General features: G+C 41.6%; 1 protein-coding gene, 1 long non-coding RNA gene and 1 pseudogene across 2 annotated transcripts in view; 1 reads left to right on the top strand and 2 right to left on the bottom strand.

Annotated features, from left to right (window-relative positions):
- GABRE (gamma-aminobutyric acid type A receptor subunit epsilon) overlaps positions 1-6,831 on the top strand; it is a 17,542-nt gene extending 10,711 nt beyond the window's left edge. The window contains exons 7-9 of the mRNA XM_019439815.2: positions 4,218-4,370; positions 4,495-4,694; positions 4,984-6,831. Coding sequence (XP_019295360.1) covers positions 4,218-4,370; positions 4,495-4,694; positions 4,984-5,328 — 698 coding nt within the window. The 3' untranslated portion in view covers positions 5,329-6,831. The remainder of the gene's footprint in view (positions 1-4,217; positions 4,371-4,494; positions 4,695-4,983) is intronic.
- A 33,844-nt stretch (positions 6,832-40,675) lies between these two features.
- On the bottom strand, positions 40,676-42,171 carry LOC128773761 (melanoma-associated antigen 9-like; annotated as a pseudogene).
- Positions 42,172-42,357: 186 nt separating this feature from the next.
- LOC128773833 (uncharacterized) lies at positions 42,358-43,806 on the bottom strand. Its single transcript, XR_008418289.1, has 4 exons — positions 43,734-43,806; positions 42,742-42,844; positions 42,469-42,585; positions 42,358-42,393 (listed from the first exon to the last, which is right to left on the bottom strand). It is a non-coding gene; the product is annotated as an uncharacterized LOC128773833 (long non-coding RNA).
- Between the last annotated feature and the right edge of the window lie 28,283 nt (positions 43,807-72,089).

The following is a 72,089-nucleotide window of genomic DNA, read 5'->3' as shown; positions in this document are numbered from 1 at the left end:
ATAAATGTATGCAATTATCCCATGGAAATTTTATAGAACATGACTCCTGTCTTGTAAACGTTAACCACTTACAACTGTTTGCAGAGGAAACTGAGACTTTGTAACTACATCTCACTCTCATCTGCAAAGGAGTAAGTGCTTTGCCAACTCCCTGAGAGGGTAGGTAAGTAGATAAAGTTTACTGCTGTCAACATTTGCAACTAGCTTTGTCATGCAGACCCTTCAGTTTCTACGTCTTTTTTTAAGATTTATTTATTTTGAGAGAGAAAGCGAGAGTAGGGGAGGAGCAGAGAGAGAGACAGAGAGAGAGAGAGAGAGAGAGCAAGTGAGCATGAGTGGAGGAGAAGCAGAGAGAGAGGGAGAGAGAGGATTCCAAGCAGGCCCCACGCTGTCAGCACAGAGCCTGACACAGGGTTTGATCTCACAAATTGAGAGATCATGACCTGAGCTAAAATCAAGAGTCGGGCACTTAACAAACTGAGTCACCCAGATGCCCCCAGTTTCTAGATCTTTGTTAAAACCGACCTGATTGGATGACTTTGGGGAATGGAGCTCATGTGAGTTCTTCGTACCCAGAACCAATCCAAGCTGGGTTAAGTGGGAAACAAAGTTGGTCCTAATAGGAAGTAGAGGCTAGAGTTCTAATGTGAGCTAGGTGAGGGCTCAGATGGTATAAGGGAAATTTCAGCAACTACAATTCCTATTGCATCAACATTTATTTTAAAGGAGCAGCTCTGTTGTTGGGATGAGCACTGGGTGTTGTATGTAAACCAATTTGACAATAAATTATATTAAAAAAATAACGGCGCAGCTCTTACAAGCACAGATTCCTGTCAAAGCCTTCACGGTGGATTCAACATGGACATGGTTATTATTGGTTTCCTGACTTTGTACCTAACAAGGACTAAAGGGGAGGTCCTGGGTCTCTTCACCATCAGCTTCCAATTAGGTATGAGTGTCTTTGCTTGGTTCCTAGGTGATCTCAATGAAAATCTAAGGGACCTCCCCAGGGTTGCTCCCAGAGCAGCCCTGGAAACCCTCTTCACACGAACTGACCAAGTATAGTATAATATATAGTATAGTATAGTATAGTATAGTATACTCATCATTTCCAGGATGTGGATGGAGACAGTCACCCCACCAGCCATTTGCCATAGGAGGAGTCTTGCTTTGCTTCTGTGCCTAGGCAGAAAATCTGCTTTCACTGTACTTGTTGAGCTGGTCATGGGGGGAGAGATGGGTCATGCTCCTCTGGCCAGAGATTTGCTTCCACAGTACTAGGGCAGGGGCAGAGGGCTGTTTTACAAATGCCTTTCTTTTTCTCAGGGTCTCTGGGTAAGCAGTTATACTATACTATACTATACTATACTACACTCTAACCTTGCTCTTCTGCCAGCTAACCATGGGCATGCCTCTTGCCTTTCTGCACCTCAGTTTTCCCAGACAGGTGGGGACCCATCATCAAAAGAAGCAGAAGAGACAAGGCCCAGGGGCTTTCAAGTCACTAGTAATTCTGTTTAGTAGATGGCTGTGCATTGTTTCAAAATGGCCCCCTAGTGACTACAAAGCCCCAGAGCTAGCATCATCACCAAAGAAATGACAGTAGGTAAGCACTGGCCCTCCTTAGGAGAAAAGATTGTTCTTGGGAAAAAAAAGAGGAGGGCTTCTTTCTCTTCTGCTAGAGGCTAGTTGCTTGTGAATTATAGTTTCTCCAGTATCATAGTTCTTTTTGAGGTTGGTCTGAAACTCTTCCCATCAGCCTCTGGGCAGTTCTATCTATCTATCATCTATCTATCTACATATTCAGCTTCTAAGGGGTCAGAATGTGGGGATAGCTTGCTACTTTGGTCACTTTGGGCCTTGAACCAGAGAGTCTCACTGCTTCAGGAGGCTTTTAGAGACTCCACCCTTGCCTGCAGTGAGTGAGGTAACTTTCACTGGTGGCTATTGAGACTCTGATGGGACCTTACCCATGACCAGGAGTTCACTTTCTCTTAAGAGAGTTTCACCCATCTCTGGACAACTCTGTCCATTGGAAAACTGTTGCTGTTCATCTGAAATTGGAGTTTCTGGGACTCCTACCTGGTTCTTTTTCCTTAGAACTACTGAACTTGTGGTAAGCCCAGTCACTCTTCTCCAGGGTCAAGATTAAATTACTAGTATTATGGTCCCAGCTCTGGGTCACAATCTTTTATAGACTCTACAGCCTATTTCCTTTTCCTTCCCTGTTCTTCAAAGCTTTGGGTCCACTCATTCTTTTAGTCCCAGTACTCTAGACTCAGTCTTTTAAACTGCATTCCTCTGACAGTACAGTGACAAACTCTGGTCTAGCCAAACGAGAGAAAAGCAAAAGCATCTTTAGTTTGGTGGGAGGGATTGTTTTGTTTTGACTTTGACTTTGTCTTCTCAGCCCCAGATATCCTTTTTCCCTTACCCATGCTCCTTCATTCCTCACAAATAATAAATTGTATGTTGGTATCCTTCTCTCAGCTTTCCAAAGCTTACCCAGTGGAAAAGGTCATTCTTTGGCTGGAATAAAGAAAATAAATATGGAAAAAGCTGATAGGATAATACATCTTCCAACAAGAATATATAAGTTTTGAATGGAGTGGTTGTAGCAGGCCTGGAAGAGGAGTTCTATCCCCAAATCTACTACTCTGATTACACATATTCTACTGACCCTAGACCACTTCCTTACCTTTTTTTCTGTAAGATTACAAGAAGTCTTGCCCTTTAAATGTCAGTACTTTCAAGGTGAGTAGGAAAGACTTCTCTTCTCATTTAGCTCCAGTATACCCAGACCTGGAAGGCAGGTGATATACTTTTCAAAATAGAAGGACACATAGACATGTTCGTGTTCTGGTCTGCTTTACAAAGCTGTTGTCAGTCAGTAGTAAGTGTCACTGAGCATCTGTTAGGTTCCAGCCCATGCTGGGCTTGGATGGGCAAAAGCCAAGCCACAGGGCTTCCTTGAGGAGTCTAAACCTTGTAGTGTTTTAAAAGACCACCTAACTCAAGGCCAAGGAATTTTACAGCATCACTTAGGTGGAAGTTTGGAGCTTAGCTTCACTAACAGAATTTGAGCTATCACAAACCCTATGTGATATTGAAAGTGAAATGGGGAGTTCTGGGTTCTAGGAAAGCCATCAGAATCTCTACAGTCCTGATGAGCATGTAGAGTGTTTGGGATGAGCATGTCAGAGCATAAGGCAGCATGAAGGGTATAATAGAAGATGCTAATTCTTCTATTGTCATAAGTACTATAAGAGCCATCACTCTGTAGGGAAAGAGGCAACATCAAAGACATGATGCCCTAATTTTCACTTTCAGCTAATTTTTCTATTTTTTTGCAGCAGCCAATTTGGATTAGGATAATAGACTAAGGAACAGAGAGTCTAGAATTTGAATATTGGTGCAACTATGCAAGCTATCTCAGGGAATCTGAGAGTGTATGAGATGAGCCTACAGGAAGGTGTGTGTTTGTGTGTGTGTGTGTGTGTGTGTGTGTGTGTGTGTGTGTAAGATGTCAGTTGGAGCCAAGTCATGGTGAACCTTTATTTAGTATGAGGTTACAAAGTGCACACTTGACTCTGTAGCTTTTTTGTGGAATAGGGAACCAGGAAAAGTTTGGGGGTGTGCAACTGAGTTCTTTTGGCCTTTGGTACAACAGTGCAACTAAAGCATTTTACCAGCATACAAATGAATAGGAAGGAGGCCAAATTGATTCTATGCTTTTCCCACCACATAATAGGCCATCCTTGGCTTATCCCCTGAGAGTATACAGTGTAAAGACCAGTAGTGCATGTGTCAGGCTGTGATTTTGCAGACTAGATATTGCACCTTAATGGGCGTGAAGGTCTCAGTCAGCCATGTGGACATTAGTTGTGTGGTGTTGATAGCTAGAAGGGTAACTGATTTTTTCACTCTCATCTGACACTTCTGCCACCCTGAGAAGACAGATGCGAGGTGTGGGGAAGTGGGCTGAAAAAGAAGCAACGAAGTTTGTGGCCCTGCCTCAGCTCTTAACTGACAATGGGTCTTACAGTGAGTCTCCTCTCTGGGCTTCTTCTGATTCTCTGTATATGGCATTGGAATAATCTACCTCTATTTTAGGACTGTGGTGGGAATCCCATGAGCTGAATAAGACCCTTATGCATGTCCTGCCTGGGGGAGACCCTCATCTGCTGTAATGAAATGGTATTTTTAATGTCTTCCAGGTGATTTCATGGTCATGACACTTTTCTTCAATGTGAGCAGGCGATTTGGCTTTATAGCCTTTCAAAACTATGTCCCTTCTTCTGTGACTACAATGCTTTCCTGGGTTTCCTTTTGGATCAAGAAAGACTCTGCTCCAGCCAGAACCTCTCTAGGTAAGTGGGTAATACATGCAAATGGGCATACAAATGGGCACAGAATTGCCTTCTTGAGGGGCCTTTCAGCAGTGTAACATAGGGATCGGTAGCTGAGCCCACCTCTACTTCTGTGCATTCACAGGGATAACCTCTGTACTCACCATGACCACACTGGGCACCTTTTCCCGTAAGAATTTCCCACGTGTCTCATATATCACCGCTTTGGATTTCTATATTGCCATCTGCTTTGTCTTCTGCTTCTGTGCTTTGATGGAGTTTGCTGTGTTCAACTTCCTGACCTACAACCGGACAAAACCCCGTGCTTCTCCAAAACTTCGCCATGTATGACCTGGGTATGGGAGTGGTGGCAAGCCTTTGGGATGTGGAGGCATGCAAGTGAGGGCACTAGGACTCATGGCACATGGGAGGCCAGCTCACCAAGTTATGGGGTGGGGGTAACCTGGCGTTGGGGGTGGTAGTTGAATAAACTTTTGGATGTGATGCCGGGAATTGCAGAGGGTGGACAAAAAACAGTGTGCCAAGACCAGAATCTCCAGAAATCCTGAGACAGCACCTAGGCTTGATTCACCTTCATTTGACTTTTTCCCACTTCTTTCCTTGTCCTTTTCAGCCAGATATTCATGCCCGTGCCCTTATGCCTCCCCGTGCCAGTGCCCATCAGCATCCTGATGCTTTTGTGTGCCAGATTGAGGACTCTGATGAGAGTGATGGAGAGGAGGGCCCATCTTGCCCAGCCCAGCAGTCTCTCAGCCCAGGTGGCATCCAGAATCCTGGCGGTTGCTGCAAGTGGTGCAAGAAGTATGTCTGTGTGGTCCCCAGGTGTGAGGGCAGTATCTGGCAGCAGGGCCGCCTCTTCATCCACATTTACCGCCTGGATAACTACTCGCGAGTTGTTTTCCCAGTGACCTTCTTCTTCTTCAATGTGCTGTATTGGCTTGTTTGCCTTAACTTGTAGGTACCAGCTGGTACCCTGTGGGCAGCCTCCCCAGTTCTCCAGGAGGTCCCACACCCCTTGCCAAGGGAGTCAGGGGAAAGCAGCAGCAGCAGCAGGAGCAACAAGACAGTATCTTTCCTTCCCCATTCCTCAAATATAAGCCTGTAGAGATTTCCTCTTTGCTGGCCATCTCCCCTACCTGGCCCATTCACTGAATCTCCATGGCAGCCAATTTCAAGTAAAATGGCCCACCTCTCTGTTCCTCAAGGGGCATTAATGATGCTCAGACCTAAAAATCACAGGCTGTCCGTGACCAGCTCCCTAAGACCATGCCCAAATATGAGCAGATTAGCTATCTACAACAGTGCTGATAACCACTGCCTTTTTCCAGAAATAATACTGCCTTTGTGGTGCTCCAGGCCCAGTTCTGGCCTCAGCCTCAAAGTGCATAGACCAGCTGCTTGCCTGTTCCTGACACCTTAAAATGCTGGGCAGCAGTATAAAGGGTAAGAGGATCCTAGTCCTTAGGTCCAGTTGTTATATTCTTGGTTTTCTCTTCCTGCCCTCCCTTCCCTTGCAGATAGACACCAATATTATCCATTTAGGAGGAAGGGAGCCAGCAATTGAGAGCCCTTGGGACTGTATCTCCCTCTGCTGCTGTGCCACCTCCTTCTCCCTCCACCCCCCGCTTCCATTCTTCATCTGCACTACAAATTCAATGCCTTGCATCCATTGGGTATCTATTTTTGTGTGTGATAATAGTAACGACTCCCTGCTTTGGATGCCACCTTCTTCCTCCTCCTTGACCCCTGTGACATTTTCTGTAGCTTCCCTAGTGACTTTCCCAGCCCCGACCCAGGTGCTAGGCCATGGTGACTTCCTGGGGCCAAGAAATTAAGAGAACTTTGCTTTGCAGTGGGCATTACCAGCACTGATTGGTGCCCTCTAAAGGCACAACATAAGAGTTTTATCACTTCCTTGGCCCCTGGACCCATGAGCCAGTCCACTGTTATCCTGGGGCACTCACAATCGCAATTAATTGAATTCCCTTAAATTTGTATAGCACTTTACCTTTTGCAAAGCACTTTTGAGAAGTTATTTCTATTTTGAGCCTTATCATAGCCTGTGATTCAGAGCAGGATTCTTATCCCCATTTTGCAGATGAGAACCCTGAGGCACAGATTTCTATGGGACTGTGGATCTCACTGGAAAGTACCCAGGAGACCACTGTCACCTTCTAGACTACATGACAGGGCTAAGCAACTCTGTTCACCATGATTTGATTCTATTGCCTCTGCCAGCACCCCAGTGGCAAGGCCCAGAGTAGCAGCCTCTCTTTAGCATTGGCTGCTCAATTCCTGGGCCCCCAAGACCGAACCTCTCCTGGCTCCAGTAACCCAGTGAGGTGAATTTGGACACGCCCCAATGCTTGTATATGCTGAATGAAATCTGTGTCTGTATTTTATTGGGGGGTGGGTAGGGTAGGGGGATTCATCTGCTTTTTGTCACCATCACCTGAAAAGGGGAAATGTATCAATAAATATATCAGCAAAGCATGGAAGGTATGGCATTCAAGTTTGTTCTCAGTTCAGGGTTTAAATCCTAAATCAATGACCCAAACCTATCTGTTCTCCTCTCCCATCCATGACTCCCAGACCTGCCAAGCATGTACCATGTACCTTCTGTCAGTGGAGAACTGAAGGGAAGACAGTGACCAAGTGGTGGCCCCCTTTTAATGATTCTCTTACTTGCTTCTATGCTCGTGCTCCCCGCCATGTCCTTTTTGCTTTGTCCATCATTCTAACCTCACCTAGTCAGAAAGCCAGAAGTTTCCTCCAGATTATCAGACTCAGAACACTCCTCTTCCACTACCACCATGTAAAGATGCAGATGCTGAGGCACAGAGGAATGTCTACTGTCACACAAGCAGATAATGGAAGGGACCAGACCTCAGGAATCCTAACACCCTGTCTTATGTAGGACTAACTCTGGAGAGCTTAGTTGATCCACACTTTAAACAAAAACTCTCTAAAGGTTATATTGAAGAATGTTGGCCCTGGAATCCTGTGATACACCCAACCCTAAGGGAACTCAGAAAAAATAACAAGAACCAACTAGGAGACAAAAATGGCATGTGAACAGCCAACATTTTTGCCATAAAGTTCTTAAAAGGATGTTCAAAAACCTTCTTGTAAGAAACCCAGATGCTTTTACTGTGTATTTTCTGATGTTCTAACCCATGGGAAAATATAAGTAAAATTTAGAACAAGGAAAATAGTTCCTCACTTTTACTTACATTAGGAAGATGCACTTAACATAATACCCTCCAGGTCCATCCACATTGTTGGAAATGGCAAGATTTCATTCTTTTTCATTGTGTGTGAAGGGAAAAAATAGTTTCAAACAGAGAAGGAAGAAAACTTTTTAAATACAGAGAACAAACTAAGGGTTGTTGGGAGGCAGGGGGCAGGGAAAATGGGTGATGGGTATTGAGGAGGGCACTTGTTGGGATGAGCACTGGGTGTTGTATGTAAGGGACGAATCACAGGAATCTACTTCCGAAGCCAAGAGCACACCGTATACACTGTATGTTAGCTAACTTGACAATAAATTATATTTAAAAAAAAGAAAGATGTAGAAAAAAGTAGCCAGGTTATGTTTTTGAAATAGAAATAGTGCAAAACATAGTCCTTAATCACACTACAACAAAGCTAAGAACAAATAAAATTCCTACCATTTGTAAATTTTAAAAAGCTCATGTAAACAGTTCTTCAAAAAATAATTTGAAATTGGGTGTATAATATCTAAAAACTAAAATTAATGAAGAAAAGCTACATATTAAAGCACATGGGATGCAGCCAACACTGCACTCACAAAAATTTGTAATCACAATGGATGAAAAATGAGTTATGTATTGAAACCTAGAAATTGGATAAATGACAAAAAACACATTATACCTTAGAAAATTTGGGGGGAAAGATAATTTTAAAAAAACCAGTGTAAAGAGAGTCATTTAAAAAACAATAAATAGTATGCCTGGGTGTCTCAGTCAGTTGAGTGTCTAACTTCGGCTCATGTCATGATCTCAAGGTTTGAGTTTGAGCCCCGCATCAGGATCTGAGCTGACAGCTCAGAGCCTGTAGCCTGCTTCAGATTCTGTGTCTCCCACTCCCACTCTGTCTCTCTCTTTCTCTGTGCCTTCCCAGCTCACACTCTCTCAAAAAAGTAAATAAACATTTAAAAAAACAAAAAATAAAACTGAGTCACTACCTCTCTCTTTACATCAAAATTACAGATAAATCAAAAATTTGAAGATGTTTTAAGGAAACCGTAAGATAATATGGGTATGTTTATAATCCTGGGATGGAAAAGGCCTTTCTAAGCATAGCCTAAAACACCAGAAACTATAAAGGAAAATATTGAAATTTTTTTTGTACTAAGAAATAGCAATCATTGAAGCAAAAGCAAAAAGTAATATATACCAAAACACACTGTTACTTATCAGTTTTTCTGGGAAGCAGTCTCTGAGACTAAGATTAGAACGCAGGAGGTTGATTAGGAACTGGTTTTAAGGTCAACACCCTTGAAGATAGTGAAAGGGAGCCAGGCCTGTGATGCAGTCACAATAAGGGCCTCAGCTGAACACATGGTAAATTCTGGAGTTGGGATGAGCCTTCCAAATTGTTGCAAATCAAGGCAAGGGAGCTGGGCTTCTATACTTTTGTACTGACCAGTCATTGGATGTGAGCATAAACTTGGAAATACATGAAGTCAGGTATGTCTAGAGAAGGACTCACTTGAAGCCTGTCAGCCTCCAACAGTCTCAGAAGCTGGAGAAATACGAGCTTCTGTGCCAAAGGAGCATGGATATAAAAGGGCTTGACAACACACCACAGCATCTACTATCGTTCATTTCTCACCTTTCTCAGGCTCATTTGCTCCATATAGATAAATTCTGCAGCAATTATCCCATGGTTATGTCAAGTTTCTTTTCCTGAGGAAAACTTATCAGTGAAAGACATTATAGCACCGGCCACTGGATCTGGTCTTAGGACCTTAACTGATATTCATTATCCCTGTACTGCACTACCAATTCCAGATTTTTTGTTACTCTCTGCCACTATCTCTGCTCATCTAGGTATCTTACCTGGTGCAGTGACTAAAAGCTTCATCCTAAAGGGTCTGAGACTCTGGACACCATGCCCTTTCTGGGCCATGGCTGGAAGACTTGTCATTTCCAAGTGATACCTAACTGGGTCACCCAGACACAAAATCTATTCTTGCCTGCCCCCATTGTATAGTGATAGCCCTATTTCCTCCTGATGATTAGGGTCAATTTCCCGTGATATGATGCTGACTTGTTTTCTTTTGGATGGTGCCAAACGTGACCAGGCAGCTTGTTTTCTTTTGGCTGGTGCTAAAAGTAACCAGGTAGCAACCACAGATTAAAATTCAATGGGGCTCCTGTGTGCCCTGGAGAAAGCATTTGCAATCTTAGAGCCAACAACTCCAAACCTGCACAATACAGAATTATAAGTGTGGGAAGCACAAATTCCCCAAGTAGGTCACCGGGAGTGATAACAAACAATACAACTCCTACTCCCACACCCAAACTTGTATACTCTTCCATATAATATTGATCTAGGATGTCATTGACTTAGGGTGTATACTGCTTTCTGTTGGGTGATGGCCCACCCTCTCAGGGTATCATCTCCAAACTGACATTTCAGCTGTACCTTCAACATACTATTTCATTACTCTATCTGGTTAGCACCTTTTTAGTGGTGCAGTATGTAATAGAGTCCCAGGCCTTGTGCCCAATGTTAAACTCCTTTGGTCAGAAAGTGGACCTCTGGGTCAAATCCTGTGTCTTAGATAAAATCCTATCTCAGATCACTCTACATTCTTAAATAGTGGTGCTGGCTGAGGCCCTCCAGGAAAGAAAGGCAAACTCGTATTCAGAAATTATGTTGGGATGCCTGAATAGCTCAGTCAGTTAAGCGTCTGACTCTTGATTTCAGCTCAGGTCATGATCTCACGGTTCATGAGTTTGAGCCCCACTTCAGACTGTGAGCTGACAGCCTGGAGTCTTCTTGGAATGCTGTCTCTGTCTGCCCCTCCCCTGATCACGCTAGTGTGCTCTATCTCAAAAATAAATAAATAAACATTTAAAAAAAGGAAATTATGTGGATTACAGTCAAGATGAATCATTGTCCCATGAAGTTTTGAAGAGGCTCAGTGTCATCAACTTATCCCCAAGTTGCTTTTTGGTTTCCTTCGAGAATGGTGATATACTGGGGACTCACCACTGGTCTCAGTTGTGGGCAGGGTCAATACCTAAATCAGCCTTAGTGAGTAGGTGACCATGCTGTTGTGCCAACATATAATTTCAACCTTGCCATTATGATAGGGTTGCCAAATAAAATAAATGAAAATCCAGGATATCCAGTTAAATTTGAATTTTAGATAAATAACAAATAAATTTTATTATAAGTATGCTTCATTTGAGGTCATACTGACTCTGGGCTGCTCCAAGCCCGAGACTGAGCACAGAAGGGTACCAGAGTATGGACACTTCTGCCAGATGCAGAAGACCTCCTCCAACAAGCAATCTTTGCACCCAAGCTTCCCATAAGCCTGGCTGAGACTTCATCAAATGTGCTTTGCAGTCTGAGGGTCTCCTATTTGTCCTTGCTTCTCTGTCTCTTTTCAGGTGTCAGACCTCATTCCAATTTAAAGGTTTTTCCAGTCTACTCCTGTTCCTTCTTCCTTTACCTTTCACAAACATTTCCTGCAATCAATCTCTTGCTCTTCTAATCCCATCTTGACATCTGTTTCCCAGAAGACCTAAACTGACACAGTTGAAACCACAGTAAAATGGGGTTCTGAGATGGGATCACTCACCATCTGGCTGGCAAGGAGCAACCCATCCTGAGGCACAGATAGCATCTGGCACAATGTGACAGCCCAATCCCAATTCAATGATGGTTACCTGGGAAAACATGCTAATGAAGGGAACTCCGTTGCTGATTCAGGCACTTGAAGGCTATAGCAGAAACATTGTATACAAAAAGAGTGGAGTTGGTCTGTTATTACTAAATTGTATTGATGACCTACAGAAAGATCCTTATAACTGTAATTACATCCTCATTCCTTTGTAAAAGGATTTTCCAGCCACTTACTCAGATGACTGTAGACTTGGGAGAGAGGGAGATAGCAAGACATCTCAAGGACTATTGGACATATGTCTGAGTTAATTTTGATACCAGAAGGCTATAATTAGACTTCCATCTTAGAGTTGAAGACTTATGGAGACCAACAAATAAATTGAATTGTAGCTAGAGGTTCACAGTGGGATGACCAGATCTACAGACTCATTCAGTGGTGATCTTCCCAGTCCTGTAAGTGCATAACTGAATTTGATATAGTTGGAAGTTGGAGTACCCTCCACATTGAATCCATGATCTGTGTTATAAGAGCTATCATAGTGGGAAAGGCCAAGTGGAAACCTCTAAAAATGCCCTTTCCCAGCCAAGACAGTAAAGCAAAAACATCACAAGCCAGATGGGGGTAGTTAGTGCCACCCTTATACATCTCAAGTAAGTTCCCTGTATGTTTCAATTTAATTTATCAGTCTGGCCCCTGAAGAAACTGCATAGATCCTGGATAATGACTATATATCACCACAGGTTTCAGCAAGTAACAGTTTGGATTACAGCTGCTCTGCCATATTGTTGCTAGAGTAGGTTAGGTACATGATATACAGTAATTGATTTGGCAAATGTGTGCTTTTCCATTCCAGTTAGAAAAGAGATTAAAAAACAATGGACAGAATAAAAACATTTATTTATAGTTTTCTTTTGGAATTTTTTAATTCTTATACCCCAGTCATAATCTAGTGAGAAAAGATCAAGACTGTCAAGATATCATGCAGAACATCACCCATATCCATTATACTGACACCATCATACTGATGGAGAGGATAAGTAAAAGGCTTCTGTAAGACACATGTTCCAGAGGGTGGGAGATAAACCCTGCAAAGATTCAGAATGTTACCAATTCAGTGAAGTTTTTAGGAGTCCAGTAGTCAGGGGCATGCCAGGATGCCTCCTCTGAAGTAAAACACAAATTATATCTTGAATCCTCTACCACAAAGAAGGAAGTAGTATACCTGCTAGGCCTCTTTGGGTTCTGTGGACAAAACATTCCACCCTCAGGATTATTGTTCTTGTCCATATATCAGGTGACACAGAAGGCTGAGATCTTTGAGAAAGGCAGGTGCAGGAGATTAATCTACAGCAGGTCCTGGCTGCAGTGCAAGCAGTCACTTGAACCATCTCATTTGGCAGACCCCATGGTGTCAGAGGTATCAGCAGGGGGAAAGAATGCAGTATAGAGTTCAAGGCATGCCTGTGTAGGAGAATCACCACCCTGGCACCTAGGGTTCTGGAACAAGGCTGTGCCATGCACCTCAGAGAATTATACACCTTTCTAGAAATAGAATCTGGTGTGCTTTTCTGGGCCTTGGTAGAGACAGAATGCTTGACTATGGGATTCCAAGTGACTCTGTGTCTGGGAGCTAGTTGCTATTAGACCCACCAAGTCATAAAGATTGACTCAGTAGCAATGCATCCTGAACTGAGCCTAAGCAACACCAGAAGGCAAGAGTAAGTACAAGACCGGTAGTCATTAACTGTGTGTGGTATTTGAGGCAGATAATATCTGATACAGTGTCACAGCCCAATCCCAGGGCTGAGTGACCCAAGGTGAGAAATAATATGTATAAACATATATAGTATATGTTCATGAACTGAAATTTGTATCCTGCTAAAGTTCATATGAACTGCAATTCATGTCCTACCAAAATTCATATGCTGAAGCTCTAACACATAATGTAATATTATTTGGAAGTGGGGCCTTTGGGAGGTGATTGGGCTTAGACAAGGTCATGGGAGTGGAGTCCTCACGACAGGATTAGTGTTCTTATAAGAAGAGGAAGAGACACAAAATTTTTCTCTCTCTCCATATGCACAATCTGAGGAAAGACCCTGTGAGCACTCAGCAGGAAGGCAGCCATCTACAAGCCAGGAAGTGAACCCTCACAAAGAACCAAATCTGCTGGGGCATTGATCTTGGACTTGAGAAATAAATGGCTGTTGTTAAGCCATCCAATCTATGTTATTTTTAATAGCAGCCTGAGCTAAGAATATATATATATATATATATATATATATATATATATATATAACAACTATGTGGTCTTGTAGAAAGAAGAGACCCAGAGGAGACAAATTGATAGAAAAAGAATTGGGGTCATGCAGAACAAGGAGAATGCAATGGTTTCCAGGACTGATCCTGACTCTGTAGCTGAAGACCCTAGGCACCAAGAATAATGTAATTAAAGAAACAGACAACTTGACTGACAGAAATATAGATAATTTTATTGGGATAAACATGTATCATCATAGTTGGAGTGCAGCAAAAACCCTTTTCCAAGCTGACTTTCAGAGAAAGAGGCTTTCTTGGGGATTTTATGAGCTTTAAAATTAAAATAATTTTCCATGTTTCCTTTCAACAGTCCTATGTCCCTCCCAGTATAATAGTCAGATATAACCAAATGCCATGGGAAGAGGGTTCCTGGTCATTGGGGTGAATTGATGTGTAGAAAGACTTATAAGAACTGCTTTTACAACTTTTGCCTTCTTTTGATATTCTGAGCAGGCCATGACGAAACTCCTGGGTGTCTCACACTAAACTGCCCAAATCCTCAATGTTCATATCAAATAGAAAGAATATATATTATTCCTCTTTTCCACTTATAGCCATTTTATATTGAATGTGATAAATAACTGTGTCCAGGATCTGGAGAGAAGTTAAATTACCAGAGGCATGAATGTCTCAGCTAGCTCAGAAGGACAACTAAAGAACACCAGAATGAGACATCTGGCCATCTTTAGCTATACTGACTTGAAAAATTTGGATATAGGATAGCATATTAGGAATTTTGAGTATGACTAAATGTTCAATTTTACTTGAATAATATATCTCTATATGATTCATAATATTATATCTCAAATAGAAAAATGTCGCTGTGTGTTCATGAGCTCAGGACAGACTTTCCGTGGAGTTGGCTGGACAGCAAGAACTGAGCCAGAGGCAGACCAGTGGCCACAAGTCTCATGCCTTGAAGATATGAAATGTAGAGGCTAGCCTAGCATCTCAACATTATTTTTTAAGTTTATTTCTTTATTTTGAGAGAGAGAAAGAGAGAGAGATAGAGACAGTGCAAGTTGGGGAGGGGCATAAAGAGAGAAGGAGAGAAAGAAAGAATCCCAAGCAGGCTCTACACTGTCAGTCCGGAGCCCAACACAGGGCTCAAACCCATGAACTGTGAGATCATGACCTGAAATAAAATCAAGAGTCAGATGCTCAACTGACTGAGCCACCCAGGCACCCCTCAACATTATTACCCATAGATTTTTGCCATTTCTCTGATACCGGTGTGTTTTTGTTGTTGTTTTGTTTTGTTTTGTTTTGTTTTGGGGGGGGGGAGGGGCAGAGGAAGAGAAAGAGACAGAGACAGAGGCAGAGATAGAGAATATTAAGCAGGATCCATGCTCAACAAGGAGCCGGACTCAAGGCTCAGTCCCACAACCCTGGGATCATGACCTGAGCCGAAATCAAGAGTTGGAACTTCAACTGACAGAGCAACCCAGGCACCAGGGTTTTTCTAGCAATATCATTACCTTTGGCATTCAAGAGATATGGAGTGAGCTCCTACTGTGTGCCTATGAATAAATGCCATGAAGAAAAATAAAGCAGAATAAAGGAATTAAGTAGTATCTGGGAGCTGAGTAAGCTTTTTTTTTGAGTATGCTTTTTTTGAGTGAGAGAGAAAGCAGGGGAGAGGGGCAGGGGGAAAGAGAGAGAGAAAATCTTAAGCAGACTCCGAGCTCAGAGCCCAATGTGGGGCTCAATCCCAGAACCCTGGGATCATGACCTGAACTGAAACCAAGAGTAGGAAACTCAACCAACTGAGCCACTCAGGTACCTTGAGCAGGCCCCTTTTATATTGAGAGCTCAGAGAAGAGCTCACCGAAGAGGTACCTGAAGGAGGTGAGACAGTGAGTTATTTGGCTTTCTGGGGAAAGAGTGTTCCATGCACAGGGAATAGGAAGTGCAAAATCCCTGATAGCAGGAGCATGCCTGATGTGGATGAAGTATAGAATGAAGACCAGGATAGCTGGACTCAGCTGAACTCTAGGATGAGTAATTAGAGAAGTAAGAGAGGCAGAAGAAAGCAAGATCATGTAAGGTAACCTAGTCATTTGTAAGGAGTTTGGCTGTTTCTCTCAGTGCAAGTGCTCTTGAACAGAGAAATGGCCTGATCTGGCTTTGTTTTTAAAGGATATCCCAGGCTACAGTGTTAAAATTAGTCTGTTACTGGAAAAGGGGATATATGGTGATATCACTTAGGAGACTATTGCAATAGTCCAGGCGAGAATTTCTGGTGGTTGGGACCAGGAAGAAGAGAGTGAGAAGTACATCAGTAAGGGAAATTATTAAGGCTGAACCAATAACCATTGTTGGTGTTTTGGATAAGATTGTACAGGTGAGACTTTGTATAACTTAAATTCTCAGTCTTTGCACAAAAGGAGTGCACCTGGAGTTTCAAGTCAGAAAGGAAATCCCCTCCAAATAAATAAATAAATTTAAAAAGTGTTTCAAAGAGGGTGCCTGGGTGGCTCAGTCAATTAAGCATCTGACTCTTGGTTTCAGCTCAGGTCATGATCTCATGGTTTCTTGAGTTCAAGCCCCGCATCAGACTCTGTGCTGACAGCACAGAGCATGCTTGGGATTCTCTCTCTCTCCCTGTCTCTGCCCTTCCCCCATGTGTGCTGTCTCTGTCTCTCTCAAAATAAATAAACTTAAAAACAAACTTAAAAAAAAGAAACAAAGGAAATCCATGAGGTCTTGTAATTCTTAATTGATGATGCTCAGGAAAGACTCTCTTGAAAATGTAAGATCTGAGAATGGAAATTTCAACTGTGATGTTTGCCTTATCCTGCAGGGCACATTCAATCTAGCTTGACTTGCCACACTCTTAGTTTGAGCTCAACAACCATGTGGCATCCTTAATTCTTTGATAAATGCCTGGACTCCAGTGAAGCTGATAGGGAACTGAATTAAAGGCAGACAAGTAAAACCCTCAGACAGATAATTCCCACTGGAGTAAGTATAAACTCAAGGGGAAATGCAGCATTATAACTTCTTCAAGGTCAAGTATTCACATTTCAGGTAAAGGACTTGAGGGAAATGTCATGAAATAGACAACAAGGGTGATCCAAAGTGCATGATAGCTTCATGTAGCACTTCTCAAAAGGTGGAATCAGTCCTGCAAGGACTCAGGCACAAGGGAAGTAACACAGTAAATTGTTTTGTTTTGTTTTGTTTTGTTGCCAGAAGAATGGTCTTTACAAAATTTCAGAAGCTTTTCTAGAAATGGAATGATTGACCCACAATAGAAACCTAGCCTTGGTATGGATTTCAAACCTGTTTAATATTTTATGAATAACAGCAGCCTGCAATGAGGACACTTAGATGTTCCCCATCTTTATCACCAAGTTTGACTAATAGTAAAGGAACTATTAGCAGCCTGCCACATGCTGGTCAAAATTCAAATCCAACCTGTCAGGAAAAACTTGGTATTAATACCATGCCAGGAAATGTCAGACCTTCATGAGAAAAGTGATTATGCTCTATTTTTAGATGTTGACTAAATCTAAATCCAAGAGACAGTAAGAGAAGAAGCAAGCACTTTAGGTGGTAGCAAAATTAAGGACAAATTTTTTGTCAAGTCCATGGGAGAAAAACATTCATATATATGACCTTTGGAGAAGGCTGGGAGAAAGGTATTGACCTAAGGATCTGTGGAGTTGTGCTAATTTAAAAATGAAGGATAGAGATAATCTTCCTGAATGACAGTGTGAAGGGTTCTGCTGACCTTCTCCAAAGTGAAACAATGAAAACTATACAAACAACAAAAACAATCATTTAATGCCCCTGGAAATGGTCCTAAGCAGGAGCAGCACATGAAGAAGCATCTATTTGAGAACATCTACAAATATTCCATAAGAAAGGCAAGAATCTATGGCATTTAAATAAAGACTGCTCCCCCAACCCCTACCACTTACTTCCCAGTTCAGTGAGGCAGAGACTCCCAAAATAAGAGAAAACAATAACAAAAAATGAACTAATAAAGATGATTAAACTGGAGTCAGAGGGTTCTGGGTTTAAGAGTTACTAGTCACAGATTTAAAATAATCATGCTTAGGGGCACCTGGGTGGCTCAATCAGTTGAGTGTCCGACTTAGGCTCAGGTCGTAGTCTCACGTTCTGTGGGTTCAAGCCACACGTCAGACTCTGTGCTGACAGCTTGGAACCTGGAGCTTGCTTTGGATTCTGTGCCTCCCTCTCTCTCTCTCTGCCCCTCCTTTCTCTCTCTCTCTCTGCCCCCCCACTTTCTCTCTCTCTCTCTCTCTCTCAAAAATAAATAAATATTAACAATTTTTTTTAAATAACCATGTTTATGTGTTCAAGGAAATGAAATGTATTGTGAGTTTTTTAAGGGAACTAATATTAATGAAAATAATACAATGAAAATTCTAAAGCAGAAAATAGAATTACTGATAGTAAAATCAAATAGGTAGGTATAACAACAGATTTGTCACAGTAGGAGAGAAAATTAATAAAGTGGGAAATAGATCAGAGGAAAACATCTAGAATGAAGTAGAGATAAAAAGATGAAAAATACATGATGAAATGAGAGACATAAAGAACACAGGAAGAAGGTATAACATAGTGTAAAAAGAATTGAGGAAGAGATGAGAGAGAGAATGGAGTGAATACAATATCTAAAGAGATAATGGTAACTTTTCTACAATGACAAAGGATATTAATCCATGGATTCAAAAAGTCCTATGAACACAAGGAAGATAAAAATAAAGCTATTCTAGATGCATTATTCTAAAACTATTGTATATCATGCCAAATATGGAAATAAAACAAATTATCTTCAGATATTAATTTCCCATGTCTGCTGTGACAAATTACCACAAAATTTGTGGCTTAAAGCAACAGAAATGTATTCATTCACAGTTCTGGATGAAGATCATTAGCCTGAAATCAGTATCATAGGGCCAAAATCTAGGCATGAGCAGGATTATCTAGGGGAGAATCTGTTCCTTGCTTCTTCCCGCTTCTTGTGGCAGCCAGCATTCCGTGGTTTGTAGCTACATCATTCCAATCTCTGCCTCGGTGGTCACATTGCCCTCTTCCCTTCTGTTTGTGTCAAATCTCTTTCTGTTTCTTTATTATATGGACACTTGTGACTACATTTAGGGTCCATCTGGATAATTGAGGATAACCTCCCCATTTCGAGATCTTTAAATTGCTATAGAAAGTAGCATACACAAGTTATAGGGATTAGGACAAAGACATCATCTAGAGGGCATTCTTCAGCCTACCACACCTCAAAAGAGCAATAATTAGGGGCTCATCAGTTAAGCATCCATCTCTTGATTTTGGCTCAGGTCATGATCTCATGATTGGTGAGATTGAGCCCCATTATTGGGTTCTGTGCTCATGACACAGGCCCTGCTTGGGATTCTCTCTCTCTCTCTCTCTCTCTCTCTTTCTCCCTCTCCCTCTCCCTCTCCCACTCACACTATATTTCTCTTTCTAAATAAATAAATACACTTTTAAAAAGAGCAATAATTAGACTGACAGCTAAATTCTCACCAGAAACTGGAAGTCACAATGGTATGGTGTTTGCAAAACACAGAAGAAACATAGTTTCCAATTTAGAATTCTATACTCAGAAAAAATATACTTCAAGAATGAAGGTGAAATAAGGATGTTTTCAGACAAACAAAAACAAAGCAAATTTATCACCATCAGATCTCTCCTAAAGGCAATACCAAAATAGGTTTTTCCAGCATAAGGAAAATTATTCCAATTGGAAGCTCAAAGATATGAAGAGTAACAAAGAACAAAAAAATGGTAAATACTTTATCAGTAAATTTAAATAAATATTAACTGTATAAAACAATATAATTATTCATGGATGCTTATATATTTGTTTATATGTGTATACATGTACAATAAAAATATATAATTAAAATAACAACAAATACTTGGAAGTAGGAAGAGTTAGAGTTAACATATTCTAAGTCTCTTGCATTATTAGAGAAAAGGACATAATTGTTAATTTATACAAACATTTATTAGAGAAAAAGACATAATTACTAATTTATACAAGCATTTGATAACTCAAGCAAGTATAGAGGAATATTTTGGATAAGCATAAAAACAACAGTACAAGAATGCATAGCTTCCAAGTTATTTGAGAGAAAAATCAGGGGAAAAAACTCAACCAATCCAGAAAAAAATGCAAAGAAAGAGAGGAATATAACGTAGAATGGGTGAGACAAAAATAAAGCAAAAAGTAAGATGATTTACTTAATCCCAAATATTTAAGTAATTATAGTAACTGTGAAAGAATAAAATGCTGTTTACAAGAGATACATATAACATATAAGGATACAGGAAAGTTGAAAGTAATAGGATGAGAAAGTATGATATAAAAGCCACAAATCAAAAGGAATTCAGCATATCTATATTAATTTCAAAGTAGAGCTCATAGTGAAAAGCATTACTAGAAATAGAGGGACAGTTATTAATGTTAAATTTTCAAGATACCAAGAAGCTATAACTTTTCAAATTTTGTATTTATCTAATAATTAAATATAATAATATAACATAAAATAAAAATCAGTAAAACTAAAAATGGAGATAGACAAATTCACAATCGTAGTATGAGATTTTTTCACACCGCCTTTGTTTCTAAAAGATCAAGCAGACAAAAAAATTAGTAAATACGGTACATTTAATATTTGACCTATACAAATAGTGAACTAGATTTAGTGGGTATCTATAGAATACTGCATCCAACAAGTGCAAATTCATATTATTTTCAATTGATCATGAATCATTTACAGAGTTGTCCAAATGCTAGATCATAAGGGAAACCTCATATTTCAAAGGATGGAAATCATATAAAGTATGTCCTCTGTTATATAAGTTGTCTCTCATATAGAGTAATTTCTACAATAAAATTAAGCTAGAAACAAAACAGAAAGATAACTGGAAAATGCCCATGGGTTTGGAGATTAAGAAATGTACTCATAAATATTTCGTGGGTCAAAGAACATATCACCATAAAAATTAAATAATATTTTAGGTGTAATGACAACGAAAATACTATATATGAACACCTGTGAGTTTCAGAAAAAAGTCATGTGTAAAGGAAAAATTCGTAGGTGAAATGTACATAGAGCCAGTCCCTGATTTACCAATGCTCTACTTATGATTTTGCAACTTTATAATGGCATGAAAGTGATACGCATTCAGGAGAAACTGTACTTGGAATTTTGAATTTTTATCTTTTTCCTAGCTAGTGATATATATATAAGATAATCCTCTCTCCTGATGCTGGGCAACACCAGTGAGCTGCAGTCATACAATGGTCAGTCATACAATCATAAATTGGCTAACATAGAGTGTGCAAAGTGTGCTCTTGGTTTTTGGGGTAGATTCCTGTGATTCTGGATGAAATATTTTTTAAAAATTGATAAAATCCTAGTAATTTATATTAAGAACAAATCAGAGAAGGTACTAATAATTGATATCAAGAATAATAAAAGGAGATGGACGCCTGGGTGCCTCAGTTGATTAAGCATCCAACTCTTGATTTTGGCTCAGGTCATGATCGCAGGGTTGTGGTATCAAGCCCTGCATCAGGCTTGGTGCTGACAACACGGAACCTGCTTGAGATTCTCTCCTTCTCTCTCTGTCCCTCCTCTGCTCATGCAGATACACGTGCATGTGCTCTTTCACTCTCTGAAAATAAATTAATAAACCTAAGAAAAGAATGATAAAAGGAAAAAAAAAAAGATCATGAAAGATATTAAAAACAACTTTTGCTAATAAGCTTTTAATTCTAAATAAAATTGTCAAAATCCTGATGAATATAGCTTACCAAAATATACATTAGAAGGAATGTTTAAATCTCAATAGTTACATTATAATTAAAGAAATTGAATCATTAATTAAAAATTTTCTCAGAAAAAGCTACAGATATCTTCATCAGCAAGGTTTACTAAATATTTAAGGAATAAAAAACATCAATATTAAAGAAAATCTTTCAGGAAAAAAAAAAGAAAAAAGAGAGAGCTCTCCCTATGCCAATCATTAGCCCTTTTGCCTTCATATGCTTTCCCTTTTGCATGTACTGCTCTGAATTGTAGGGAAGTATATTTCTCAGGTTACCTTTTAACCAGCTTTCATATAGGTTCAGTTAAGAAGAGGCCTTGATGTGTAATACTGGAGTATAAGAGAAGCAGAGAAACCAGGACGCTCCTTTCTCTCTCAGCTCTGAACAGCCTATCAGACGGTTGCTCAATTCCCTCCTGGGTCCCAGGTCCAACAGGACTGACCCTACTGTGGTTCTTAATGGATTACACCAGCTTCTGGTTTTCTCAGGTTCTACCACTTCCTCCATTGTCCCTCCAGACCTGGAGGTGGTAGAGATTTTCTACTCTTCTTCACTGAGTTGCCTCACTCAGTTTGTTCATTAGCTGTGTAACAACTTTCTGTACTTAATCCCCCTTTCTGTTTTCCAGGCTGGGCACTGCCTGATATAACTCTTGTATTAGGAGTGCTCCCAAGGAATAGGCCCTCACAATGAGTTTTTGGGAGTGGCGTTTGAGCTGAAATTCAGTGAGGACCTCCTTGCAGGTGGAAAAATGGAATACTAGAAACCTATACTGTAATTATCTTTTATATTGCTTAGAATGAAGTGACTCTTGTAAGGTTTTGGAAAATCACATATCTTCACTGTGTAGGAATAATAATGACTGTGTCTGTGAAGTAGGGTGGTTAATTATTTTTCCTTCTAAAGGAAAAAAAATATTCTTGCCTCTGACTGTTTCCATTACAGTATTATGTACCCAACATAGAATTGTGGGTGATAATGGAGATTTTTTCAACATTTAATTATGAGAATGTTCAAATACATGAAAAATTAAAGAATTATATAATGAATGTACATATGCCCACCATCTATATTCTATAATATTTATGAAATTCTAGAACTTCATATACTGAAAAGATGACATAATAGTAAAATGTGCAAGAGACTACAACAGACTCTTCATCAGAGATGTTCAAATTGACAATAAACATGTAAAATGGTGGTCAACCTATTTAGTAAACACAGGAATGCAGAATTAAACCACTATAAGATACTAGATACAACATTCCAACCAGGATTGATAAAATAATTAGTCAAAAACTAGTGTCAATAAAGATGTAGAGCACCAGTAAGACCTAAACACTGCTAGTAAGAGTGTAGATTACTATAATCTCTTGGAAGAATATTAGGGTATTACTAGATTTGAAGACATGTTCATACTTATATCCCAGAAATTGCTCTGGGACATTTTTAATAGATTTAATGGTAAAATTATCCATAATGCTCCAAACTAGAAAAACATCAAAATATCCATAACTAGTAAAATTATATTTTTAAATGGTGATTATTTATACAATGAGAAACTAAACAGCAATGGAATGAATAAACTAATGCTATATCAACAACATGGATGAATCTAACAAACAAGACTGCATTAAGGAAGCCAGACATAAGACTTTATGATTCTATTTACATAAAACTCAAAAATAAGTAAAACTGAAATATTAGCTATTATCTTGTGGTGGGAGCTTCAGCAAAACCTGTGTAGGCACCTAAAACTCTCAGAGGGGAATTCATCTCTCTAACAAGAATGTTGGCCCAAAAACTGTGAGGTGAGAAGAACCCCTTTTTCTATTTTTTATTCTCCCACAATGTGGCCATTGGGGAGAACCATTCAAGGCAAGAACCAGACTACAGACGGACTTTCTAGCTAGACCAAAAAGGAGTTCCTTAGGGGCCAGAGTGTGGTGGAGATCGTTGAGAACAGGGAATGTGAGAAAGGTGTTCCATCAAGTTGTGTATCAAGTCCTCAACTCAACCCCAGCTTACTCATATAGAAATCAAGTACATATGGAAGAAACGTCACTTTACCCACCAACAGCAAAATACCTATTTTTCAAGCACATATGGAATATTCACAAAAATGGACAATATTCGTGGTCATAAAACAAGCATTAACAAATTTTCAAAACTTGAACCTATAGAGAGTATATTATCTGAGCACAATGGAATCAAATTAGAAATCAAACAATAACAAATACAATGGGAAAAATACCACAACACTTGGAAATTAAACAACACATTCTTAAATAGTCAATGGGTCAAAAATAAGTCTTAAGAAAATAAAAACACACTGAACTGAATTAAAATGAAACATAGCTTGTGAGATGCAGCTAAAGGAATATTTAGGGAGAAAATTATAGCATTTAATGTTTAGATTAAAAAAGAAGAAAGGTCTCAATTCAATGATCTAAGCTTCCACCTTAACTGGGGAAAAAAGAAAAAAAAAACAAAGCAAGCAAAAGAAAGGAAATAAATGATAAGAAATCAATGAAATTAAAATTCAAAAAAAAAAAAAAGAGGAAACCAAGGAAACCAAAAGCTGGGTTTTTTTGAAGAGATCAAGCAAATTCATAAAACTCTAGATAGAGCAAAAGAGAAATAAGACACAAATGGCTAATATCAGGAATGAAACAAGAGATATCACTACTAACCCTGCAGGCATTAGGATAAAAAAATACTAAGAAAAAATTATGTAAACTAATTCAAGAACTTAGATGAAACTGAATAATTCCTTAAAAATCAGGAACCACCAAAGGCTATCCTAGATAAAATGGATAACTGGAACAGTACTATACACTATTATATAACTTGGTGGAATACTTTAAAACATTCTGAAAAAGAAATGTCTAGATCCAGATGGTTTCACTGATGATTTCTCCCAAAGTTTTGAAAACTTAGCACCAATTCTATAAAATCTCTTCCAGAAAATAGAACAGGAGAAAGATTGTTGTAACTGATTTTATAAGGCTAGCATCACCTTTATATTAAGACCAAGATAAAATAGAATAAGAATAGGAAAACTACAAGATCAATACCCCTCATGAACATAGATGCAATGATCCTCAACAAAATAATAGCAAATAGAATCCAGCAACATATAAAAATAATAAATGGTATTTATCTGGGAAATGCAAGGTTGGCTCAGTATTTCATAATTTATCAGTATGATATACCATATTAACAGGCTAAATAATTGTATAATCATCTAAACTGAAGCAGAAAAAATATTTCACAATAACACACAACATCCACTTATAATAAAAATGCTCAGAAAACAAAAAATAAAAAGGACCTTACTCAACTTGATAAAGGACATCTATAAAAAACTTAGAGCTGATATCAAACTTTCTAGTAAAACACTGAATGTCTTCCTACTAAGATCAGGAACAAGGCAAGGATGTCTGATCTTACTATTCCTATTCAAGATTGCAGTGGAATTCTTACTTGTGGAATAAAGCAAGAAATATAAACAAGTAGTATACAGGATGGCATGGAACAATTGTCCTTATTCTCAGAAGATACAATTATCTATGTAAAAATTTCAAGGAAACTATAAAAAACTCCTAGACTATCAAGTGAGCTTAGCAAAATCTTAGGATAGAAGGTAAATCACAAACGTAAATCATATTTCTATATAACAACAATAAACATTAGAACACAAAATTTTTAAAATACTATTTTCAATACCTCAAATAAATGAAATACTTATGTATAAACCTGACAAAATATATTATCTGTATACTGAAAACTACAAAATGCTAATGACAGAAATCAAAGAACTGAATAAATAGAGAAAACATGAACTGAAAGGCTCAACTTAGTAAAGCGGTCAATTCTCACAAAAATGATCTATAGGGTAAAAGCAATGCCAATCAAAATCCCAGCAGAAGCTTTTGTACATATAAGCAAGCTGATTCAAAAAGTTTATCATAGGGCAAGGGAACTATAAGAGCTAATTTTTTTTTTAAGTAAAACAAAGTTTGAAGAACCACACTACCTGGTTTTAAAACTTAATATAGGGGCACCTGGGTTGCTCAGTTGGTTAAGCGTCTACCTTCAGTTCAGGTCATGATCTCACAGTTTGTGAGTTCAACTCCCACGTTGGGCTCTGCGCTGAGAGCCAGAGCCTGGAGCCAGCTTCTGATTCTGTGTCTCCCTCTCTCTCTGTCCCTCCACTGCTCTCTGTCTCTGTCTCTGTCTCTGTCTCTCTCTCAAAAATAAACATTTAAAAAATTAAAAAGACTTACTATAAAACTATAGTAATCAAGACCATGTGGTATTTATTGGCTAAGGGATAGACATACAGATCAATGAAACTAGAGTGTCCAGAAATTGATTAATACAAAAATGCCTGTGGAGCTTTTTTATAAAATTTATTTATTTAAATTCAAGTTAGTTAACATACAGTGTAGTATTGGTTTCAGGAATAGAACCCAGTGCTTCATCACTTAGATACAACACCCAGTGCTCATCCCAACAAGTGCCCTCCTTAATGCCCATCACTCGCTTAACACATTCTCCACCCACTTCCCCTCTAGCAACCCCAGTTTGTTCTCTGTATTTAAGAGTCTCTTTGGTTTGCCTCCCTCTCTGTTTTTATCTTATTTTTCCTTTTCTTCCTCTATATTCATCTGTGGTGCTTCTTAAATTCCACATATGAGTGAAATCATATATTTATCTTTATTTGACTGACTTATTTCTCTTAGTATAATACTCTAGTTCCTGGATGTAAGTTGTTGTTGCAAATGGCAAAATTTCATTCTTTTTGACCGCCAAGTGGTATTCCATTATATATATCATACATATATCATATATACATATATATATAATGTATCATATATATCATATATGTATCATAAATATATCCACTCATCAGTCGGACATTTGGGCTCTTTCTAAACTGTGGCTATTGTTGATAGTGCTGCTATAAACATTGGAGTGCATGGGCCCCTTTGAATCAGCATTTTGTATCCTTTGGATAAATACTTAGCGTGCAATTGCTGGCTTATAGGGTAGTTCTATTTTTAATTTTTGAGGGACCTCCCTACTGTTTTCTAGAGTGGCTGCACCAGTTTGCATTCACACCAAAAGTGCAAAAGGATTCCCCTTTCTCTGCATCCTTGCCAACACCTGTTGTTTCCTGCATTCTTAATTTTAGCCATTCAGAGAGGTGTGAAGTGGTATCTCATTGTGGTTTTGATTTGTATTTCCCTGATGATTCATCTTTTCATGTGTTTGTTAGCCATCTGGATGTCTTCTTTGGAAAAGTATTTATTTATGTCTTCTATCCATTTTTTTTTTACTGCATTATTTGTTTTCTGGGTGTTGAGTTTGATAAGTTCTTTATAGATTTTTGATACTAACCCTTTATCTGACATGTCATTTGCAAATATCTTCTCCTATTCTGACTGTTGCCTTTTAGTCTTGTCAATTGTTTCCTTTGCTGTGCAGAAACTTTTTATCTTGATGAGGTCCCAATAGTTCATTTTGCTTTTATTTCCCTTGCCTCCAGAGACATGTCTAGTAAGAAATTGCTGCAGCCGAGATCAAAGAGGTTGCTGCCTGTTTTCTCCTCTAGGATTTTGATGGTTTCCTGTCTCACATTGAGCTCTTTATTCCACTTTGAATTTATTTTTGTGTATGGTGTAAGAAAGTGGTCCAGGTTCATTCTTCTACTTGTTGCTGTCCAGTTTTTCCATCACTATTGCTGAAGAGACTGTCTTTTTTCCAGTTGATACTTTCTTGCTCTGTTGAAGATGAGTTGGCCATACACTTATGGATCCATTTATGAGTTCTCTATTGTGTTCCATTGATCTCAGTGTCTGTTTTTGTGCCCGTACCATACTGTCTTGATGATTACAGTTTTGCAATACAGCTTAGAGTCCAGAATTGTGATGCCTCCAGCTGTTGTTTTCTTTTTCAACATTAGTTTCGCTATTCAGGGTCTTTTCTGGTTCCATACAAATTTTAGGATTGTTGGTTCTAGCTCTGTGAAGAATGCTGGTGCTATTTTGATAGGGATTGCTTTGAATGTGTAGATTACTTTGGGTAGTATCAACATTTTACCAATATTTGTTCTTCCCATCCATGAGCATGGAATGTTTTTCCATTTCTTTGCACCTTCAGTTTCTTTCATAAGCTTCCTATAGTTTTCAGCATACAGACCTTTTACTTAGAGTTTTTACAAAGGACAAAGCCAATTCAATTGAGAAATGTTGGCCTTTTCAATATATTGGAACAACTAAACATCTATGTTAAAAAATGAATCTCTTACCTAAACATCACACTTTATACCAAAATTAAGATCTAAATGTTAAATGAAAAACTACAAATGTTTAAAAAAAAACCCTAGAGTCAAATCTTCTTGACCTGGAGTTAGGCAAAGAAGTCTTAAACATGACACCAAAAGCATCATCCATAAAGGGAAAAATTGATATATTAGGTATATTCAAAATTAAAAATATTTGCTCTGAGAAAAAGAATAAAAAGTCAAATTACAAACAGAAAGAAAATGTTTGCAAATCATATATCCAACAAAAGTCTTATGTGCATAATATATAAAGAGGTCTCAAAGCTCTAATATTAGAAAAGAAAGAACACAATTTTAAGATTGGCAAAAGATGTCAGTAAGCACTCCACCAAAGTGTTCTACATCATAAACCATAAATAAATGCAAATCAAACTATGATTCAATACCACAGCACACATTTGAGAAAGGTTAAAATTAAAACGAAAATGTTTTTAAATTTAAACTTATTTTATTTTAGAGAGGGAAAGACAGAGCATAAGTTGGGGAGAGGGGCAGAGAAAGAGAGAGAGAAAAAGAATCCCAAGCAGGCTCCACACTCAGCACCAAGCCTGACGCAGGACTAGATCCAATGATCCTGGATCATGACCTGAGCCAAAATCAAGAGTTGGATGCTCAACCAACTGAGCCACCCAGGTGCCCCAAAGTGTTTTTAATTTTTAAAGAGCATCACTAAATGCAAGCAAGGATAAAGAACACCTGAAACTTTCATACATTACTGGTAGGAATATAAAATGGTACAACCAATGAAGAAAATGATTTGGTAGTTTCTCCAGAGCATACAGACACCATATGAGTCAGCAATGCCACTCCTGGGAGAAATAAAAATTTAAGTTCACACAAGAACCTAGACATGAATGTTTATAGCAGCTCTATTAATATTTGCCAAAATATATTCATATTTACCCAAATGTCCTTTTACAGATGAATGGATAAACAAACTGTGGTGCATCCATACAATGGGTTACTACTTAGCAATTAAATGGAATGAACTATTGATACATACAACTTGGATGAACCACAAAGGCAGCTTTCTGAGTGAAAGAAACCAGTCTCAACAAGTTACATTCTCTATTATTTCATTTATATGACTTTCTTGAGAAGACAAAAGTAAAGTGATGGAGAACAGATGAGTTGTTGCCAAGGTTAAGTGCCAGGGGAAGTTATGACTATAAATGAGTAGCACATGAAATTTTTTTTTGGAGCATGATGAGTTCTATACCCTGATTGTGGTTGTGGTTACACAAATCTATATGTACATTAAAGCTTAGAACTGTATACCAAAAGGAAAAAAATTTCCATTTGATAATTTGGAAAACTAGAAAGCTGGGGTAACTATATTGATACCAGAAATATTGAACTTCATAAGGAAGAAAATTAATGTGGATAGATAGGAACATTACATAGTGATGGAAGAGTTTATTCATTAAGAAGACATGACAATCCTAAGCATGTATACACCGAAATTGGAGCTTCAAAACACATGAAGCAAAAACTGATAGAACTAAAAGGAGAAATAGTCACATCTACAATTATATTCAGAGGCTAAACACTGCTTTCTGAGTAAATTATAGTAGAAGATAAATAAAATATCTGGAAATATAGAAGAAACCTAACAACACTATTAATCAACTTACTCGTTCCTTAACCATATGGAATTAAACTGAAGAATATAACAAAAGAGGTCTCTGCAAAGTCTCCAATTATTTGGAAACTACAAAACACATATTTACTAACTCGTGTATCAAAAGAAACTATTCAGTGAAATAGAAGACACTTTCAATTTAATAAAAATAAAAATGTCAGAGTTTGTGTGATTCAGCCAGAGTCATGCATTACAGGGACATTTATGTTAATAAGTGCTTATATAGGGAAGAAGGAACTCAAATTAAAAAATCTAAGCTTCTACTGTAAGAAAATATAAAAAAGAAACATAAATTAAATCCAAGGCAAGAAAAGGATGGTAATAATATAGTAAGAACAGAAAGTAATGAAATCAAAATTAGAAAAAGAATAATGTAACAAAAAACACAATTCCTTAAAAAGATCAGAGAAGCTGAAATGTTTGATATCAGCCTGAGGAATTGTATTTTTTTTTTTTGTATTTTAACTAAGTTGTATTTTTTTAATATATGAAATTTATTGTCAAATTGGTTTCCTTACAACACCCAGTGCTCATCCCAAAAGATGCCCTCTTCAATACCCATCACCTACCCTCCCCTCCCTCCCACCCCCCATCAACGTTCAGTTTGCTCTCAGTTTTTAAGAGTCAGCCTGAGGAATTTTAAAAGGAGCAGTTTTAGACGCAATGGCTTTGGATACAGATAAAAGTATAGGAAACTAACATATGTAGGTGTTGAATCACTATATTGTACACCTGAAACTAATACAGCATGTTAACCATACTGAAATTTAAAATTAAAAAAACATTATAAGAAACTACATGTTCAGAGCAAAGAATATATGATACAGGAATTTTGAGAAAGGATAAAATGACAGAACACATAACATAACTATATTATGACCTAATAGTAGTGTGTAATTGTTTAAAAGTGTGGAATAGCCAGCAAACCATTTAGATACACACCAAATGTATATAAAGAAAACAAAATGATATTATGGAAAACAAGGAACTTTTTTTTGCAAGGGGGAACATTCTGATTGAATATGGTGTTGGCAAGAAAAAGATATTAGTAAAAGTACTAGTGCTTACTTATTTTAATTTTTATCCTATTCTTGAGAATGTGAATCCACATTTTAAAATGAGAAAAATAAAAATATCATAAGATTATTCCATGGCAAAGAAATAAATTATGTGCATAGATTTTATAACTGCAAATCTATAGAAAACCTTTTGAATCAAAATAATTTGGCAAAACTCAGAGGTTTATGAGTTTTGCCCCCAAAAAAGGCTAAGGACATAAATTAAAGTACTCACAGGAGAAAAAAAAAAGTGTAGCTCTTCTGAAAAAGGAGAAACACACTAACACCTACAGTACAAGAGAAAATTTAACAGAATTATGAATTATAGTTCTTTTTACATGGTATTTACTTTGTGAAAGATAATCAGCTATTAATTTAGAAAACTATGTGTTGTAAAATTGTCTATGAAGGAAATTGCTGATCATACTTAAGAAAATCTTACATTGTTCTTATGAAAATCAAGGAATATTTAAATAAAAGTGTGTTTTCAGGCAATGCTGAGAATTAATGGCAGTACTGACTGAAGTATATGTTTTAAAAATAATTTTGTTTATTATTAACTTGGAAAAGAGACATAAATAACATGCATAATAATGAATGTAATCATTATAATTCCTCTTGGCTAGCCACAGGCTTATATAAATAAATATTGGATCTAACTGTGTCATGTGTAATATGGTTTAAATACAAATATAATTTCTTTTCAAAATATTAGTTAATACTTTGTATGAAGGGAGGGCTTAAAAATAAGGTAGATTCTTATCTGTGACATTGTATTTAAAAGGCTGAAATTTGTGTGACACCATGTAGCCTACTAATTGAATTTCAAAGTTTTTGTTTCTTTCTAGTTACACAAATGATAAGTACAGTGGAGGCTGAGTAGAGTCTAGGATGATGTTGATCAATATTAGAAACTAGCCATCTACAGAATCCATGTTTATTTTTGGTAGTGTAAATCACATTTAAAATATTTATGATATTTTATACTTATGAAGGGAAGGTATATGTGGTTCAGAAAGGATTAGAAAATACTGGGTCACCTGGGAGGCTCAGTTGGTTAAGCATCCAACTTCAGTTCACGTCATGATCTTGTGGTTGGTAAGTTCTAGCCCTGTGTCGGGTTCTGTGCTGACAGCTCAGAGCCTGGAGCCTGCTTTGGATTCTGTGTCTCCCTGTCTCTTTCTGCCCCTCCCCTGCTCATGCTCTGTCTCTGTCCCTCCGTCTCTCAAATAAATAAACACTAAAAATTAAAAAAAAGAAAATATTGAAAGAATAAATAAATTATATTTTCACTAGCAAGAGAAAAACAGTTGTTGGAATTTTGCTGTATACTCTCCCGGTTGTATGTATGTCTATCTACATGTACGTGTGTGTGTGTGTGTGTGTGTGTGTGTGTGTGTGTGTGTGTGTGGGTCCCACAGTCTTTCAATTCTGGTTGTATTTTTTTGAAGTTTTTATTTAAGTTCTAGTTAACATACAGTGTAATATCAGTTTCAGGTGTACAATATAGTGATTCAACACTTCCATACATTACCCAGTGTTCATCACTAGTGCACTCCTTTATCCCCATCACATATTTAATTTGAATAAATTTGAAATGTTGGTGCATTTGTTACAGACAGGTTAGGCTATAGATAATCTAGGTTTTAAATTTGGAGCATAGAACTTCTGATTCTGGCCAATATGAATAGGGACCAAATTTACACACCTACCTAAAACAATTGAAAAAAAAAAAAAAAAAAATATATATATATATATATATATATATATATACACAATTATACCATGTAAATACATATATATGTAATACATACATATATAACAAAACTTTTTAATTTATTGGAGTTAGGCAACATGGGACAGTGATTTATGCTAAATGAAAAAACAAATAAGGCAAACTCTACAATTGCCCTTAGCTTACTTACTTCGTAGAAAGAGACTGCAGACCACAATAAATAGTGGGGGAGCCTGATTTTCTCCTTGTGTTGAAAAGATGGAGCTGGAACACCAGGGAGGCCAAGGTGGCTAGAGCCTCCAGTACAGAATACTGGAGATAGAAAAGGTATGCAGAGAGATCTCCTGAGCTTACATAGGGCTGAGTATAGTTCTTGTTTGCAACAGAGTGGAAAATTTTATAATTCATAGTGCATTGGTTAAAGTACTCATAAGTGTTTTCCCTTAGTTGTGAAGAATTATTTTTTAATGTTTTATTTATTTTTTAATACGAAATTTATTGTCAAATTGGTTTCCAAACAACACCCAGTGCTCATCCCAACAGGTGCCCTCCTCAATGCCCATCACCCACTCTCCCCTTCCTACCACCACCCATCAACCCTCAGTTTGTTCTCAGTTTTTAAGAGTCTCTTATGGTTTGGCTCCCTCCCTCTCTAACCTCTTTTTTTTTCCTTCCCCTCCCCCAAGGTCTTCTGTTAAGTTTCTCAGTATCCACATAAGAGTGAAAACACGGTATCTTTCTCTGTATGACTTATTTCACTTAGCATAACACTCTCCAGTTCCATCCATGTTGCTGCAAAAGGCCATATTTCATTCTTTCTCATTGCCACGTAGTATTCCATTGTGTATATAAACCACAATTTCTTTATCCATTCATCAGTTGATGGACATTTAGGCTCTTTCCATAATTTGGCTATTGTTGAAAGTGCTGCTATCAACATTGGGGTACAAGTGCCCCTATGTATCAGCACTCCTGTATCCCTTGGTAAATTCCTAGCAGGGCTATTGCTGGGTCATAGGATAGATCTATTTTTCATTTTTTGAGGAACCTCCACACTGTTTTCCAGAGTGGCTGCACCAGTTTGCATTCCCACCAACAGTGCAAGAGGGTTCCTGTTTCTCCACATCATCGCCAGCATCTATAGTCTCCTGATTTGTTCATTTTAGCCACTCTGGCGTGAGGTGGTATCTCAGTGTGGTTTTGATTTGTATTTCGCTGATGAGGGGTGATGTTGAGCATCTGTTCATGTGCCTGTTGGCCATCTGGATGTCTTCTTTAGAGAAGTGTCTATTCATGTTTTCTTCCCATTTCTTCACTGGATTATTTGTTTTTCGGGTGTGGAGTTTGGTGAGCTCTTTATAGATTTTGGATACTAGCCCTTTGTCTGATATGTCATTTGCAAATATCTTTTCCCATTCTGTTGGTTGCCTTTTAGTTTTGTTGATTGTTTCCTTTGCTGTGCATAAGCTTTTTATCTTCATAAGGTCCCAGGAGTTAATTTTTGCTTTTAATTCCCTTGCCTTTGGGGATGTGTCAAGTAAGAAATTGCTACAGCTGAGGTCAGAGAGGTTTTTTCCTGCTTACTCCTCTAGGGTTTTGATGGTTTCCTGTCTCACATTCAGGTCCTTCATCTATTTTGAGTTTATTTTTGTAAATGGTGTAAGAAAGTGGTCTAGTTTCATTCTTCTGCATGTTGCTGTCCAGTTCTCCCAGCACCATTTGTTAAAGAGACTGTCTTTTTTCCATTGGATATTCTTTTCTGCTTTGTCAAAGATTAGTTGGCCATACTTTTGTTGGTCCAATTATGGAGTCTCTACTGAATTCCATTGGTCTATGTGTGTGTTTTTGTACCAATACCATGATGTCTTGATGATTACAGCTTTGTAGTAGAGGCTAAAGTCTGGGATTGGGATGCCTCCTGCTTTGGTCTCCTTCTTCAATATTACTTTGGCTATTCAGGGTCTTTTGTGGTTCCATACAAATTTTAGGATTGCTTGTTCTAGCTTCGAGAAGAATGCTGGTGCAATTTTTATTGGGATTGCATTGAATGTGTAGACAGCTTTGGGTACGTTTTAACAATATTTATTCTTCCAATCCATGAGCAAGGAATGTTTTTCCATTTCTTTGTATCTTCTTCAATTTCCTTCATAAGCTTTCTATAGTTTTCAGCATACAGATCGTGTACATCTTTGGTTAGGTTTCTTCCTATGTATTTTATGCTTCTTGGTGCAATTGTGAATGGGATCAGCTTCTTTGTCTTTCTGTTGTTTCATTACTAGTGAATAAGAATGCAACTGATTTCTGTACATTGATTTTGTATCCTGCGACTTTGCTAAATTCATGTATCAGTTCTAGCAGGCTTTGGGTGGAGTCTATCGGCTTTTCCATGTATAATATCATCTCATCTGCAAAAAGTGAAAGCTTGACTTCATGTTTGCCAATTTTGATGCCTTTGATTTCCTTTTGTTGTCTGATTGTTGGTGCTAGCACTTCCAACACTATGTTAAACAACAGCGGTGAGAGTGGACATCCCTGTTGTGTCCCTGATCTCAGAGGGAAAGCTCTCAGGTTTTTCCCCATGAGGATGATATTAGCTGTGGGCTTTTCATAAATGGTGTTTATGATGTTTAAGTATGTTCCTTCTATCCCGACTTTCTCGAGGGTTTTTATTAAGAAAGGATGCTGAATTTTGGCAAAAGCTTTTTCTGCATCGATTGACAGGTTCTTTTCTTTTCTTTTATTAATGTGATGTATGACATTGATTGATTTGCGAATGTTGAACCAGCTGGGTGACGAGACCCACTGCCCTAAGGGGGAAGAAAGGGTGCTGAGTGGATAGGACTGGGTTCATAGTCCTCATTTCCACCACACTACTCTACCTTGCTCACGTTTGTGGAGTGGATTTGTGTGGAAGGCTTCAGTTGCAGTCAAAGGTTTCACCTAAAATTTTGACAACCATAGTCTACCAGTTAGATAGATACAGAATGCATCAAGGAGATTTTCCAGTGAGATACAGGACATATAGGATGGATTCATGGAATCCTAGCCTCCTGGGCTCAAAGTTGCCCCTAGCTGCTTGCTCTGTGTCATGAGTAACTTTAGTTACTGCAGAGCTGCCAGCTGCCTGAAACAAGGTTAGCAGAGGTAAGTGTTGAGTATTGGTGGATGCATGCTCAGCCTGGACAAGGATGCCAGGAGCAGAGTATTAAAAAGTAACCCAAAAGGCATATATTATGCCTGTACTCAACCAGAAATCCACCTATCAGAGGAATTTTTCCATGTTTCCTTTACTAAAAGTATACGTGTATATATATATAACATATGTATACATTGATATATATGTATATATATCCAGTTGATAGAGGGGGCCATTCACTGACTCAAAATGTGGAGCCTGGCCCCTGCCTGAGCCTTCCACTTCCATAGATGAAACCTACAGTTCTCCAATGGCTCATGAACTTCAGAATTCCCATAGGAAATTATTTCTGAGGGTGTCCATGGTGCTTCCTTCCTAGGAAACATAGTCTATCAGAAGGTTTCCCCAGCCCATTCATGTTCCTTGTCGTGCATTGGGGCCCACACCTCCTCATCAGTTGAACAAGAAAAAGTGCCATCTTTACAGGTTTTCCATCCACCTTGCAAACATCTGCATCTTGGGCCAGTCCTGTATCCCAGACAGAATCTGATGGCAACACAGGCCAGTCGTCATGGCCACAGGACATCCGCTCCTTCTATGCCAAGGCCCCAGAAGCCCTGGAAGGCAGTCCGAGCCAGGGACACCATTTGGACAGCGTTCAAGCGTGTCCATGCCCAGCCGTTTATCTGCAGAGTCTGAGATGATTAGTCCCAGGGCTTTCTCCTTCTGATTTCGCCCTCCTTGCCACTGCACACTTCCTTCCACTGCTCTTGGCTGTTCCTGGCCCTTCTCAGCCATCATTCCTCGGCTCACTAACCCCTCACTCACATAGCCCCGCCCTTTGTGTGGGGTTGCACTGCACCCAGAGGGAAAGTCCCCAGCCTCCAGCAGGCATCCTGACAGCTTCCAGCCCCAGGACCCTGGCAAGGATGCACTAGATAATGCTATAATGCTAGAGTAATCCAGAGATGTCGCTCACCTGAATGACGCAGGGAGCCAAGTGTACTCTTCCTGACAGAGGTAGGGGGACTCTAAGGCAGCGGGGTGTCTGGCATGGTGCTGGTCCATTCATCCAATAGACCTGCCCTGTTCAGACCACCCTGAAGCTTCCAGCTAGTGATAATGATTCAGAGATTTCCCCAGCCTGTTCATGTTCTTTGTCCCAGGTCCCTCTCCCTCCCCACCTTCTCTCCTTCTGGCCCCTTTGCCCCTAAGCTAGACTCTAGATTCAGAGCCCCAACTCCCAGCCTGCCTGGGGGCTCCCTGGACTTGGTTTTGTACTCCTTTTCTCTCATGGACTGTGGCAATCGCTTTCTGCTGGATGCTCTCAATGCCCCTTCCTAGCTGAGGGTGTCCTGTCTGGTTCCCTCCCCTGGCTCCTGGTCACTCTGGCCAAATCCTTCTTTCTCAAAGTAAAGGGGAAATATCTTGTTGGTATTGCATAATCTCAAATCATTTGCAATTTTTATGAGAATACAAATCAGTATAGCATTTTTGGAATAAAATTTCAGACGTATCTATAAAATGTTAAACTGTCCACACCCTTTCCACTTTAACCCAATGTCTATGTTAGTATGTATATGTCATTAGAAAACAATGTTTTCTAACGTTTACCCAGGCATTCGTATTCAAAGATGTTGTTTTCACTTCATTAATCATAGGACACAGGGAAAACCACTTACATCTCCACCAGGAAAAAAAAATGTTTATGTTATTAATTGTGGTATATACATACTTTAACACTCCAGGGAGTAGTTTCAAAAGTGAGGTGGATCTATATGTGCTGTCACGGGAATATCCTGCGTCCATTTTATTAAGTACCAAAAGCTAGTGGCAGAACAATATGTCCACTCTTACCTATTATGTTGAAGAAAACCGATATATTCTGACAGCACACTATTGAAAACCGTAGTCACCTTTAAATAACACACACTAGATTGTTAGTCGTGGGGACCTCTGAGGAGAAGGCTGAACTGTGGAAGATCTTTGAAAAGGGAACATTGTGACTTACCTGTATTTTTAGAGTTTTTTGGAAGCAGGAAGATATGCACTACTACCTTTGTACTTGAAATTTCCATGTAAGTCTAACAACAGAAAAGCAGCCATGTCAAAGTAACTGCTAACTGATGCAACAGACAAACCCTGACACTTGAAGGGCTAGCACAACAAAAGTGCATGCTGGTGCACGTAAATTCTGATACAGTTTGGCAGGGGCCCTCCGCTTTTCCTAGACCCTGGAGAGACAGGTTGCTTTCATCTTGTGGCTCCCCTATCTCAACATGGGGTGGCCATGGTGAATCAAGGGAGACAGCACGGAGCTGACATACCGACATACTGGCTCTGAGATGCCTGGATGTGACGAACGATGCTTCTGCTCACGTCTCCGTGGCAAAGGGTCATCACATGACCCTTCCTAACTACAAGTGGACTGGAAATGCAGGGTCCCCTGTGTCCAGGAAGGAAAGCAAAGACACGGTATGGATGAGCGTTGAAATTTCTCCCACGTATCGCTACACAGTAGGTGCTCAACCAAAGGCAACTATCATAATTTGTTAGGACAACCGACCTTATTGCTCGGAGGAGTAATCTGAGGTCAGATTTGCCTTGGTTTTCTTTGAATTTTCAAGTGCCTACCACATGACAGATACTTTCAAATAGAGAACCACATCTAATGTTAAGAGGATCCTGTACCTCTCAGCAGGAAGCGTTCACCTTCTTCACTCAATAGTACTTTTCTGCATTGCCTGCAGAAAATCCCTGCATTGCCATCTGTAATCACAATAGGCGAGGATTTCCTCCTTCTTTTTGAAACATGGGTAAAGTCTGAACCTGTGAGTCTCTGCTACCCTCCACGTGACTAAACTTGCCTCAACACCTTACCTGCACAGGTGCCATTAGGCTCACTGGCCGCCAGGGCTTTTCCGTGGGGCTGGTACCAGACAAGAGGCAGTGGGAGGATGGTTCTTTCTTTCTGGTTCAATTTGGCCTAATATGTCCACCGAGGAACCATTTTTTGCCACCCAGGAGCATTCCAGGGATTTTAGGAATTTGACTTCAGTGGATGTTTGCTCATCTACCACTTGTGATGAAGCATTACTATCTGACCACCTAAATAAGCTCCTTCATCTGAATATGTGTTCCGTTCCCAGCTTCAAATAAGAAAATCATTGAAGTCCTACTGCAAACACACCAGGGTGGCTTCAAATATCCGCTGTGTAACATCAGGGTTAATCCCCAAGTCCCTGTAGGTTATAGGTGCAATGAGACATTCCTCACAGCCCATTGGGAAAACAGAGAGTGTATGGAAGACTCCCTGGGGAGGGATGAACAGATGTCTTAAGGTCACAGTCCAAGTCCCGTTTCCCATCAAAAGGGCTTTAGCTGTCAGAGGGGTTGGAGGGTAAGCTCCAGGAGAGCCAGGGAACCTGGGCAGGGAGGAGGCATGCTCTATGTCATGGGAGGGCATGAAGCCCTTGTGCAGCCAGGAGAGGAGGCGGTGGTGATGAGCTGGCCGGCAGGCCAGGTTCCGGAGTTGGACAGGAGGGCACATGTGGGAAGACCAGGGGCTGTCATGGGGGAAAGTGTTGGGACTGGAAAGAAACGGCGGCACCTAGCAGAGTCTGCTCTGGACAAGACTCGGAAAATCCCCAAGTTGTGTTTGATTCTTCTTGTCACCTTTCTTCCTTAGGCCTGTTTTTACTACCTGGGCCTCGGGGTCCTACTTTATGTCACCTGGGAAACACCATGGGAGCGAGAAGAGAAACGTAGGAGTCAGACGGTCGGCCACAGGCTGGGGTGGGTGGGAACAGCGTGGGCTCTCCATGAATTCAGACCAGGGGTCCGGTTTCTGCCCTGTCACTTACTAGCCGTGTGATCCTGGGAAAACGACCAAGCCCTGTGGGCCTCAGGTTCTTCATCTGTGAAGTAAGTGGGTTTCATAAGCCCCATCTTGCAGGACTGCAGGAATGTATGTGATGTATGGAAAGCACCTCGCACTGTGCCGGGCACATATCGGAACTGTGATGAATGGCAGTTGTTTCTAATGTTGTTTTGATCCCAGACCCTTCTACTCTCTCCTCTGGGATATTTTTTGTTTTCCAGGTCATGCTAGAGAATATGCAGCTCAACAGAACATGGAACAGCTAATAAGCCAAAGAGGGTGCTTCATAAATAAAACTCAGTCCATTTTCTTTTTTTAATTTTTAAAACATGTTTTATTTATTTTTGAGAGAGAGGGACAGAGCACGAGCAGGGGAGGGCCAGAGAGGAAGGAGACACAGAAACTGAAGCAGGCTCCAGGCTCTGAGCTGTCATCAGATGCTTAACCGACTGAGCCGCCCAGGGTCCCCACAGTCCATTTTCTAAATAGGGGATATATGTGGGATATATGAGAATATGCGTGGAATGTAGGCGTGGGGGAGTCGTCCCAGCTGGATACAGCACAAAGCTGCTAGAATTTGAATCAAAGACCAACTTCCTCCCTCCTTCCACATGCTCTTCCGTCCAAACCACAACTTTCATTCATTTCTCCCACACCAAAACCTAGACCTGGCTTACAGCTGTCTAAGGACACTCAAGATAATCAAATGAAAACATCTTTATAATGCACTTGGTTCTGGTTTCCCATGGCCAGGAACAACAGTGTCCGTCTAGAGCCTTCTGGGCTTGACTTTAAAGGAATATTATTGCATTTCTCCAGAAATCCTTGCAGATGATGGGTAGAAAACACCTAGTCCGTGCACTGTGTTCAACTACACCGGGACAAGAGTGCAGGACACTTTCACTTCCGGACCCAGGAGGAGATTTCTTTGGTTTGTCCATGATCCAAAAGGAACTTCTCAGAGCAATTATCTATTTGAGATTTTGCTCATACCCCTAAGGGACACCATCTGTGGGCCTGGCCACTGTCAACATCCAGTTTCATTGTGATCAGCTGCGCAGAAGGCATCACACTGACCAGAGACACCAAGCCAGCCTGGCTCAGGATGTCTCCATTGTAGGGCTCCCCCTGGAGCCACACTGCCTCACCCTTCTTTGGTTTGTTCTGCTCCTCTTAGGGGACCCTTCCCTGCCTTCCCACTGGGACTGTCGCTGCTAGACAGTCACCTATGGGTGGGACGTGTCCTGCCTCTCTCTCCTAGTGTCCTCACTGCCAACACAGGGCCCTTCCGAGAGCGAGCAGAGCTCGGCGAATGTCCGGCCACAAATGTCCCAGTGAGCTGGGGACCTCTGCTCAGATCGAGTGTCTCCTCCTTTCTTGGAGACCCAAGCAAAGGCAGGCACACATCTCTATGTCCCTTGTCCAGAATGACAGACGACAAGGGACGAGAAGCAAGAACGAACATCTTTTACTTCTCCATGTCCTGAAACCATCCGTTTACTGCCAAGGTCTTCACGTTTGCAAGACATCCCTGTCTGTGCCCAGCCCAGGCACCGCGATTCCCTTCTGGATCCCGAACGAGGACGGAAGGGTTCCCAGCTCGTTGCACCAAACGGCAAAACTCTGACTCTCGAACACCTGTGGCGTGGGTGCCACTCCCACGCTGAGCCCGAAGCTCACGAAACCTTCTGTGACAAGGAACAACATCTGAAAACTTCCTCGAGGAAACAAAGATCGATTTCCGAGGCCACGTAGACAGAGAACAAGAACCCACCCAAACGTGCTCTTGGCCCCGCTTTCCCCCAAGCCGCCCTGGCCCTCCACTACTCACAACGCCCAGCGCCCGCTCTGCTCGCACTCGCAGGCGAGAAGTGGCCTGGCTTCGTGCCCCGCAGGAGAAGCTGCTCGACCCCAGGCGGGAACGGGCCCGGCTGCCCCTCGGGCTCAGGCCCGCTCTTCCTCATGGCTCACAGCCTCTTCGGACAGACACGGAGACCCCGGGCTGCCTGCTGTTGACCGCGAGGATGTGCTGCAGCACTTGCACGCCGCTGGTTTCTGCGTGGGCCCTGGGACCCCACAGGAACTCGTAGCGTGCGGGCTCGCTGCCGGGCACCTGCCGGTACTCCAGGTACCCTTCCTGCACCCAGACTTCGGTCAGCAGCTCCCTGGGCTCCCCATAGAATACGTGCTCCCTGCCGGCATACACCCCCATGACCCCCAGCGCTTCCCACACCGCCTCCTCAGGGGCACGGTCGTCCTCCAGGAGGATCACCCACAGGACCAGCACCAGGAGGCTGGTCTTGGGCATGCCGTCCCTACCACTCGGCGTCCCATCGCAGCTGAGGCCCAGGATGCTGACCAGGACGTAGGAGTGCTCGCGGGGGTCCACTTCCTTCACGTCGACTCCAAAGACCAGCTGCAGATACTCGCAGGCTCGGCGGAAGATCACGGGGAAGCGGTCCCGGTCATCTCGGCTGACCGCCGCCAGCATCTCCGCCCGTGTGGTCGGCTGCTTGGTGCGATACTTGAGGAGCAGCAGCAGCACCAGGCCGGCCACCTTCACGCGGAGCGCATCTGGGAGCGAGGCCTGGGCCCCTGCCGGGGCCCCCCAGGTGCTCGACCCCTCCTCATCGGGGCTGCTGGAGCCCTGGTGGGACTGGCTCCCCGGAGCGCCTGCCATGGCACTGGGGGAGGGGCAGGTGCTCCGAGGGCTCTGGGGAGGACTCGGGGACCGGGCAGCAGCAGATCCCTCCTCCAGGGGGACCAGAATGAGGACAGAGCAGGAGGAGGACAGGGAGGAAGAGGAGGAGGAGGAGGAGGAGGGAGACGGGCCCCCCCTCTCCTCCTCCTCTGCTTTCTCCTCCTCCAACTCCACCTCCTCCTCTAACTCCACCTCCTCCTCCAACTCCTCTTCCTCCGACTCTACCTCCTCCACCTCCAACTCCACCTCCACCTCCACCTCCACCTCCTCCTCCTCCAACTCCTCTTCCTCCGACTCCACGTCCTCCACCTCCACCTCCACCTCCACCTCCACCTCCACCTCCACCTCCACTTCTTCCACCTCCTCCTCCTCCACCTTCAACTCCACCTCCTCCACCTCCAACTCCACCTCCTCCACCTCCAACTCCACCTCCTCCACCTCCTCCTTCTTCAACTCCACCTCCTCCACCTCCTCCTCCACCTCCTCCACCTCCTCCTCCACCTCCTCCACCTCCTCCTCCACCTCCTCCTTCTTCAACTCCACCTCCTTGTCCTCAGGCTCTGGCAGCGGTGCATCCCATGGCAGCGGGACCTCTCTTGGCTCCTCCTTAAGCTTGCAGAGCGCACCCCTCTCACCCAGGGGCATGATGGTCGCGAGACCCTGAAGACAGATGAGGGGTGGCTCCTCAGGGGGAGGCCCAGCCCACAGAGCCCGAGCTCCCAGGCCTGAGAGCGGGGCCGCGTGGGGGTTGGGGGCCGAGGGGTCCCCTCTGGGGTGGGATGGGCGAGCCCCCAGCCCCACGCGCGGAGCACGCACCTCGCCTGGACAACCGACTGGCACGCGGCCGCGCCTCCTCTGCTCTGTGACCTCGGGACTCCTGCCTCAGACCAAGGCCTCAACTCCAGAGCTCTCCGAGCCCCTGGAAGACGGAGGGAGGGAGGGAGAGACAGAGGGAGGGAGGGAGGGAGGGAGGGAGACACGGAGGGAGGGACGGAGGGGGCGCCTCAGGGTCTCAGGGTGGGTGCAGACCGCGTGCACCGCCCCGGGCCCCCACCCCCCACTGCGGCCAGGAGGTTCTGGCCAGGACTCTGGGCGCCCCCCCACCCCGGGAGCCCCCACCCCATCCAGCCTGGACCTGCCCCTTCTGGGCCTCCGCTGACAGCCAGAGCGGACCCGAGCGGCAGGGCAGGCCTCCCGGGCCCTACGTAGGTGTCCTGGGCTGGGAGGCAGCGCCTCCTCTCTCCCCTGCACCCCGGCCAGGGCCCGGGATCCTGCCTCGGCTGACCGGGGTCCAGCCCCGCACACCAAGGCCCTCCCCTCGCCCAGACCCACCGCGGGGGCGGCTTTCCGACGGCGGCCCCGGGGCTGGGGTCCAAGGGGCCTCCGGCCGTCCTCCCGCACGGCTCTCCCGGGGAGCCCCGGGCCCGCTGCCTCCCACCAGAGCCCTCCCGGCCCGGCGAGGTCCGGGCCAAGGCGGCTGGCGTCGCACGAGGCGACCAAGTCCGGGGAGGCCCGGGGCCGATGGCAGGGGCTCACATGGGTTCCTTGGGGTCCCTCAGCCCTGTCCTCTCGTCCCCATCCGGACTCCCTGGGCGGCCTGGGCCTCGGGCTCTGCCGCCTGACGCCGGCTCCTCGCGCGCAACCAGCTCTCGGTCGGGCTGGGACCCAGAGCCCGAGGCCGCCCACGCCTCACGCCCTGGTCACAGTCGTCGTGGCCGCGCCACCCTGCGGCCTCCACCGCCGCCCCCCACCGCCGGACTCATTCCCCTCTGGGTCCCGGCTCCCTCGCTCCTCCCTCTGGGCCTCACCTCGAAGCCCACGAGGCTCGGCGCCCTTCCCGCGCCCGACGGGCTTCGAGGCGCAGGCCGGAAGACGCCGACGACGCCGAGGCCCCCTCGCCCCGCCCCGCCCCGCCCCGCCAGTCTCTTGAGACCCGGATGCGGAAGTCCAGACACCCCGCGGGGCTTCATTCCCACTAGGGGCTTCCCTAGGCTGCCGCTAGGGGTCGCCTTCCGGGCCGGGGCCTCCGTTCTGGGGGCCGGAGTCCCTCCCTCGGTGCTCCCTCCGTGGCCTCCTGCACCCCGGGGATGGCCTGGGCGCGTGGCCGCTGACGAAGGGAACTCGTGCCCCTCAGACCAGGGTCCGAAGGTCTCTGGGACGCACCGCCCAGGCTCAGTGACGGGGCGCCCGCCACCTCTGGCCACCCGATGCAGGGGCTCCCCGGGCCTGCGGCACGGACTGACTTCGTAGCTCTGGGCTGGGGTGGACCTGGTCTCCTGACAGCACCTGGGCCCTCCTCCCCTCTGCCCGCCGGAGCGGCTGCTCCCGACCGACAGCGGGTCCTCGGTTCTCCCCAGCTCACCCATCCGACCCCCACTCCCCGGTCCGGGTGATCCGAGACCCGGATGCCCAAGTCCAGCCTCGCCCAGTGTCCCCATCCCTCCCGGGGGCCTGCGCGGACTGACTCTGTTGTGGGGTCCTGGCTCCTTTGCCTGCAGATCCCTCTGCTCCTCATTAGGAATCGCCCCAGGCAGGACACGGGCCCTGCCCTCTTCAGAACTGAGGTGTCCCAGTGCCCCCCAACCCCGGGGTCTCTGACACCTCACTGTGGAAATCTGGCCTGATTCTCCCTGGCTATTCCCCATCCCGCCTAGGGGCCTTCCCAGAAAGACGTGAGGGCTCGAACCCTGGGAGGTCCCCTCTGTGCATTCTGGGGACCTGAGTCCCTGGATCCTCCCTCCAACCCCCACCTGGACTTCGTGGCCTGGCCTGTGCCCCTGTCCTTTTCCGACCTGTAATTCTGCCCCTCACCCCAAGGTCCTCAGCTCCCTCGGACCCCTGAGGTGCAGTTCAGTAGACGCGGCCTGCGGCTGCCCTCTCCAAGAACCCCGGGGCCCCAGTAGGGGTGAGCGCCTGTCCCCCGTGCAGTGTTGTCCCTCAGGTCCCGACAGCTGCTGCTGGAAGAGCTTGGGCCCCACCCTCTGGGACCCCTAATCCACCACCTTTAGCCCCGCTGGGAGAGGGGCTCCTACGGACGACCCTGCCGGGGTCTCTTGGGGTTGCTGGCAGGGCTGACCTGGATTCTGGGGTGGGGTGGGGGGCCGCCATGCTCCCTCACAGGTTGACCTGAAAGTCTGGCTGCCGGGCCTGGGCCCCTTCACTTATCTGGCCCGAATCAGGCCTCCCAGACTGAGGTCCCCACCTCTGTCACACCTGGGGGAGGGACATTGGTGAAGTCACATCCGGGCCCCCTAGCTAGGGTTCCCCAGGTGTCTGTGGAGATGGGTTCCAGCGGCCGGGGGCCTTTCCTTCCTCCCAGGGATCCTCACCGTGGCTCTGGCAGTATCGGGCTCCACCCTCTACAGACCTGGGTCTGTGTGCCTGAGACCCAGGCTGTCACCCCTAGACTTCCCTGAGATGGATGAAGGACTATAATTTCCTACATGCAAAGATCAAGGCCACCTTTCAGCTGCAAATACTCACCTCATTCATTCTACAGTGTTTAAACCCTAGTTCAGGTACTATTCTTACTGAGATGAACACTACTCTCTCACATTTGAAAGAAGACTAAGATACCCAGTTGAGAAACTATATTCACTGAAGGCAGCCCGAAGGCAGTAATTTCAACCTTGAAATCAGAAAACTGAAGAAAGCTACATGGACACTGAGAAAAGAACGTGAAATAGAAAATTTCCCTGGTAGTACCCAATAAATGAGTGGTTTTCGTAGAGAGGTCTGTAAGAGAAATTTTAGGAGGGAAGTGGAATGATTCACATTTCCACAGAAACATAGATACATCCACATTACCTTGGAGGGATTTTAGGTAAGACATACAAAAATTAGTTAATGGTGAGTGAAGGATGGAAGAGAACACAATGAACCACTAAAATGGGTGGCCTTGGGGAAAGGTTTGTTGAAACACTCTCCATGCCATGTGACCCATCAGAATTTAACATTGGGTTGTGAGGATCAGAGGTCAGTCGGTCTGAAATGGCTCTTCAGGGGTTCTAAAGAAATGCTCCTTTTCTCCAACCAAAGTATCTTGGCCTCCTTACACCCACCATGGAGGGATGGTGTCAGGAGGTTCTGTGTCATGTCTAAGGTGCATCTCGGCCTCCCTACCGCCTATCCAAGGACATGTCAGGATGGTTTTTGGAATGTCTAAGGCCCTCCCCCAACACTACCATTGGCTAGAGGAGATCCTTACTGACTAATCAAAGCCTAAGAGTGTTGTTCCTCATTGTCCTAGACAGAGCTATATGTAGGCAAGTGAGGAATGCTGGGTAGACCACTGGGAAATTTTGAAAAGGCAAAGGTGACCAGGAAACCATAAACCCTTAGCAGAATTATGGAACAACCTATCCCAAACACCAAAAGGAGGAAGAAGAGGAACATGCCCTGACAACTCAGATCCAGAGACAGTGTCAAGGTGATATGACCACACCCAAGCTCCTCTTCCACTTCCTCCTTAACACTTCCCCAACATTCCTACTCTGTTCTTGCCTGGCAGACCCTCTCCTCAGCCTGCACACCTTTTCATGAAGCCCTTGTTCCCATCCACCCCCCATCATCTTTCCCCAAACTATTGTCCTTCTGTGGTCACCCTGTTGTCTTTCCGGGTGCCCAAGAAAACCATGGGAATAAAAAGACAACTTCAAGGGATTTTTTAAAAATCCACTCAAAAACCCCACCCCTTCAAGAAAACCTAAGAAAGCTAGAAGGCCAACACTATGCAACCTTTATCATAGGCAAAATGAGGAACTGAATCAAAATGAGCCAGAGCAGGACTAAGAGAGTGTGGAGAAAGTCACCACTTCAATTGATCATCTGGGCTGCCAGTAACTTCAGAGTGAGGCCAGATATCTCATAACTATCTGTGAAGTCTCTGAGGTCCGGTCCCTGAGAAATGACCTGTGGTCTAGATGCCAAATCTTAGACCTACATGGTGTACCAATAGTGATGATTAAAACCAACAAATTGTGAAAAGGTGTGTGTGTGTGTGTGTGTGTGTGTGTGTGTGTGTGTGTGTGTTCATGAATCCTCTAAATGTGGGGAGAAAGGAAGGAAGGAAGGAAGGAAGGAAGGAAGGAAGGAAGGAAAGAAGGAAGGAAGGAAGGAAATAGGCAGGTGTATGAGAAGGGAAAAGGTGGGGGTCCTACAGGGTTGGAGGTCAGATCATAAAGTCCACAGTAAGCCATACATGGAGGATAAGGACTGGGTGAGGTCTAAGCACTGAAAAAAATAATAACAACAAAAAAGGTAATACTTTATCTCATGGGAAAGAAAGGAAACGGCTTGTGGTTTCTGTCTGTGTGTGTTTTGTGGGAGCAGGGCACAATGTCAAGGCATACACTGTAAGAATTTATATATGGAATGATGTGTGTGGGTGACAGTACCCCTAAAAAAAGGCAGACAAATACATCACCTCTAGGTCATTTACATCATAGTCATGTTTTTTTTGCATTCTCCCTATGCTGTAAGCAACTGAAGGTCCTCAAAATGACCTTATGATGCTGAAAATCAATGACAGAACTCCCCAGTATTAAAATATTAGTGTTTGGATACACAAATCCAACACCAATTAGGTCATTTTTTGTTAAGAAACTTCAGGTAGAGTAGTGGCCTCCCAAAGGCAGGGCAATGGGAATGGCTCACACTCAGTGCAGGCAATAAAGTGCAGAGAACATTTTAAATTAAACTTTTAATTTTGAGATAATTGTAGACTTACATGCAGTCATAAATAATAAAAAGAGATTCTGTGTACCCTTTAGCCTGCTCTGCTAATGGTAATTTATTATAAAACTGTAGTAGTATAATATTGCAGCTGGGATATTGACATGAATACAGTCAAGATAGAGAACATTTCCATCATTTCAAGATCCCTCATGTTGCCCATTTATAGGCACATCCATTTCCCTCCTACTTCTACTCCCTCTTTAACCTCTGGTAACCAGTCATTTCAGTATATTGTCATTTCAGGAATATTATATAAATTGAATTCTACATAAGTTTTGGGGATTTTTTTTCACTCAGCGTTATTCTTTGCAGATTTATTCAGGTCATTGTATATATCATAGCTTATGTCTTTTTATCGCTGAGTAGTATTTCATGGTATGTATGTACCACAGTTTGTTTGACCATTGCCCTGTTAAAAAGCATTGGGTTATTTCTGGTGTTTGGCTATTATGAATAAAACTGTTCTGAATATTCATGTACAGGCTTTGGGTGAAAATAAGTTTTCACCTCTCTGAACAAATGTCCACGGATGTATGGGTCATATGGTAGTTGCGTGTTTAGGTTTATAAGAAACTGCCGAAATGTTTTCCAGAGTGACTGTACAATTTTATGTCCCCACCAGCAAAGTATGAGTGATGCAGTTTCTCCACATCCTCACCAGCATTTTTGTCATCATTTTTTATTTTAGCCATTCTCATAGGTATATAGTGATATCTCATTGTGGGTTTTTTAATTTTTTAAATGTTTATTTAGTTTTGAGAGACAGAGACAAAGACAGAGCGTGAGCTGGGGAGGGGCAGAGAGAGAGAGAGAGAGAGAGAGAGAGAGAGAGAGACAGAATCGGAAGCAGGCTCCAGGCTCTGAGCTATCAGCACAGAGCCCAACGCGGGGCCTGAACCCATGAACTGTGAGATCATGACCTGAGCCAAAGCTGGACACTTAACTGACTGAGCCACCCAGGTGCCCCTCATTGTGGTTTTGATTTTGATTTCCCTAATGGCTACTAATCCTCAACATCTTTTCATGTGGTTATTTGCCATCCTTCTTTACATCCTCTTCAGTGAAGTATCTGCTCATGTCTTTTGCCCATTTTCTAATTGTATTGTCTGGGGTTTTTTCACTGTTGAGTTTTGAGAGTTCATTATATATCCCAGATGCTAGTACTTTATTGGATGTGTGATTTGCAAACATTTTCTCTCAGTCTCTATCTTGTATTTTCAACTTCTTAAGATAGTCTTTTGTAGAACAAACATTTTTAATATTGATACTCTATTAGTTTTTTACTTTTATGGATCATGTATTTGGTGTGAAGTTTTAAGAACTCTTTGCCTAGCCTTACATCCTAAAGATTTTCTATGTTTTTTTTTTTCCCCTGGGAGTTTTATAGTTCTATGTTTTACAATTAAGTCCATTATCTTTTTATGTTAATTTTCATATAAGGAGTAAGGTTGAGATCAACTTTTTGTTTGGTTGGTTTTTGTTTGTTTGGGTCTATAAATGTCCAATTGCTCAGCAACATTTGTTAGGCAGGTTTTCTTTCCCCCACTGAATTGCTTTTATATCTTTATCAAAAGTCAGTTCAGAATATTTGTATGGTTCTATTTCTGGGTTCTTTTATTCCTTTGATCTGTGTGTCTAACATAGTCTTGATCACTGTAGCTATAGAGTAAGTTTTGAAATATGTCAGACAGATCTATTCCAATTAATTTTTCTCTTTCAAAGTGTTTTAGCTATTCTAGTTCCTTTGTCTATTCACATATATTTATTTCATTTTATTTTTATTAATTTTTCATTTGAGTGCAGTTGACACAGTTTTACATTAGTTTGAGTTGTGCAACACAGCAATTTCACAAGTTTAAATGTTGTGCTATGCTCAGCACAAGTGTACCTACCATCTGTCACTACATAAGGCTATTACAATATCATTGACTATATTCTTTATGGTGTGCCTTTTATTCCCGTGACCTTATTTATTCCATAACTGGAAGTCTGTATTTCCCACCCCCCTTCACCCATTTTGTCCAACCCACATCACATCCCCTCATTTTAGAATAAATTCATCTGTATCCACAAAAATTCTTGCTGGGATTTTGCATTATGCCTGTGCATCAATTTAAAAGATACATGGCCAGAAAGGTCATCTATTTCTCCTTGTGTGAGTTTTGGTAGTTTGTATCTTTCTGTGAATTGATCTATTTTATCTAAGTTATTGAATTTATGGCCATAGAGCTATTTGTAATATTCTGCTATTATCAATTTAATATCCATGGGATCACTAGGGATGTTCCATCTTTCATTCCCTTTTTAATTCTTTAAAGTTTATTTATTTTTTTGAGAGACAGAGACAGAGCATGAGCAGGGGAGGGTCAGAGTGAGAGAGGGAGACACAGAATCTGAAGCATGCTCCAGGCTTTGAGCTGTCAGCACAGAGCACAACATGGAGCTTGAACCCATGAACCATGAGATCATGACCAGAGCTAAAGTTGGACGCTTAACCAACTGAGCCACCCAGGTGCCCCTTCCTCTTTCATTCTTTTTTTTTAAATTATTTGAATGTTTATTTATTTTTGATAGAGATTGAGAGAGAGAGAGCAGGGGAGGGGCAGAGAGAGAGAGGGAGACACAGAATCTGAAGCAGGCTGCAGGCTCTGAGCTGTCAGCACAGAGCACAACATGGAGCTTGAACCCATGAACCATGAGATCATGACCAGAGCTAAAGTTGGACGCTTAACCAACTGAGCCACCCAGGTGCCCCTTCCTCTTTCATTCTTTTTTTTTTTTTAATTATTTGAATGTTTATTTATTTTTGATAGAGATTGAGAGAGAGAGAGCAGGGGAGGGGCAGAGAGAGAGAGGGAGACACAGGATCTGAAGCAGGCTGCAGGCTCTGAGCTCTCAGCACAGAGTCCAATGTGGGGCTCAAACTCATGGACCCTGAGATCACGACCTGAGCCGAAGTCAGACGCTTAACTAACTAAGCCACCCAGGTGCCCCTCTTTCATTTTTGATATTGGAAATTTGTTCTTTCTTTCTTTTTTCTTACTTAGCCTGGTTAGAGTTTGATCAATTTTATTATCTTTTCAAAGGCCTGCTTTTTAAAGTTGATTTTCTTTATTGTTTTCCTGTTTTAAATGTATTGATTTCTCCTGTAGTTTGTATCATTTCCTCTCTTGAACCTGCTTTAAATTTAATTTGTTTTTTCTTTAGTTTTCTTGCATAGAAGTTTAGATTACTGATTTTAAACCTTTCTTCTTTTCTAATATAAGCATTTAAAATATGTTATAAGTTTCCTTCAAGGACCACTTTAGCTGAATCCCACAAATTTTGGATATGTTTTTTTTTTTTACAGGGCTACTTGTCTTTATTTTTTATCTTTTTTTTCAATATATGAAGTTTATTGTCAAATTGATTTCCATACAACACTCAGTGCTCATCCCAAAAGGTGCCCTCCTCAATACCCATCACCCACCCTCTCCTCCCTCCCACCCCCCATCAACCCTCAGTTTGTTCTCAGTTTTTAAGAGTCTCTTATGCTTTGGCTCTCCCACTCTAACCTATTTTCTTTTCCTTCCCCTCCCCCATGGGTTTCTGTTACGTTTCTCAGGATCCACATAAGAGTGAAACCATATGGTATCTGTCTTTCTCTGTATGGCTTATTTCACTTAGCATCACACTCTCCAGTTCCATCCACGTTGCTGCAAAAGGCCATATTTCATTCTTTCTCATTGCCACGTAGTATTCCATTGTGTATATAAACCACAATTTTTTTATCCATTCATCAGTTGATGGACATTTAGGCTCTTTCCATAATTTGGCTATTGTTGAGAGTGCTGCTATAAACATTGGGGTCCAAGTGCCCCTATGCATCAGTACTCCTGTATCCCTTGGGTAAATTCCTAGCAGTGCTATTGCTGGGTCATAGGGTAGGTCTATTTTTAATTTTCTGAGGAACCTCCACACTGCTTTCCAGAGTGGCTGCACCAATTTGCATTCCCACCAACAGTGCAAGAGGGTTCCCGTTTCTCCACATCCTCTCCAGCATCTATAGTCTCCTGATTTGTTCATTTTGGCCACTCTGACTGGAGTGAGGTGATATCTGAGTGTGATTTGGATTTGTATTTCCCTGATGAGGAGCGACGTTGAGCATCTTTTCATGTGCCTGTTGGCCATCCGGATGTCTTCTTTAGAGAAGTGTCTGTTCATGTTTTCTGCCCATTTCTTCACTGGGTTATTTGTTTTTCGGGTGTGGAGTTTGGTGAGCTCTTTATAGATTTTGGATACTAGCCCTTTGTCCAATATGTCATTTGCAAATATCTTTTCCCATTCCGTTGGTTGCCTTTTAGTTTTGTTGGTTGTTTCCTTTGCTGTGCAGAACCTTTTTATCTTCATAAGGTCCCAGTAATTCACTTTTGCTTTTAATTCCCTTGCCTTTGGGGATGTGTCAGGTAAGAAATTGCTACGGCTGAGGTCAGAGAGGTCTTTTCCTGCTTTCTCCTCTAGGGTTTTGATGGTTTCCTGTCTCACATTCAGGTCCTTTATCCATTTTGAATTTATTTTTGTGAATGGTGTCAGAAAGTGGTCTAGTTTCAATCTTCTGCATGTTGCTGTCCAGTTCTCCCAGCAACACTTGTTAAAGAGACTGTCTTTTTCATTGGATATTCTTTCCTGCTTTGTCAAAGATTAGTTGGCCATACTTTTGTGGGTCTAGTTCTGGGGTTTCTATTCTATTCCATTGGTCTATGTGTCTGTTTTTGTGCCAATACCATGCTGTCTTGATGATGACAGCTTTGTAGTAGAGGCTAAAGTCTGGGATTGTGATGCCTCCTGCTTTGGTCTTCTTCTTCAAAATTACTTTGGCTATTCAGGGCCTTTTGTGGTTCCATATGAATTTTAGGATGGCTTGTTCTAGTTTTGAGAAGAATGCTGGTGCAATTTTGATTGGGATTGCATTGAATGTGTAGATAGCTTTGGGTAGTATTGACATTTTGACAATATTTATTCTTCCAATCCATGAGCAGGGAATGTCTTTCCATTTCTTTATGTCTTCTTCAATTTCCTTCATAAGCTTTCTATAGTTTCAGCATACAGATCTTTTACATCTTTGGTTAGATTTATTCCTAGGTATTTTATGCTTCTTGATGCAATTGTGAATGGGATCAGTTCTTTATTTGTCTTTCTGTTGCTTCATTGTTAGTGTATAAGAATGCAACTGATTTCTGTACATTGATTTTGTATCCTGCAGCTTTGCTAAATTCATGTATCCGTTCTAGCAGACTTTTGGTGGAGTCTATCGGATTTTCCATGTATAATATCATGTCATCTGCAAAAAGTGAAAGCTTAACTTCATCTTTGCCAATTTTGATGCCTTTGATTTCCTTTTGTTGTCTGATTGCTGATGCTAGCACTTCCAGCACTATGTTAAACAACAGTGGTGAGAGTGGGCATCCCTGTCGTGTTCCTGATCTCAGGGGAAAAGCTCTCAGTTTTTCCCCATTGAGGATGATGTTAGCTGTGAGCTTTTCATAAATGGCTTTTATGATGTTTAAGTATGTTCCTTCTATCCCGACTTTCTCGAGGGTTTTTATTAAGAAAGTTTGCTGAATTTTGTCAAAGGCCTTTTCTGCATAGATTGACAGGATCATATGGTTCTTCTCTTTTCTTTTATTAATGTGATGTATCACGTTGATTGATTTGCAAATGTTGAACCAGCCCTGCATCCCAGAAATGAATCCCACTTGATCATGGTGAATAATTCTTTTTATATGCTGTTGAATTTGATTTGCTAGTGTCTTGTTGAGAATTTTTGCATCCATATTCATCAGGGATATTGGCCTGTAGTTCTCTTTTTTTACTGGGTCTCTGTCTGGTTTAGGAATCAAAGTAATACTGGATTCATAGAATGAGTCTGGAGGTTTTCCTTCCCTTTCTATTTCTTGGAATAGCTTGAGAAGGCTAGGTATTATCTCTGCTTTAAACGTCTGGTAGAACTCCCCTGGGAAGCCATCCTGTCCTGGACTCTTATTTGTTGGGAGATTTTTGATAACTGATTCAATTTCTTCGCTGGTCATGGGTCTGTTCAAGCTTTTTATTTCCTCCTGATTGAGTTTTGGAAGAGTGTGGGTGTTTAGGAATTTGTCCATTTCTTCCAGGTTGTCCAGTTTGTTGGCATATAATTTCTCATAGTATTCCCTGTTAATTGTTTGTATCTCTGAGGGATTGGTTGTCATAATCCCATTTTCATTCATGATTTTATCTATTTGGGTCATCTCCCTTTTCTTTTTGAGAAGCCTGGCTAGAGGTTTGTCAATTTTGTTTATTTTTTCAAAAAACCAACTCTTGGTTTCATTGATCTGCTCTACAGTTTTTTTTAGATTCTATACTGTTTATTTCTGCTCTGATCTTTATTATTTCTCTTCTTCTGCTTGGTTTAGGCTGCCTTTGCTGTTCTGCTTCTATTTCCTTTAGGTGTGCCCAAAGTGTTTGGATTGTTGTATTTTCATTTTCATTTGTTTCCATATATTTTTTAAATTTTTTCTCTAATTGTCTGGTTGACCCATTCATTCTTTAGTAGGGTTTTCTTTAACCTCCATGCTTTTGGAGGTTTTCCAGGCTTTTTCCTGTGGTTGATTTCAAACTTCATAGCATTGTGGTCTGAAAGTATGAATGGTATGATATCAATTCTTGTATACTTATGAAGGGCTGTTTTGTGACCCAGTATGTGATCTATCTTGGAGAATGTTCCATGTGCATTCGAGAAGAAAGTATATTCTGTTGCTTTGGGATGCAGAGTTCTAAATATATCTGTCAAGTCCATCTGATCCAATGTATCATTCAGGGCCCTTGTTTCTTTATTGACCATGTGTCTAGATGATCTATCCATTTCTGTAAGTGGACTGTTAAAGTCCCCTGCAATTAATACATTCTTATCAATAAGGTTGCTTATGTGTGTGAGTAATTGTTTTATATATTTGGGGTTCCCGTAATCAGCGCATAGACATTTATAATTGTTAGCTCTTCCTGATGGATAGACCCTGTGATTATTATATACTGCCCTTCTTCATCTCTTGTTACAGCCTTTAATTTAAAGTCTAGTTTGTCTGATATAAGTATGGCTAATCCAGCTTTCTTTTGACTTCCAGTAGCATGATACATAGTTCTCCATCCCCTTACTCTCAATCTGAAGGTGTCCTCAGGTCTAAAATGAATGTATTGTAGACAGCAAATAGATGGGTCTTGTTTTTTTATCCATTCTGATACCCTATGTCTTTTGGTTGGTGCATTTAGTCCATTTACATTCAGTGTTATTATATAAAGATATGGGTTTAGAGTCATTGTGATGTCTGTAGGTTTCATGCTTGTAGCAATGTCTCTGGTACTTTGTCTCACAGGATCCCCCTTAGGATCTCTTGCAGGGCTGGTTTAGTGGTGACAAATTCCTTCAGTTTTTGTTTGTTTGGGAAGACCTTTATCTCTCCTTCTATTCTAAATGACAGACTTGCTGGATAAAGGATTTTCGGCTGCATATTTTTTCTGTTGATCACATTGAAGATCTCCTGCCATTCCTTTCTGGCCTGCCAAGTTTCAGTAGAGAGATCGGTCACGAGTCTTATAGGTCTCCCCTTATATGTTAGAGCACGTTTATCTCTAGCTGCTTTCAGAATTTTCTCTTTATCCTTGTATTTTGCCAGTTTCACTATGATATGTCATGCAGAAGATTGATTCTAGTTACGTCTGAAGGGAGTTCTCTGTGCCTCTTGGATTTCAATGCCTTTTTCCTTCCCCAGATCAGGGAAGTTATCAGCTATGATTTCTTCAAGTACACCTTCAGCACCTTTCCCTCTCTCTTCCTCCTCTAGAATACCAATTATGCGTAGATTATTTCTCTTTAGTGCATCACTTAGTTCTCTAAATTCCCCTCATACTCCTGGATTTTTTTATCTCTCTTTTTCTCAGCTTCTTCTTTTTCCATAATTTTATCTTCTAGCTCACCTATTCTCTCCTCTGCCTCTTCAGTCCGAGCTGTAGTTGTCTCCATTTTATTTTGCAGCTCATTGATAGCATTTTTTGCTCCTCCTGGCTGTTCTTTAGTCCCTTGATCTCTGTAGCAAGAGATTCTCTGCTGCCCTTTATACTGTTTTCAAGCCCAGCGATTAATTTTATGACTATTATTCTAAATTCACTTTCTGTTATATTGTTTACATCATTTTTGATGAGTTTGTTACCTGTTGTTATTTCCTGGACGTTTTTCTGAGGGGAATTCTTCCGTTCTCATTTTGGGTAGTCCCTGGAGTGGTGTGGGACTGTGGGGCACTTCCCCTGTGCTGTCTTGAATAACTTGCGTTGGTGGGCGGGGCCGCAGTCAGACCTGATGTGTGCCCCCAGCCCACCACTGGGGCCACAGTCAGACTGGTGTGTGCCTTCTCTTCCCCTCTCCTAGGGGCGGGATTCACTGTGGGGTGGGGTGGCCTGTCTGGGCTACTTGCACACTGCCAGGCTTGTGGTGCTGGGGATCTGGCCTATTAGCTGGGGCAAGGTGCACAGGGGCAGGAGGGGCAGTCTCAGCTCGCTTTTCCTTCGGAGATCCGCTTCAGGAGGGGCCCTGCGGCACTGGGAGGGAGTCAGACCCACCGCCGGAGGGATGGATCCGCAGAAGCACAGCGCTGGGTGTTTGCGCGGTGCAAGCAAGTTCCCTGGCAGGAATTGGTTCCTTTTCGGATTTTAGCTGGGGGATGGGCGAGGGAGATGGTGCTGGCGAGTGCCTTTGTTCCCCGCCAAGCTGAACTCTGTCATCTGGGGCTCAACAACTCTCCCTCCCGTTGTCCTCCAGCCCTCCTGTTCTCTGAGCTTATAACCTTCCAGATGTCAAGTCCCGCTTGCTGTCAGAACACACTCCATCTGGCCCCTCCGCTTTTGCAAGCCAGACTCGGGGGCTCTTCTTGGCCAGCGGGCCGCTCCTCCACCCCGGCTCCCTCCTGCCAGTCCGTGTAGCACGCACCGCCTCTCCACCCTTCCTACCCTCTTCCGTGGGCCTCTCGTCTGCGCTGGGCTCCGGAGACTCCATTCTGCTAGTCTTCTGGCAGTTTTCTGGGTTATTTAGGCAGGTGTAGATGGAATCTAAGTGATCAGCAGGATGCACGGTGAGCCCAGCTTCCTGTTATGCGACCATCTTCCCAGGATCCTGGATGTGTATTTTTATCTTCACTCAACTTAATGTATTTTTAAATTTCTCAAGACTCCTTATTTAACCCTTTCTAGCTTTCAGTCAGTCAACAAATGTTTACTGAGCACCAATTTTTGTGCAATATTGTGCTAGGAACTACAGGTATAGCCAAAGGCTCAGGGATCTTACTCTCTATTGAAGGAAAAAATTTAGAATACATAAATAAGTGACCAGATTAGATTATGTCAAACCTGCTAATCTCTACAAAGAACATTTAATAGGAAGTGTTTTGGAAAGCAATTGAGAGCTGTTTTAGTTATGGTGGTAAGGTCTTAGGGTTGTGTGTAGTTTTGTAAGAATGCATGTGGAAGTTCTTAGCAAATCAGGGCTGTGGTGAAGATTAAGAGCCATAATGTGAGAGTGTCAGGTCAGTTTGCTTACTACGTTCATGATCTCATACCTCACCTTACTGGTTTCCCATTATCCCTAGCTTGAATCATTGTTCCAGCTCTAGCTTGGGCCCTATTACTTCCATCTTCCATGTCTCTAGGGCTTTATTCCTAACACCCATGCCCTTCTCTCTGATTCATCTTTCTTTAGCCCCAGCTGAGATTCACCTCCTAGAAGATACCTGCCCTTCTTTAGCTTCCTAAAAGAACTCACACATCCATCTTCTCATGCTCTAGCCTCACAGGGTATGCTTCTGTATAATAGTGACTCTGTACATGTGATACTTCACTTAGACTACAAAATAGGATCTCAGAGGGCCATGACTGCTTCTGAGCCTCCTGGTGGCCTCAACATTACCCAGCAAACTTCTTGGCAGAGAGAAAGCACTCAGGTTATGCTGCATGGCACTACCAATGATGACAGCAGGGCTTGCAAGCTCTCAAACTTAAGTCTCTGCAATGCCTCACATTGTTAGAGTAGAGGCAAGCAGAGGCCTATGGGAGGGAGGAAGGGAATGCAGGAGAACAGAGGGCTGGGTTCATCCAAAGTCATTGGAATAGAAGACCTGGAGCCTTTCTCTCTGACATCTAGGGCCTTACTCTCCTTTGCTTTCACATAACTCTTTTTCCTGGCTTTCTTCCCATCACTGGCCCATCTATGTTTTCTCCATCTAAACACTAGAGTAGGTGCTCTTCCAGACTGTACCTCAGGCCTTTTCAACCTCTCATTTCAGTCACCATGTACTTCCTGTCTGATTTCATCCATCCCCTGTCTCCAGCCTGACCTTTCTTCCAAGCCTTAGAGATGGGTACATTGTTGTCTCCCAGGCCCTTCCACGTGGAGGTCTAACAGGCATCTCAATTTCAGCAAGGCCCCAAACAGCCTCATATCGTGTATCTGTGGGTTGCTTTATCTTACACATTTTGGCTCCTTAGTAATTCCATCAATTCCATCTTGATATAACCAGTTCCCTGTGTTACATTTTTCCTCTTGTAAAAAATTAGAGTGGCTTCTGTTTCTCAGATTGGACCCTGACTTATACAGCCCTTATTACTTCTAACCTACCTTATTATAACAGCTTTTTAATAAATCATCCTGATTCTAGTCCTATTCCCCTCTAACTTGCACCAAACATTGAAGCCAAAGTAATATGTTTTAGACTAACTTTGCCTAAAAATTTAATAGCTCCTTGTTGCCTACAGGATGGAGTCCATACCTTGGTTTTTAGTCTAATGGAAGGATGGATGGGAGAGAGGACTTGTCAGTGTTTAGTGGACAAAATAAGATAAGGGCCAGAGAAGCAATCTAGAAATGTTCCTTAGCTGCTGGTTCAGTTTCAGATTTACTGCTCACAGAAAGGAAAGTGATCTCTCAAAAACAGCCTTGATGAGTAATAAAGGCTTCAAGATCCTCTGATAAACATAGACCAAATGATTAGAAGCTCCTGATTAATGTATTTGCTACATTCTCAAGAGATTCCTGTCCCCATAACAGATGACCATAATGTACCTGTAAGCTTGTTTATTTTTATACTTCCCCTTTCTCAAAAATTGAATTAGGAAAATCTTCAAAAACACTTAGAATATAATTGGATTTTTAAGGGAAAATACAAATTAATAGAAAAAAGATGGAGCCAGGAGTAAGTTTGTACATACAACACATACTGTGGGATCCTGAACTTTTGGTGAAGCTTGAGATTTTTTGGCAGTCAGTGCTAGGAGAAAAATTCTCCAATTTGTGACCTTTAGGATTCAAAAGATATATAAAAAAAAAAAAAACACCAGTTGCTCATAGAAGCCAAACTATTTCCAATGATATGAGAAAGGAATTGCTTCTTGGGTGTCCCCATGGAAGGGACAAGATGGACCATAATGAGCAATATCTTCAACAACATCCTAGCAGTAAGTGATTTTATGGAGGCTTCAGTTAGAATCAGAAAAGGTTTCCCTGGATTTGTGGCTTAAGGGTATATTTTGGTTCTGGAGTTACAGTTTCTCTGGTTAGTTTTTTTTTTTTTTTTTGCTATTCTTTGAGACTCTTGAATTATAATACTTATTAAATTTGTGATTATCTGAAACCCTTTTGCTATTGCCTTCCCCTTGGTTGATATGCCAGGCTTGTATCATTTGGACATTTACTCATTCATCCAGCAACCACTTGTGGGTAACCTATTGGGTTTTGGTAATTCAGTGGTGAAGAAGATAGACTTAGCTTCTGCCATCATGAAATAAAAAATTTGGTGTGGAGAGATAGAAAATAAATAAGTCAATAAATAAAATAATTCTAGATAACTATGATATCTTGTCAAAAATAAAGCAGAGGAATGGGATGGTGTTTGGGTGGTATTAAGAATGTTAGTTAAGTTGTATAAGATGGTCAGGGAAGGCCTTACAACTGGTTAATATTTGAGCTCAGACTTGAATGATGAAATGGAAGTAGCCATACAAAGTTCTTGGGGAGAAGTGATTAAAGAAAGTAGACAGTGAAAAAAAAAACAAGAGAAAAGAAAAAGAAAGAAGAAAGAAAGAAAGAAAGAAAGAAAGGGAAAAGAAGAACACAGGAAAAGACAGTAAGTGCAGAGGACTTGAGGCTGAAAGCAAGGAACAGGAAGAAGGTCAATGTATCTGGAATGGAGTAAGAGAGGAGGAGAGTGGTAAGAAATGCAAATGGGGAGATAAGAAAGGGCCAGATCATGTAGTACATTTTACATCATAGTGAAGAGTATGAGTTTCATTCTGAGTGTAATGGAAAGCCACTGAAAGATTTCAACAGGATAATTCTATGGCCTTAATATGTTTTTAAATGTTTGTTCTGCTGTGTGGAGAATAGGTTGAAAGGGGAAAGTAATGGAAACAGGAAGACAATGAAACAGGGTGGTGTTTCAGTGGTATAGGAGAGCAAATATGCTGGCTGGGAAATCAAGAGACATGATGATAAGAGGTTATATATATGGGATGAGGAAAAGAGAAGAATTAAGGATGACACTTAGATATTTGGCTTTAACAGTTCACTGAGATGGGGAAGACTTCAGGAATAGTAGGCTCAGGAAGAAGAGAATCTAGTGTTTTGGTCTGGGAAATTTAACAACTGCTTTTGACTTCAAGTTACATGAAACCCAAATCAAAATTGCTTCATTAGTAAAGGAACTGTAATGGCTCATGGAAGTCAAAAAAAGTCCACAGCAGCAAGGTTTTGAGCATGATTTTATCAGAGCTTTGGCTTAGTTGTTCTTACTCTTTTGGCACTTTCTTTCTCTAGACACCAGTCTGATTTATCTCATGGTAGCAAAATTGCTACAGTACTTGCAAGCCTCCTTTTCACATATCACATCTTCAGAGCAAGGAATAACATATGTGAAATTCCCAGGCAGGAAAAATTTCTGAAATCCACTACAATTGGATAGGCCTGGGTCACACACCTGCTCTGGAAGCAATAAACAATCCCTGTGACCTACAGAATAGGATGTGTTAACTAACTTAAGTTGAGTCATGCACATATAGATCTGGGAAGGTGGAATTAGGTTTCCCAGAAGCATATGGATATCCTCAGAAAATCATAGGAGGTAAGGAGTTATTGAGAAGTAGGAGGAAGGGATTGGATGCTAGAAAGGCAATTAACTGGTATCCAATACAGATATGTTTAATTTGAAATTTGAGCAAGACATCTAAGAGGAAATATTGGGAAGGCAATGGATGTTTGAGTCTGGAGAGGTCTGACCTGGAAATACACATTTGGGTGTTGTAGGTTTATAGATGGCATTTAAGGCCATTGAAATGGATGGGCATTGGAATCCATTAAAACCATTAGGATTGATAAGACATTGGAATGGATGGACACTTAGGTAGTTGCAAGAAAAGAGAGAAAAGTAAGGAGGTACATGGACTGAAGCCTGGGATACTCCAACAGTTAGAGGTCAAGAGAACAACAAACAGATGGTCGCATCATAGAAGCTAATAGAAGAAAGTGTTTCAGGAGCGAGAGAATATATATGGGTGTTAAATATTGCAGAGAGATCAAGAAAGATAAGGGAATAAATGTGACTTGAATTAGGCAAGATTTTTGTCATTTGTTATTTTCACAAGAGCCATTTTAAGCGAGTTGTGGAGATAGAAATTTGATCAGAGTTGAGGAGATACTATGAAGTGATAAAGTAGATACAGCACAAGTTGAAATAACCCTTTCAAGTAGCCTTTGCTGTGAGAAGGAATATAACCTGGAGTCCCTGACAACCATAGAAGGTAAGCTCTATGAGGATAGAGTTTTTGCCTATTTTTTTCCACTGATGAATCTCCAGTACTTAGAAATCAGGCTGGTGTGGAGTACCTGCTCAATTAATATTTCTTGAATGAGTTGATAGTGATTCTGGAGAAGAGAGGGGGACCTGACAGACATTTTGGGTACAAATGTGTCCAGCAAATTCCTGGCCCTTCAGTGCTTCTGAAAAGAGTATCACAAATTGTCAAGAACTCATAAGATAGAGGAGACCTCCTATGAAACACATATCCAATGTAAGGATAAAGGTCACCCCAGTAGCTAATTTCTCCATCTCTCCCAGAAACATAATACCAGTTCTTATAGTCTTGGGATGAGGCTAAACCTGGAATGGGACTATAAAATGTTTTGATGCAGGGAGGAAGCTTTCTCTTTCTTATATGACATATTTTTAGAATATCTCTTTTGGAGATAGACTGGCAACATCTATTGCTCAAGCTTCCATGATATCCACCCAGGCAATGTGAAATCAATAACATGGTCAACAAATATGTGAGTCATAGTCATGTTTGTCTGTTTTTAAGTTACCTACAGACTCCAAAGTATCATTGATTCTAAAATGAGTATCCTAGGATCAGTAACCCATACTTCTTGTATAGGTTTTTGTAACACTCAAGGAGAGAAGTAATGAGGACCCAGATCAAGATAATGGCAGTGGGGATGAAAAGTGAGGGACAGACATGATAAATATTAATCAAGGAGAAATTGGTAGAATGTGGTAACTAGCTGTATATTTCCAAGATCATGGCATTAGTGACTCTGAAGAAGATGATACAATGTTTCCCTGAAACAGGAACACAGGGAATAAGTTAACAGCATGAATGGGGTAAGGCAGAGATGACAAGCTTATTTTGGACTTGTTACATTTGAGATGCCTGTGTGGTATCTAGTCAGAGATGTTAGGCAGATAGTTTGTCATATGAATTGGGAGCTCAGGAGAGCTATGAGCTGCAGGTGTGTGTGTGTGTGTGTGTGTGTGTGTGTGTGTGTGTGCGTGCGCATGTGTGTTGAGCTTAGTGGTGGTAAGTAGTAGTAGTAGAAGATAATGTCCAAGGAAAGAAGTCATGGACTTAAGGAAACCTAACATTTGATGGATTATTAAATGAGTGACAACCCCAAAGAGAATTAAAAAAAAATAATAGTGTTTCTAGAGAGTATAGTGTTTCAGAGAGGGAGTGGTCAACAGTATTCAATGCTATCAAGGGGTCAAGTAAGAAAAGGATTGAGACTTGACAATTAGCAACCTGGAAGGCATTCATGACTTTCTGTGGAGTGGTGAGCAGAAGCCAGAATAAAAGTGGGCAAGTAGAAGTGGTAGAAGTAATGAGTACATATCTCTTTCTAGAAGTTTGGCGATCAGGGGATGGGAGAAAGACACAGTGGTGGCTGGAGAATAAAGAAGATTTTTTTCCCTTAGATTGTAGAACCTGAATGTGTTTTTAAGTTTGTAGAGGAAGATACTAGATTCCTTTTAAGTTCATTTATTTATTTTGAAAGGGATAATGCACAGGTGAGGAAGGGGCAGAGAGAGAGGGAAAGAGAGAGAGAATCCCAAACAGGCTCTTTGCTCTCAGCACAGAGCTTGCTGTGGGGCTTGAACTCACAAACCTGCAAGATCATGACCTGAGCAGAAATCAAGAGTTATTCGCTTAACCAACTGAGCCACCAAGACAACACTTTTTGAGTAAGCTCTACACCCAATGTGGCGTTTGAACTCATGACCCCAAGATAAGGAGTTGCATGCTCCACTGACTGTCTCAGTAGGACACACCAGGAAAGGAAGATGTTAGAGAAAGGGAACATGGAAAAGCAGAAAATAAAGGGAAAGAGCCATCTGTGAGGAGTAGAACTTTGACTTCTTCTGTGACAATTCATATGCCTTTTATTTCTTTTAGTTGTCTTATTGCTAAGTCTAGGACTACGAACAACAATGGTGAGAGTGGACATCCCTGTCATGTTCTTGGCCTTAGGGGAAAGCTCTCAGTTTATCCCCATTGGGCTGATATTAGCTGTGGGCCTTTAGTGTACAGATTTTATAATAGAAAACCCAAAAAACTCCACCCAAAAACTGCTAGAACTGATACGTGAATTAAGCAAAGTCGCAGGATATAAAATCAATATACAGAAATCAGTTACCTTTCTATACATCAATAACAAAGCAGCAGAGAGAGAAATCAAGGAATAAATCCCATTTAAAATTGCACCAAAAACCATAAGATACCTAAGAATAAAACTTACCAGAATTAAAACATCTGTACATAGAAAAATATAAAAAGCTTATGAAATAAATTGAAGAATATGCAAAGAAATGGAAAAACATCCCATGCTTATGGATGGGAAGAACAAATATGTTAAAATGTCAATACTATCTAAAGCAATCTACGCATTCAATGCAATCCCTATCAAAATGACACCAGAATTCTTCACAGAGCTAGAACAAACAATCCTAAAATTTGTATGGAACCAGAAAAGACCCCAAATGGCCAAAGTAATGTTGAAAATGAAAACCAAAGCTGGAGGCATCACAATTCCGGACTTTAAGCTGTATTATAAAGCTATAATCATCAATACAGGGTGGTACTGGCACAAAAACAGATACATAGATCAATGGAACAGAATCGAAAACCCAGAAATGGACTCACAAATGTATAGCCAACTCACCTTCAACAAAGCAGGAAAGAGTATCCAATGGAAAAATGACAGTCTCTTCAGCAAATGGTGCTGGGAAAACTGGACAGTGACACACAGAAGAATGAAACTGGACCACTTTATTACACCATACACAAAAATAAATTCAAATGGATGAAAGACCTCAATGTGAGACAGGAAGTCATCAAAATCCTACAAGAGAAAACAGGTAGCAATGTCCTTGATCTCAGCTGCAGCAACTTCTTACTAGGCATGTCTCTGGGGTCAAGGGAAATAAAATAAAAAAATGAACTATTGGGAACTCATGAAGGCAAAAAGTTTCTGTACAGCAAAGGAAACTATCAACAAAACTAAAAGGCAACTGACAGAATGGGAGAAGATATTTGCAAACGACATGTCAGATAAAGGGTTAGTATCAAAAATCTATAAAGAACTTATCAAACTCAACACCCAAAAAACAAATAATGCAGTAAAGAAATTGGCAGAAGACATGAATAGATACTTTTCCAAGGAAGACATCGAGATGGCTAACAGACACACGAAAAGATATTCAATATCCCTCATCATCAGGGAAATACAAATCAAAACCACAATTAGATACGACCTTACACCTGTCAGCATGGGTAAAAATAACACCTCAGGAAACAACAGATGTTGGTGAGAAAGGAGAGCCCTTTTGCATTGTTGATGGGAATGCAAACTAGTGCAGCCACTCTGGAAAACATAGAGGTTTATAGAGGTTCCTCAAAAAGTTCAAAAACAGAACTACCATATGACCCAGCAATTGCACTACAAGGTATTTATCCAAAGGATTCAAAAATGCTGAATCAAAAGGGCACATACACTCCAATGTTTATAGCAGCATTATGAACAATAGCCAAACTATGGAGAGTGCCCAAATGTCCATCAACTGATGAATGGATAAAGAAGATGTTATATATATCATCTTCCCTGTCTCTCTCTCTCTCTCCCCATATATATATATATATATATATATATATATATATATATATATAATGGAATATTACTCAGTGATCAAAAAGAATGAAATCTTGCCATTTGCAACAATGTGGATGGAACTTGGTATGTATTATGGTAAGCAAAATAAGTCAGACAGAGAAAGACAAGTATCATATGATTTCACTCATATTTTGAATTTAAGAAACACAACAGATGAATATAGGAGAAAGGAAGGAAAAGTAAGATAAAAACAGAAGGGGAAGCAAACCATAAGAGACCCTTAAATACAGAGAACAAATTGGGGTTGCTAGAGGGGAAGTGGGGGGGGTTGGGCTAAATGGGTGATGGACATTTAGGAGGGCACTTGTGATGAGCACTGGGTGTTATACCTAAGTGATGAATCACTAAATTCTACTCCTGAAACCAGTAGTACAATGTATATTAGCTAACTTGAATTTAAATAAGTATTTAAAAAAAAAAGGGAAAGAGTGATGATGTAACAGAGAAAAAGGATTAGGACTTAGGAATGTGAATAGAGAGAAGTGCTTGTCTCTGAACAGAAGAAAAGAGTCATGTCTGAAGCTGGAGATAATGTAGTCAGGGAAGAGACAACTATCATAAACTGATAAAGGAAAGGGTCAGGAAGTTAGAGATATAATTTTTGATGACCCCAATTTTGTCAGGGAGGTAAGAACAAGGTTGCTTTCTGTAAGCAAGGATGACAACTGATTATGAAGCTTGAAGATAGCAGAAAAGTTTTAGGGTAGTGACTGGTAAATGTAAACATTCAGAGTTTTGCTGGCTAGTTTCTGAGCAGGCATCCAAGGCCTTTTTGAGCTTGCCTTTCACTCACAATCTAAAGGTCCAGCCTCATCTGCTGGATAAAAAATGAGAGTAAAGCTCACTATAACCATGGTAATGGATTGCCTGGCAGCAACGATTCCTCAACTGAGACAGACCCTGATTTATAATGAGGCTAAAAAATCATGTGATTTTTTCCAGCTGGACTCAGGGCTAGGTCTAAAGCAAAGAAATTGGATTATGGATTATTAATATGTCCAGTTTTGGAATTTTGCTGGGTGGGTGCAAGAGAAAGAAATGAATACAAAGGAGTTAAGAGTACTGGGGACAGAATTGTTCCAGTGATCCACCATGTGTGGGATCTTGGCTTGGGAGGGAAGAAAGAGAGACTTAGAGGAGGCTGCTGGACTGAAAGTAAAGAGGTGCACCCAGGGGCTGGACACCTGTCTGCAGCCAAGGGAAAGTACATTGTGAGTAAAGGTGCAAAAGAGTTTGAAGGACTGAGGCATGTGGTAAGGGGATGTGTTCTTAGGGTTGTTGGTGGCAATTTATCTGCAGTTTTGGCATCTGAGCTTTTGGATGATGTTCCCTATCTCTCCCCATTGGCATTGGTTCACAGCTCCCTAGAGTCCTGCCTTAAGTAAAATTTGGCAGCAGGAAGTATGTGAGTGGTCTCAGAAAGTTCCAACTCTTTGAGATGGGGAAAGGGTATAAATTTGGGAGCCAAGAGAATTATACAGAAAAAATACTTTCAAATAAAAAAGTGTCACGAATGACTCATTAGAAAGAAGACTTTTTGTCTTCTGCACTAGCTGAGAGATGAGTGTGATTTGGAGCATAGTGACATTTTCATTTCCTTAGAAAAAGATAGGACCACTATGGTGTTTCTTAAAAATGTGCAATGGTATTAATCAGGCTAAAATTGACTCTGTTATCTAAAATAATAATAATAATAATAATAATAATAATAATAATAATGGAAATTGGTCGAATTAACAGAAACCTGAGACTTCAGTGGAAATGATTTTGTACTGTTAACGACTGGAGCAATACTAGAAGACTAGACCAAAGAAATCACTGGAGGTTCAAATTCAAGGTGTGGAGACATGCTAACATGGTGCTTGAGCAAACTGGCCTGGTGCATGGGCTGGCCACTTTGAGCAAAGATATCAGGTCTGAGGCTGTGTGTGGAAAAGTTATGACACCCTCTGCTTGGTCCTGCTATGGTCAACATGACCTGGAGGAGTCTGGGGACCATGGAGAATCACAGTCAGCCAGCTGCTCTCCCAAGCTGGTCTGAATAGTCTCAGCATCCTGTTTGTAAACATTTGAACCTGTTCTGACCTTTAGCTTGTTTCTGTGACAGACAGAAGATTATTAATATACTGGGGTTGTTTTCAGTCTTCTCTCAACTCTCACAGTACTTCTCAAACTATAATCATCATAAGAAACACTTGGTTATCTTGTTCAATGAAGATTCTGATTCAGTAGGTCTGGAGTGAGGCCTGAGATGCTCCCAGGTATCCTGATTCTGCTGTTCTGGGAGTCACTCTGAGTAGTGAGGCTCTCAGCCAAGCTTTCCCCCAAAAGGCACTCTCTTACCACTTTCTCCATTTTCAGTGAGCATTTATTCCAGATATCCCAAGAACCAATCATGGGGTTTGGGAGTAGAAGGCAAGAAGTAAAGAAAGGGGATAGATAAAGTAACAAGACATGGTTCCACCCCACAAGAGAACAGACAATGATACTACACATTGGTGCAATACAGAAATGGGCAGAGGATTATGATAATACAGAGAAAGGACTAAATCTGCCAGGGTTTTCAGAAAGATTCTACATATGAAGTGACATTAAGATGGATACGGAAACCTGAGTTGGAGGGCACCAGATGAAGAGATGGAGAGACATTCCCAGCAAAGGGAAACATTTGTGCAAAGGCCTAGAAATGCACAGCATATTTGGACAATGGTAAGAGTCCTGGGGAACAAATGGGCTGTGAGTGAAATACAGCGTCACAAAGGCTTTTTCTACCCTGCTAATAAATTTGTTGGCAAAGCGCTTTGCATGTTCACACTTACCAGCCAGACAAAAGCTCAGGCAGGCAGGTGGGACAAGCAGGTATCTCAGAATAACATTAACTTCCCATCAATTCCATCCTCCAAAGATGCTCATTCCTCCTGAACTGTACTGGGTCTACCCTGGGAGAAAAGTGGTAACAGTCAAAGAGGAGGGACAAAGCATTGCAAGAGCTACCATTTGTACCACATTCATGTGCTAACTATAAACAAGTCTTATTTGTGCATCCACACCAGCCGGAAGGCTCCAGACTACTACTTTCAGTCTCATTTTCTGTGAAAATACATGACCTTTATGTAATTGAAATAAATTGAGTCTGTTTTCTTTTTTAACCAATTTTTGTGGCCAGTCTCCATTTTCTACCATGTCCCTCCACAGCACAGCCAGATTGCACCTGTACAATGAAGGATCCCAGACCTGCTAGGCTTCTCTGATTTAGCAGGGTAAGGACAGCAGTAAGAAGGAAAGAAGGAAAGGAGTAAGGAAGAATGGCAGGGAGTAAGGAAGAAAAGGCAAACAAAAATGACAAGAAAACAAAAGACATTTAAAAAAAGGTAGGTGCCTGCATGATATGGTCTGACAGGCAGTTTGAATTTCATTCCTGGAGTCAGGTGGTATGATCTTGGGCTCTCCACCCAACATTGACTGGGCCCTCTCCCGCACTGGACTTATTTGGTGGGGGAGGGGCACAAGGTAGCTATCACCATGGATAAAACCAGAACTATGCTATACTCATTTTATAGTTTACATAATAGCTAACCATTGTTTTTAATTGCATATGGGAAGGTGGCATAATCCTTTATTCCTAGCTTAAGGACTTTTAAGCTCATAATTAGGCCCTGTTCTGGTGAATTCTACCACCTGGAGTGTGAATGTATGAGGTACCGGTGTAATAGTGAGCTGGCCCAAATGACCACAGCCATCAGTTCTGAGTATTTGTTGGCATTCAGTTTAGCCCCCATAATAAAATTACCCACCAGGATGAAAGACTCTGCCTTTACTTAGAAAATAATTTTATTGGATTTAGTTGCATTTGGTCACACACACACACCCCTTTTTTTTACCCCACAGCCAACTGTGGCTCAGGTCATGATTTCATGGTTCATGAGTTCAAGCCCTACATGGGGCTCTCTGTTGTCAGTGCAGAGCCTGCTTCAGATCCTCTTTCTCCCTCTCTCTATGCCTCTCTCTCTCTCTCTCTCTCTCTCTCTCTCTCTGTCTCTCAAAAATAAATAAACATTAACAATTTTTTAATTGTACCTTTTAATCATCTGTCTGACCTACCCACTTCTCACTATGCCACAGAAACCACCTCATTCCAGACTGCCATTATCCCTTGCCTAGACTTTTGTGAATGCCTTCTAATTGATCTCTCTTCCACTTTTGTACCTCTACAACCCATTTCTTTACGTAGTAAACGTGATATTTTTTAATATGAAATTTATTGTCAAATTGGTTTCCATACAACACCCAGTGCTCATCGCAACCGGTGCCCTCCTCAATACCCATCACCTACCCTCCCCTCCCTACCATGCCCCATCAACCCTCAGTTTGTTCTCAGTTTTTAACAGTCTCTTATGTTTTGGCTCCATCCCTCTCTAACCTTTATTTTTCCTTCCCCTCCCCCATGGGTTTCTGTTAAGTTTCTCAGGATCCACACAAGAGTGAAACCATATGGTATCTGTCTTTCTCTGTATGACTTATTTCACTTAGCATAACACTCTCCAGTTCCATCCACGTTGCTACAAAAGGCCATATTTCATTCTTTCTTATTGCCACGTAGTATCCCATTGTGTATATAAACCACAATTTCTTTATCCATTCATCAGTTGATGGACATTTATACTCTTTCCATAATTTGGCTATTGTTGAAAGTGCTGCTATCAACATTGGGGTCCAAGTGCCCCTATGCATCAGCACTCCGGTATCCCTTGGGTAAATTCCTAGCAGTTCTACTTTTGGGTCATAGGGTAGATCTATTTTTCATTTTTTGAGGAACCTCCACACTGTTTTCCAGAGCAGCTGCACCAGTTTGCATTCCCACCAACAGTGCAAGAGGGTTCCCGTTTCTCCACATCCTCTCCAGCATCTATAGTCTCCTGATTTGTTCATTTTGGCCACTCTGACTGGCGTGAGGTGATATCTGAGTGTGGTTTTGATTTGTATTTCCCTGATGAGGAGCGACATTGAGCATCTTTTCATGTGCCTGTTGGCCATCTGGATGTCTTCTTTAGAGAAGTGTCTATTCATGTTTTCTGCCCATTTCTTCACTGGATTATTTGTTTTTCGGGTGTGGAGGTTGGTGAGCTCTTTATAGAGTTTGGATACTAGCCCTTTGTCCGCTATGTCATTTGCAAATATCTTTTCCCATTCCATTGGTTGCCTTTTAGTTTTGTTGATAGTTTCCTTTGCAGTGCAGAAGCTTTTTATCTTGATGAAGTCCCAATAATTAATTTTTGCTTTTAATTCCCTTGTCTTTGGGGACGTGTCAAGTAAGAAATTGCTGTGGCTGAGGTCAGAGAGGTTTTATCCTGCTTTCTTCTCTAGGGTTTTGATGGTTTCCTGTCTCACATTCAAGTCCTTCATCCATTTTGAGTTTATTTTTGTGAATGGTGTAAGAAAGTGGTCTAGTTTCATCCTTCTGCATGTTGCTGTCCAGTTCTCCCAGCACCATTTGTTAAAGAGACTGTCTTTTTGCCATTGGATATTCCTTCCTGCTTTGTCATAAAGGTGATATTTTTAAAGAAAAAATCAGATCATTTTTCTCCCATACTTAAATCCCTTCAATGACTTCTTCCAATACCTAACTCTCAAGCTTCTTTTCATACCTGTCTCCTTGCTTGCACTCTACTCTCCTACCATACTAGAGTTAAGATTGTTTTTCTGGAATATGGGCCTTTACATGCTTTGTGCCTTCTGTCTAATGTGATACTGCCTCTCCCCACTTCCTCTACTGCTCAGGAGTGTTTACTAGTCTTGGAAGAGATAGCACAAAGGATTGAGACAGGCAGAAACTATCTCTACACACACTAGTAGTCAGGCATCCAACAGCAGCAATTATTCTTCTAGGCCTGAAGTCGGGTGAGGAGAGAAGGGGAAGGAAAGGATGGTCAGACATAACCTCATTTTACTTTTCTTCCTGGTTGTGCACCAGGACTGGAAGTCAATCTTAGCCAAAATAGTGACCTCTCATGTGAATGCAAGTTGTAGCTATAGGTAAGGGGACAACATTGCATAGGTTGATTTATTCCTGACCAACCATTTGAGTCGGAGCAGTGCAGAACATAGACCTGGACCAAAGGCATGCAGGAAAACACAAGCAGAATTCATATTCTGTATGGTTTCAAAGGCCATGCTAAGGAAGGAGCTACTTCTGACGATACAATTTAGAGGAACACACACTCCCCATGTCTCCCTGGTAATCTGGTTGCCTTGGAAACACAATGATGCTAATGGTTGCTGCTTATCCCTATTAAATGAAAAGCTTCACTCATCAGGGTTTTGGAAATTCTGGTCCTTTTTTATCTTTATCCAATTCCCTGGCAATTCTATTCCTACACCAATAGTTAATAGCAGTCCTGTGTCCATCCCTAACTGATGCAGAGACTTTTTCTGGTCTTGAATTTTGCTACACCCTAATTGGCTATTAACTTTTGACCCCAGGCTGCTGTTTGCAGCACACCAGGAGACAAACAAATTAAAGATGTAGAGTCCATGAGCTTTTCCCTTATTCATCCCATCTAAAAGCAGACTAAGAGCATGAGGTACCTGCAGGAAGCCCTTCTCTTCCTACAAATATTGCTCACTGACTTGTGAACTTGCTACAGAAAGCCTCCACCTGCCCCATCCAATCTCATCCCCAAGACCAACATGTGTGGTCCAGGATCTGATTTTGACACTGAAACACCACTTGTGGAGGGTAAGTGTACCCTTTCACAATCCCCTCATCATCAAAATGCATGAGCTCTCCTTTTCTGCCTCATCCTTAATAGCTCTCATCTGAGCAATGGCTTTTGCTCAAAGTTTAACATAGTGAAAGCTCCGGAGTCTTGTAGGAACT

This window comes from Panthera pardus, unplaced genomic scaffold (genome assembly GCF_024362965.1).
Source record: "Panthera pardus isolate Hobbes unplaced genomic scaffold, ASM2436296v1 HiC_scaffold_27, whole genome shotgun sequence".
In the NCBI taxonomy this organism is placed as follows: Eukaryota; Metazoa; Chordata; class Mammalia; order Carnivora; family Felidae; genus Panthera; species Panthera pardus.
This window is presented reverse-complemented; position numbering and strand designations above follow the sequence as displayed.